We start from the raw sequence: 72,089 nt of genomic DNA, 5'->3' as shown, positions 1-72,089 counted from the left end.
TCTTAAGCCCCATCTAGGAATGAGTTTTTCCGATGGCATCTTTTCTTAAGAAATGAAGCTATTGGATGATCCAAGTCCTCAGTGTTTGGATACGTACAGTATAAATCATTTACATTGTCTGTCTCCCCTTCTAGACTTGTAAGCTGCTTATGTTCAGGGAACATGTCTGCTAATTGTGTTGTACTAAGTGTGTGGGAGAGTACAGAAGCAATCAATCAATCAATCATATTTATTGAGCGCTTACTGTGTGCAGAGCACTGTACTAAGTGCTTGGGAAGTACAAGCTGGCAACATATAGAGACAGTCCCTACCCAACAGTGGGTTCACAGTCTAGAAGGGGGAGACAGAGAACAAAACCAAACATACTAACAAAATAAAATAAATAGAATAGATAGGTACAAGTAAAATAAATAAATAGAGTAATAAATATGTACAAACATATATACATATATACAGGTGCTGTGGGGAAGGGAAGGAGGTAAGATGGGGGGGATGGAGAGGGGGACGAGGGGGAGAGGAAGGAAGGGGCTCAGTCTGGGAAGGCCTCCTGGAGGAGGTGAGCTCTCAGTAGGGCCTTGAAGGGAGGAAGAGAGCTAGCTTGGCAGATGGGCAGAGGGAGGGCATTCCAGAAGCAGTGAGAAGCAGAGTGGCTTCTCTGAGAAGCAGTGTGGCACTGCTTCCATGAGAAGCAGTGTGGCTCAGTGGAAAGAGCACAGGCTTTGGAGTCAGAGGTCATGGGTTCAAATCCTGGCTCCACCACTTGTCAGCAGTGTGACTTTGGGCAAGTCACTTAGCTTCTCTGTGCCCCAGTTACCTCATCTGTAAAATGGGGATTAAGACTGTGAGCCCCCTGTGGGACAACCTGATCACCTTGTAACCTCCCCAGCGCTTAGAACAGTGCTTTGCACATAGTAAGTGCTTAATAAATGTCATTATTATTATTTATTATTATTATTATTATTGCAGGGCTCTGCACACAGTAATCACTCAAATACCATTGATTGATTATGAGCAGGGAATGTGTGTACAAACTCTGTATGATTGAACTCTGTGTTGTGCTCTCCCAAGCACTTAGTGTAGTGCTCTGTACACAGTAAATGCTCAGAGTTGATTGGCTCACCTGGAAAGGATCGCCATTCTTTCATTCAACTGTATTTATTGAGCGCTTACTGTGTATTGAGAAACAGCATGGCTCAGTGGAAAGAGCATGGGCTTGGGTGCCAGAGGTCATGGATTCTAATCCCGCCTCCGTCACTTGTCAGCTGTGTGACTTTGGGAAAGTCACTTAACATCTCTGGGCCTCAGTTACTTCATCTGTAAAATGGGGATTAAGACTGAGAGCCCCACGTGGAACAACCTGATCACCATGTATCCCCCCCAGCGCTTAGAACAGTGCTTGGCACATAGTAAGTGCTTAACAAATACCATCATCATCTTTAGAGCTGGGATTAGAATGCAGATCCTTATGACTCCCAGGCCCCTGCTCTTTCAATTAGGCCACGCTGCTTCATCACCTCCTCCTCACTGCCTGGGCCATTTCTCCTACCCCCAGCCCTGCCTGCCTGGTGACCCCAGGTGCAGCCCCTGTTGAGTCTGAGCCGGTTCGCAGTAGGTGCGTTCAGAGCAGTCCCTCCACATAAATCGGTCTACCAGCTCTATCTTCTTGTAGTCTCACAAGTGCTTAGTACAGCTCTTAGAGCGGGCAGCATGTATAGTGGATAGAGCCTGGGCTTGGAAGTCAGAGGGTCATGGATTCTAATCCTGGCTGTGCCACTTGTCTGCTGTGTGACCTTGGGTGAGTCACTTCACTTTGCTGGGCCTCTTCCGTCATCTGGAAAATGGACATTGAGACTGTGAGCCCCATGTGGGACAGGGACCGTGTCCAACCTAACTTGCTTGTATCCACCCCAGTGCTTAGTAGAGCGCCTGGCACATAGGAAGCAATTAACATACTATAACAATAATTACAGTACACTACACTCAGTAAGTGCTCAATAAATACCATTGATTGTATTTGCTAGTGGGGGGTGGGGTTTGGTCTGCATTATCCGGGATGTGGCAGGAGGGGAACTGCACATTCACTAGCCTCCGTCACACTCCCCTTTCTTTTGGCTGTGTGGACATTCCCCTTATCCCGGCAACTTCTAAATATTGTGCACTTTTACTAGACTTGATGTTGAAGCTTCATAGCCTAGTGCATCTGCTTCTCACCCTGTTTGGATGAGCAGATTTTATTTTTTAATACTTATTTCTTTACTAATTAAAATGAAAACCTGCAGAAATCAAAACTTCCCAATCCAGTGAGCTTTGTTGACTGTCCCTGTGCATCTTGGAGTGAAGGGATCTTGAGATAAAGCAATGGCTTTTTCTATAGACTGGGTGGGGCACCGTGTGGTCTTGGATTAATTATTTTTAAACCTTTTTATTACTGCTTAAAAGTAAATATTTTCAAATACGTAACATGCTGTCCAACCTCTGTGTTGCACCTGGAGAGTTTCCAGTACTCTACCAGTCTCGGCTATGGGAGGGAGAGTCAAGCAGAGGCATACCCATTCCATTCCTGGCTTGGGCAGTGGCTGGTGAGTGGAAGGTAATCTGCTAAAAGTCAAAACTCACCTATACTGGGCAGCAGCAGCATGGGAGAGAGTCGAGGGCAGAGACTCATTTAGTGCACGGGAGGCAGCAATGGTAAACCACTTCCGTATTTTTACCAAGAAAACTCTATGGATACACGACCAGAATGATTGCAGGTGGAAGTAGGGCATTCTGGGAGAGATGTATCTATGGTACCCCTATGGGTCGGACATGACTCGACAGCATAAGACAACAGCAACATGCTGTATTTCATGTTATCAAAATATGAATGTCTGCAATTGAGGGGGGGAAATGGATGCTCCTGCCCTAGTCAGTTTTCCAGGTTTGGTTCAGTGAAACATGAAACTCTTCTGGAAGGTGCATGAAGGGAATAAAATCTGGTCATAAAATATTGGATGAATAGGTGTAGCACAGTGAGTTTGGGGGGTTTGTCCAAAGAAGCTCACCACAGCTTTTGTAAAAAAACAAAAAAAAAAATAGCTCCATTTTTAGAACACCCCTGAAAGAGGAGGAAAACATTATTGGAAATTTTCAGGTTCAGAAAAATTCTGGAATCACAATCTTCATATTAATTTTATGCTTAGATTTTTTATAATACGATGTGCTGCAACAAATATCATATAGTGTAGCATGCCCCAAGTTAAAAAAGAAATCATGATGGCAAGTTAACTAAGTAAGCACCAGGATGGCCAAGTGGTTAAGGCACTGGACTTAAGATCCAGTGGACATATGTCCGCGTGGGTTCGAAAACCACTCCTGGTAGTGAGAATTTTCCTTCTAGACTGTGAGCCCGTTGTTGGGTAGGGACCGTCTCTGTGTGTTGCTGACTTGAACTTCCGAAGCGCTTAGTACAGTGCTCTGCACACAGTAAGTGCTCAATAAATACAATTGAATGAATGAATTAAAGTTAGTTGGAGTATTTCTTTCTCTTTGGAATTGTGTAGCAACTGTCTTCGAGAGCTCCAAACACTATTATCCTGTGCCATACCCACATTTAGCTTTTGTGATGCAGTGTTGCAAAACTGGACATTTTTCCTGTGGAGTGTAACAGACCAAACCTGAAGAGCTGCCATTCCACCATGGAAGACTTTGCCATCCTGAAAGCAATTGGTGAGGGCTCCTTTGGTAGGGCTCTTTAGTTTGGCAAGAAAGCAGCAAACGAACACATGCCATGAAGGAAATAAGACTTCCCAGGGTAATTCTAAAAGCTTTTGCTCCTAAATTATAAGCAACTGATTAATCACAATAAGCTTGACTTTTTTCCCATACAGAACAAAAGCATCATAAATTAGAACCTGGTGATTTGCATTTGTTTATGGTACCTTAACCCTATGCATTCCCTATAGGACTGAATGTATTTGCTTGTCATAATAATCGAAGGCTCAAGCTCAGTGTGTTATCTGGTTTGGAAGGAAGGAACAATCAGGTTTTATGAGAAAATAAGTACAGTAAATTAACAGGAGGGTTAGATTCATGGACAAAACCGATTACCCTGACTATCCTGGAGAAACTGAAGTTTTAATAAGTTCAGGGTTCTTTTAACTACATCATGGAGGAAAGTAGTGAAGCCTTAACTGGTTATGCTGGTTATGATGAATACATGAGAAAGCTAATTATCTGAATTAATTGGGACCACAATGCATTTGGAAAATTAACTTAAGATTTGGCTGTCTTGGAAAGGCTCACAGCCATTTGAGCATTTCAGTTGCATAATTCTAACGGATTTTTTTTCCTAATGATACAAACTAACCTCGATTTGGATAATTGAAGTTTGGACAATTTATTTTCTATTGTAAAAAGAATTAATAATGTCTGCCCTTTGGGCTAAAGGAGAAGAATGGGTCTTTGTAAACGTGACAAAAAAAGTCCTCTCATGCTTACACAGGTAGCAGGGGAGGAGGCTCACTCCTGGTATACTTACTCATGGCAGGGAGTTGGTGGGACGAAGGGGGGGGGGAAGGAAGAGAGAAAAGAAAGGGGATGGGGGGAGAGAGAGAAACAAACATGAAAACACACAGCCATCTGATTTAGAGTTGGAAGGAATGATGGAGGCAGGACTAGAGACAAAATAGACCCTTATTTTGTCGGTGTGTTCCTGATCCCTGCGTAGCCACATGACATAGCCTCTGTCTGGTCCCTATGAGGAACCAAGGCCTGGTTGTGGGGATAGCTAGCTTATTCCCCTGGAGTGGGGTGGTCCCTAAGTGCAAGCTGTTTGCTTTGAATTTAGGAGCAAACAAAGGGTGTGACCTCCATAAGGGGAAAGGACAGAGATTCTGAGAGGATAGAGATGCAGGGAGATAGAGAAGAGAGAGTTGAGACTCCAAGGACAATAGAAACAGAAAATCATATTTTGTCAAAGGTTGGGTGGGAACCTCCACCCGTGCCCCGTCTGGTGCTGATTGGGTGCCACCTGGGCCTACCTGTGATGGAAACATGAGCATAGCCCCCCCCCCCCCCCGCCCCAGGCTCCTGGGTAGGGATGAAGGACAGGGTCTGAAGTGGGCTGGAGAGCATGGAAAAAGCACCTGACTGGCACTGAATCCTGCAGTGGTCAGAAGAGGGCCCTGTCTAAGAAGAACCCTGGTGAGTCTTCCCTGGCTGTGAAAGGAAGCAGGAGAGGCCCCCAAGCCAGAAGGAGGATGCCTAAGGAATGGAGTCACCATGAGGAGAACCACTTCTGATTTATCACTGCCCCCAAGAGCTATGAGGATGAAGCCAATAGCTTTGCCCCCATTGTCCCAAGTCTGGACAGAACTCCAGGGGTGTGGAATTTTTCTCTTACCCCTTGGAGGGGGCCTACATTTGCCTCACCTGATATGACAGGGAGACTCAAGATGAAAAGTTGTAAAATTTCTGAACCTGAAGACTTCTAAGGGCTTCGTCCAATTCAACCAATTAAAAGCACAGCTATCGGCCAGGGAAGAAAACTTTGAAAAGAAAAAAAAGAGCAATGAAATCATATGATTTGATTTTTAAAACAATTCTTTTTATTAAGTATTTTAAAATTGAGGTTGACATTCCAGAACACCAATTTATTTTTCATTATGTTCTGATCTGAATTTAAAAGTCAGTACAAAATGAGTGTACGTTTGTCAATGTTCACTGAATTCCTAAAGCAAATTTTATCTTCAATATGCAAAGCACAGGCAAATTCTGGGAAAATCAACTTTGGGAATTGATTTGGCTGTCATTTTTGCCTCTTTCTGTTTCAGTAGTGCTAGTTGTACCAGCAACTGTCTCTAGTCAACTCTGAGAAAACAAAGAGACATTTGGTTTTAAGTGTGTTGATTCAGTGGCTCAAAATCAGTTCCAGTATCCAATTCCAAACTTTTTCTGTTGCTTCTTTTTTTAATTTACTTGTAGAACTATATCTGACTAAACATTTTCTTCCGGTTTCTCTCTGATATACAGAGCTCTAGGAAGGAAACAATTTTGTTGGCTAAGATGAAACACCCCAATATTGTTACCTTTAAAAAATCTTTTGAGGGTAAATAAGCCCATTTATTATTTACTAAAATTGTCTATCTGAATTTTGCTATGTACAGTTTTATCATACATGTAATCACCTTTAATTCTATTTAAGATCATGGCACCTGTATATCGTGATGGAATATCACAATGAAGGTGACAATGCAAAAGATCAAACAACAAAAAGGAAAGTTATTTTCTGAAGACATCGTAAGAAGACGAACTTTTTTTAATGACATCTGTTAAGTGCTTACTGTGTTTCGGGCACTTTTCTAAGTGCTGGGGTAGTTACAAGATAATCTGCTTGAACACAGCCCATGTCCCACAAGGGGCTCACAGTCTTAATCCTCATTTTACAGATTATGTAACCGAGACACAGAGAAGTTGCCTGACTTTCCTGAGGTCACACAGCAGACCTGGGATTAAACCTCTTCCTTGTGCTTCCACAGTCTCATCCTTCTCCTGTTTCCCTGTGGTTTCTCAAGAGGAGGTCTTCCACTTGACCTTAAACTCCACTCCTTCCAACAGCACCTCTGATCTTATCTTCTCTCACCTCTTAAAAGCACCTGGACCTACCTGCCTCCCTTCCCTCACTGCTCTCTTCAATCTTTCTCTCCATCCCTTCTTGCCTTCAAACACACTAGTCTTCCCCATACCAAAAAAGCCCTCTCTCCATCCCACAGTTGGGCTAAGTACAAGATAATTAGATCGGACACGGTCCCTGTCCCACATGGGGCTCATGGTCTTTAGATACCTGAGATTTTTCTTATTAAACTGAAAAAGGAGATTAAAATCAAGTTAAATTGAAATTATGAAGCAATGCAAAGTTTGCATCTTCTCTTGTGCTGCTTTATTCAGAGTGGGAAGTTTTTTGTCTAATTGACCTGTTTCTTCCTCTGCCACTCTCCACTCCATGACACCCATTCTGTCCATCCAGCTGTCCTCAGCCAGTGCAGTGCTGTTTCAAATGCTCAGGCCTCCTGTACTCTAGGGGTCACATTCTTGACGATCCACTCTCACTATATTACCTGCACCTTGACCTGTATCATGCAACTGCCCACATCTGTGGCATCATGTTCATTCATTCAATCGTATTTATTGAGCACTTACTGTGTGAAGAGCACTGTACTAAGTGCTTGGGAAGTACAGATTGGCAACAGAGATGGTCCCTACCCAACAATGGGCTAACAGTCTAGAAGGGGGAGACAGACAACAAAACAAAACATGTAGACAGGTGTCAAAACCGTTAGAATAAAAGCTATATGCATTTCATTAATAAAATAGAGTAGTAAATATGTACAAGGAAAATAGAGTAATAAATATGTACAAATATATACAAGTGCTGTGGGGAAAGGAAGGAAGAAGGGCGGGGGGGGTAATGAGGAGGAGGAGAGGAAAAAGGGGGCTCAGTCTGGGAGGGCCTCCTGGAGGAGGTGAGCTCTCAGTAAGGCTTTGAAGGGAGGAAGAGAGCTAATTTGGTGGATGTGTCAAGGGATGGTGTTCTAGGCCAGGGGAAGGATGTGGGCCAGGGGTCGATGGCGGGACAGGTGAGAACGAGGCACAGTGAGGCAGTTAGTGGCAGAGGAGCAGAGGGTGTGGGCTGGGCTGTAGAAGGAGAGGAGGGAGGTGAGGTGGTGGTGGGGGGGGGGAGGTGATGGAGAGCCTTGAAGCTGAGAGTGAGGAGTTTTTGATTGATTCATAGGTTGACAGGCAATCACTAGAGATTTTTGAGGAGAGGAGTGACATTCCCAGAGCGTTTCTGTACAACGCTCTAGACTGTAAGCCCATTGTGGGCAGGGATTGTCTCTATTGCTGTATTGTGTTCTATCCAGAGAGTTGATGTGCACTGTGGGAAAAAACATGTGCTAGTTCTTTAACAGAGTTATGAGCCCATGTGTTGTGGAAGAACTGAAGGCTTCTCCAAATCTTTGAATGTGGTGAATACTTTTCCAGAATCATGGTTTTATCAGTGTTACTGCCTTAAGAAAAGATGACATATGGGCTTCTTTTTTTCCCTCCTAGATACTTCATTGGTTTGCACAAATATGTTTAGGAGTGAATCATATTCATAACAAGCGTGTGTTGCACAGAGATATCAAATCTAAAGTGAGGGGAAAACATTTACCACTCTTTAAAAGATTCTTGCCCTCCCTCATGTTGTATAAACCTGTCTAGTTAAGACTTAGTTTATAAGTTTTTGCAAAAAGCTGTATTTATAGTTACCCAATTAAAGTACTTCTATTTCAGAACACAAGGCAATAAGAATGTCTAAGAATCTTAATCTATGTGACTAATTAATTTTTCAAAAAATGTAAATGATGCAGATGGTTTGCCATGGTCATTTGTCATTGATTTTGTTTTTTAACGTGGGTGGAAAATAAATATAAGCTTGGGCCTAGATAGAGCTAATGTTTGCTCTTTTCCCTTTAGCAGTTGATTCTAATATCATCTGTGAGTCTGATATTCCATATGATTATCTGCCCTTTATTCTTCTGTGACTTTTAATACCCACTTCCCCCCCAAAAAAAGGAAAGCTGTGAAAAGAAAAATAATAATAGCACTGATTAAGCACTTAGTATATCCTAAGTATTGATGTCATACCAGACACAGTCCCTGTCCCTCATGGGATTCATAATCTATCTTCTCTCCATTTTACAGATGAGGAAACAGAGTCCCACAGAGGTTAACTGACTTGCCCAAGCTTATACAGCAGGCCAGTGCCAGAACTGGGACTAGAACCAAGATTCCTGGCTCCTGGTCCCGTGCTCTTTCCATTAGGCCATGCAAGAAGGATCCTTGCTTCCACAGTTTTCCATCCATTTCCTCAGTTTCTTTTCAGGCTAACGAAAGTCTAGCGTCTCTCATGTTAAACAATAGAATATTTGACCAAAGAAAAAATAGGAATTATTCTCCTTTTTTGTAATGCAGAATATCTTCCTCACTCAAAAGGGTAAAGGGAAATTAGGAGATTTTGGATCTGCCCAGCTTCTCTCCAAGTAAGTAGGCCTCTTCCCTGGCAGACTCGATTCAAAACAAACCTTATTGAATGCCCCTAAGTAACCATCATTTTATCACTGTTATGGTTAGCCCTATGGCATTCTCTTGTACCTATGTGGGAACACCTTATTATGTGCCTCCAGAAATGTGGGAGAATATGCCCTACAACAGTAAAAGAGATGCAGCGTGGCTCAGTGGAAAGAGCATGGGCTTTGGAGTCAGAGGTCATGGGTTCAAACCCCGGCTCTGCCAATTGTCAGCTCTGTGACTTTGGGCAAGTCACTTAACTTCTTTGTGCCACAGTTACCTCATCTGTAAAATGGGGATTAAGACTGTGAGCCCCCCGTGGGACAACCTGATCACCTTGTAACCTCCCCAGTGTTTAGAACAGTGCTTGCACATAGTAAGCGCTTAATAAATGCCATCATTAATATTATTATTATAAAAGGTATGTGCTGAGCTCTTCTCTCCTCAAAGACATGTAACAGCCTGAAGTCTTGCAACAGCTGGATTGTGAGCCACCTTTAAGGCTTCTATCTGTTTGGAGGTAGAAAGCACTGGCTTTGAAGTCCCTAGAAGTGACTCTCTCAGAGCAAATGGTCAATCAATCAATCAATCGTACTTATTGAGCACTTACTGTGTGCAGAGCACTGTACTAAGCACTTGGGAAGTACAAGTTGGCAACATATAGAGACAGTCCCTACCCAACAGTGGGCTCACAGTCTAGAAGGGGGAGACAGAGAACAAAACAAACCATACTAACAAAATAAAATAAATAGAATAGATATGTGCAAGTAAAATAAATGAATAAATAGAGTAATAAATATGTACAAACATATATACATATATACAGGTGCTGTGAGGAAGGGAAGGAGGTAAGATGGGGAGGATGGAAAGGGGGACGAGGGGGAGAGGAAGGAAGGGGCTCAGTCTGGGAAGGCCTCCTGGAGGAGGTGAGCTCTCAGTAGGGCCTTGAAGGGAGGAAGAGAGCTAGCTTGGCGGATGGGCAGAGGGAGTGCATTCCAGGCCCGGGGGATGACATGGGCCGGGGGTCGATGGCGGGACAGGCGAGAACGAGGCATGGTGAGGAGATTAGTGGCAGAGGAGTGGAGGGTGTGGGCTCAGCTGTAGAAGGAGAGAAGGGAGGTGAGGTAGGAGGGGGCGAGGTGATGGAGAACCTTGAAGCCGAGGGTGAGGAGTTTCTGCCTGATGCGCAGATTGATTGGCAGCCACTGGAGATTTTTGAGGAGGGGAGTAACATGCCCAGAGCGTTTCTGGACAAAGACAATCTGGACAGCAGCATGAAGTATGGATTGAAGTGGGGAGAGACACGAGGATGGGAGATCAGAGAGAAGGCTGATGCAGTAGTCCAGACGGGATAGGATGAGAGCTTGAACGAGCAGGGTAGCGGTTTGGATGGAGAGGAAAAGGTGGATCTTGGCAATGTTGCGGAGCTGAGACCAGCAGATTTTGGTGACGGCTTGGACGTGAGGGGTGAATGAGAGAGCGGAGACGAGGATGACACCAAGTTTGCGGGCTTGTGAGACGGGAAGAATGGTAGTGCCGTCAACAGAGATAGGAAAGTCAGGGAGAGGGCAGGGTTTGGGAGGGAAGACAAGGAGTTCAGTCTTGGACATGTTGAGTTTTAGGTGGCGGGCAGACATCCAGATGGAGATATCCTGAAGGCAGGAGGAGATGCGAGCCTGGAGAGAGGGGGAGAGAGCAGGGGCAGAGATGTAGATCTGGGTGTCATCAGCGTAGAGATGATAGTTGAAGCCGTGGGAGCAAATGAGGTCACCAAGTGAGTGAATGTCGATCGAGAACAGAAGGGGACCAAGCACTGAACCTTGGGGAACCCCCACAGTAAGGGGATGGGAGGGGGAGGAAGAGCCTGCAAAAGAGATTGAGAATGAACGACCGGAGAGATAAGAGGAGAACCAGGAGAGGACGGAGTCTGTGAAGCCAAGGTCGGATAGAGTGTTGAGGACAAGGGGGTGGTCCACAGTGTCGAAGGCAGCTGAGAAGTTGAGGAGGATTAGGATAGATTATGAGCCATTGGATTTGGCAAGCAGGAGGTCATTGGTGACCTTTGAGAGGGCAGTTTCCATGGAACGTAGGGGACGGAAGCCAGACTGGAGGGGGTCGAGGAGAGAGTTGGTGTTGAGGAATTCAAGGCAGCGCGTGTAGACAACTCGTTCAAGGAGTTTGGAAAGGAATGGTAGGAGGGATATGGGGCGATAACTAGACGGTGAGGTGGGGTCAAGAGAGGGGTTTTTTTGGATGGGAGAGACATGGGCATGTTTGAAGGCAGAGGGGAAGGAACCAGTGGAGAGTGAGCGGTTGAAGATGGAAGTTAAGGAGGGGAGAAGGGATGGAGCGAGAGATTTCATGAGATGAGAGGGAATGGGGTCAGAAGCACAGGTGGCCAGAGTAGCACTTGAGAGGAGGGAGGAGAGCTCCTCTGAGGATACTGCTGGGAAGGATGGGAGAGTAGCAGAGAGTGTTGAGAGCCGGGGGGTTGGAGAAGGGGGGGGGAGTGACTTTGGGGAGGTCGGACTTGATGGATTTAATTTTGTTAATGAAGTAGGAGGCCAGATCGTTGGGGGTGAGGGAAGGAGGAGGGGGAGAAACCGGGGGCCTGAATCTCTATCGCAACCAGGAAGCTTTGAGTAGGCGAGGACCCAACATTGTACAGCTGGGTTGGATTGGCCCAATAGGTGGCATTTTTTTTCCACTGGTATTTGTTAAGTGTTTATTCTGTTCCAGGAACTGTACTAAGTGCTTGGGTAGGTACAATTTAAACAAGTTGGAAACAGTCTCTGTCTCATGTGGGGCCCACGTCTTAATCCCCATTTTACAGATAAGGTAACTAAGGCAAAGCCCTACTGAGAGCTCACCTCCTTCAGAAGGCCTTCCCAGACTGAGCCCCTTCCTTCTTCTTCCCCTCCTCCCCCTCCCCATCTCCCCCGCCTTACCTCCTTCTCCTCCCCACAGCACCTGTGTGTATATACATACATACATATACAAGCATACATATATATGTATATGTTTGTACATATTTATTACTCTATTTTACTTTTACATATTCATTGTATTTATTTTATTTTGTTAATATGTTTTGTTTTGTTGTCTTTCTCCCCCTTCTAGACTGTGAGCCTGCTGTTGGGTAGGGGCCGTCTCTATATGTTGCCAACTTGTACTTCCCAAGCGCTTAGTACAGTGCTCTGCACACAGTAAGCGCTCAATAAATTGAATGAATGAATGAATGAATGAAGGCACAGAGAAGTGAAGTGACTTGCACAAGGTCAGACAATCATTTGAGTGTTTACTATCTGCCGAGCACTGTACTAAGTGCTTGGGAGAGTACAATAAAACAATAAACAGACACACTTCATTCAATCATATTTATTGAGTGCTTACTGTGTGCAAAGTATCCCTCTAGACTGTAAGCCCGTTGTGGGCAGGGATTTTCTCTCTTTATTGCTGTATTGTACTTTCCAAGTGCTTAGTTCAGTGCTCTGCATGCATGCAGTAAGCGCTCAATAAATATGATTGAATGAATGAATACATAGCTCTGTACCAAGCTCTTGGGAGAGTACAATATACCAACAAACAGACACATTCCATGCTCAAAACGAGCTCACAGTCTACAGACAGCAGATGGTTGGCGGAGTTGGGATTAGAACCCTAGTCCTTCTGACTCCCAGTCGTACTCTATCCACTGGACCATGCTTCTGTTCTATGTCGTGATTTTCTGTGTTCGTTTTTTTTCAGGCTCTCCCAACCCCTCCTAGGTGGGAAGATTGTCCTGAAGCAGAGTGGCTAACCTCAGTCAAAGCTACTCCAGGATGGCAAGTCATTTTCATGAGCTCCTAGTTTGGAGGAAGCCTAGCTTTTCACTGATAGGGGACTGATCTTATCTGAGATGTTTCTCATCATTACTCAGTCAATCAATGGTATTCGGTGCTTCTATGTGCAGAAAACTGTTCTAAGTGCTTGGGAAAATAGAGTACATCAGAATTGGCAGACACATTCCCTGCCCACAACGAGTTTGTATGGCCCCTATAGACTTCATGTCCCAGGAAATACAAGCACACACATATCCATACCATTTTATTAGTGTATCACTTATAGCAGATTGAATATAGGTTGTGTCAGGCTGCCCAGGCCTCTGAGGGTTAATATTCTATTTGCCCATCATTCATTCAATTCTATTTATTGAACGCTTACTGTGTGCAAAGCACTGTACTAAGTACATCACTAATGTCTCTAGAATAATGTGGAATGAATGTTCTGAAACACACTTCTAAGCTGTCATGCAAGGTTCATTCATTCATTCATTCAATCATATTTATTGAGCACTTACTGTGTGCAGAGCACTGTACTAAGTTCTTGGGAAGTACAAGTCAGCAAAATGTAGAGACGGTCCCTACCCAACAATGGGCTCACAGTCTAGAAGGGGGAGACAGACAATAAAACAAGTAGACAGGTGTCAAAACAGACAGAATAAATAGAATTATAGCTATATGCACATCATTAAAAAAATAAATATGTACAAGTAAAATAAAGTAATAAATATGTACAAATATATATAAGTGCTGTGGGGAGGGGAAGGGGATAGAGCAGAGGGAAGGAGGGGGGCAATGGGGAGGGGAGGAAGAGAGGAAAAGGGGGCTCAGTCTGGGAAGGCCTCCTGGAGGAGGTTAGCTCTCAGTAGGGCTTTGAAGGGAGGAAGAGAGCTAGTTTAGAGGATGTGTGGAGGGAGGGCATTCCAAGCCAGGGGAAGGATGTGGGCCAGAGGTCGACGGCGGGACAGGCAAGAATGAGGCACAGTGAGGAGGTTAGCAGCAGAGGAGCGGAGGGTGTGGGCTGGGCTGTAGAAGGAAAGAAGGGAGGTGAGGTAGGAGGGGGCGAGGTGATGGAGAGCCTTGAAGCCGAGAGTGAGGAGTTTTTGCTTGATTCGAAGGTTGACAGGCAACCACTGGAGATTTTTTAGGAGGGGAGTGACACACCCAGAGCATTTCTGTACAAAGATAATCTGGTCAGCAGAGTGAAGTATAGACTGAAGCAGGGAGAGACAGGAGAATGGGAGATCAGAGAGGAGGTTGATGCAGTCATCCAGTTGGGATAGGATGAGAGATTGAACCAACAAGGTAGCGGTTTGGATGGAGAGGAAAGGGCGGATATTGGCGATGTTGCAGAGGTGAGACCAGCAGGTTTTGGTAATGGGTTGGATGTGTGGAGTGAATGAGAGGGCGAAGTCAAGAATGACACCAATGTTGCAGGCTTGTGAGCTGGGAAGGATGGTAGTGCTGTCCACAGTGATGGGAAAGTCAGGGAGGGGACAGGGTTTGGGAGGGAAGATAAGGAGCTCAGTCTTGGACATATTGAGTTTTAGATAGCACGCAGACATCCAGATGGAGATGTCCTGAAGGTAGGAGGAGATATGAGCCTGGAGGGAGGGAGAGAAAGCAGGGGTGGAGATATAGATTTGGGTGTCATCAGTGTAGAGATGATCGTTGAAGCAGTGGGAGCGAATGAGTTCCCCAAGGGAGTGAGTATAGAGAACAGAAGGAGAAATAGAACTGACCCTTGAGGAACCCCTACAGTAAGGGAATGGGAGGGGGAGGAGGAGCCCGCAAAGAACACTGAGAATGAACTGCCGGAGAGATAAGAGGAGAACCAGGAGAGGAGGGAGTCTGTAAAGCCAAGATTGGATAGCATGTTGGAGAAGGAGGTGGTCGACAGTGTCGAAGGCTGCTGAAAGGTTGAGGACGATTAGGATAGAATAGGAACCAAACTGTTTCAACCTGTTCAGTCCATCAATGGTACTTATTGTACACTTACTGTGTACAGAGCACTGTACTGAGCACTCTACTATGCACTTGGGAGAGTACAGTTCCACAGAATTGGGAAAAACGTTCCCTGCCCATAATAAATAGTAGAGGACAGTCTGTTTACATACATCTTCTAAGCCACCATGGATCTGAAGATAACCAATCAATCAATAAATAGTATTTATTGAGCATATATCATGTGCATATATTATGTAGTAAGCTCTTGGGAGGTACAGTGCCATAGAATTGGTGGACACAATCCCTGCCTGGTAGTCCTTTACAGTGTACTGGGGGAGACAGGCATTAAAATAAATGACAGAGAGGGGAAGCATCAGAGTAAAAGGAGATGTACATGTGCCCTGAAGTGATGCAGAATCTTACCGGGCAAAGACGTTTTCTTGCTCCTCACAGTTCTGACTGAGCCATCTCTAATCCAACAACTACAACCTCCCCAACTGTTGGGGTATCTTAGTACCCCAGAATTCTTGCACATCCTGCTTCCCTTTTTTCATCCTACAGAAATGGGGAGAAATGTGTGATTGTCCCAGCTAAAGTAGAATTGATGGTTATTTGTGGTTAAATGCTATTTTAGAAGGAAATGAGCTCAACTGTTTGAGCCCCATGAAGAACAGGAATTGGGTCTGATTTAATTGTATTGGCTCTACCTCAGCCCTTAGCACAGGACTTGGCACAAAATAAGAACTTAACAAATAATGGGGTGATTACAGGCTGAGTGCACTATACACAACAGATATAGCCAGATTTAATGTTTCTCATGGTGACTTATTATAATTGCATAAATCTTTTAATTTTGTTAATGTGCCAAATTAAGTATGAATCATGCTCTACTTCCTAATTTTAGATATTATCCAGCAGTAAGTAAATCATGGATAATTGTGACGTAATTAAAATGATTGGGGAAGGAGCATTTGGGAACGTATTCTTGGCAAAAGGAAAAGCAGATAACCAGCAATGTGTTATCAAAGAAATCAATTTAACAGACATAAAGTTTGAAATAAAAATGACTCCAATTTGTCCATTCTGGCATTGTGTGTTTGAATGGTATCAAAGGGAGTAGTTCTTTTTCTTATAATCATATTCTTCACTGTACTAAGCACTTGGGAAGTACAAGTTGGCAACATATAGAGACGGTCCCTACCCAACAATGGGCTCACAGTCGAGAAGGGGGAGACAGACAACAAAACAAAACATGTGGACAGGTGTCAAGTCATCAGAATAAATTGAAGTAAAGCTAGATGCAATCATTAACAAAATAAATAGAATAGTAAATATGTACAAGTAAAATAGAATAATAAATCTGTACAAACATATATACAGATGCTGTGGGGAAGGGAAGGAGGTGGGAGGGATGGGGAGGGGGAGAAGAAAGAGGGGCTCAGTCTGGGAAGGCCTCCTGGAGGAGGTGAGTTCTCAGTAGGGCTTTGAAGGGAGGAAGGGAGCTAGTTTGGAGGATGTGTGAAGGGAGGGCATTCCAGGCCAGGGGGAGGACGTGGGCCAAGGGTCGATGGTGGGACAGGCGAGAACGAGGCACAATGAGGAGGTTATCGGCAGAGGAGCAGAGGGTGCGGGCTGGGCTGTAGAAGGAAAGAAGGGAGGTAAGGTATGAGGGGGCAAGGTGATGGAGAGCCTTGAAGCCAAGAGTGAGGAGTTTTTGCCTGATGCGTAGGTTGACTGGTAGCCACTGGAGATTTTTGAGGACGGGAATAACATGCCCAGAGCGTTTCTGCACCAAGATGATCCGGGCAGCAGCGTGAAGTATATAGTACCACTTTTGCCAAACTATAAGAAGGATCATGAAAAAGAAAGTATGAAACAGTGGAGTAGAGGATAGTCCAAAACAGCTCTGTAAGGACAGTATTAAGGTAATCTTGTGTACAAAATTTTCTCATAAATATTTGGATGGGGCATCATTGATTCTCTTACACTGTAGAGCAATTGCTGCTTGTCCTCAGGCATGATTCCTTTTTTTCTATAGTATTTGTTAAACATTCACTATGTGCCTGGCACCGTATTAAGTGCTGGGGTAGTTGCAAGATAATCGGGTTAAGCACAGTTCTTTCCCCACATTGGGCTCACAGTCTTAATCCCCTTTTTACAGAGAGGTAACGGTGGCACTGAGAAGTAACTTGACCAAGGGCACATAGGCAAGCGGTGGAGCTGGAATTCGAACCCAGGTCCCCTGACTCCCAGGCCCATGCTCTTTCCAGTAGGCCATGCTGCTTCTCATAGTCCAGTAGTCCATCACTTCTGGACTACTGTATTCAAATATTCAAGAAATCCTGAAGCTTGTATGGCTCTGACTTCTTGAAGTAATAGTTAAAACCCAATGAGGAATTTAGATTTTACAGATAAGGATGGGTGATTGTATTACTTCCTTTTCAGATGCCAATTCAAGAAAAGCTTCGCAGAAAGAAGTCATCCTCCTGGCCAAGGGGAAGCATTCTAATATTGTAGCATTCTTTAGTTCTCTTCAAGATTTGTTTTTATTCCATATTTCCTTATTTTAAATTGAAGTGTTTGTGAAGCCTTTCAGTTTACTCTAGAATAAACCAGGAATGTGGTAGCTCATATAGGGCTGCTCATCTCTGCGATACCAGGCAGTTGGTCAATACAAATGAAGCTGTTGGATCTAAGTTTGGACTTTTGAAAAATAGTGAGAGGAAACAGATAAAACAAGTTCTTTATCCTGGAGCTCAAATTGCAGAATTGGGGTGCTCAAAACAACAATTCAGTTGATTATTGGCTTATATTTTGAAAATACATGGATAGACCTCCTAGGGTTTTGTTTGTTTTATGGTTTATGTTGAGTGCTTACTATGTGCCAGGTGTTGTACTAAGCACTGAGGTTGATACAAGCTAATCAGGTTGGACACAGTCTCCATTCCACATGGGGCTCACAGTGTTAATCTCCATTTTATAGATGAGGTAACAGAGGTACAAAGAAGTGAAGTGACTTGCCCAAGGCCACACAGCAGCAAATGGAGGAGTTGGGATTAGAACCTAGGTCCTTCTGACTGCCAGGCCCATTTTCTATCCCCAAGGCCTGGCTGCTTCTCCTTCTAACCAGACTGTAAACTCCTTGATCGTGTCTGTTGGTGCTCAATCAATCGATCAATCAATGGTATTTATTGAGCCCTCACAGGCAGGTGGATCAAAGAAAGTCCCGGCCCCACAGGGAGTTCACAGTTTGAAGGAGGGAGAACAGGTATGTTTAATCCCCATTTTACAGATGAGGAAACTGAGAAGTGCAGAATTTAAATGACCTGCCCAAGGTCACCCAGGAGGCAAGTGGCAGACCAGGGATTAGAACAAGATTGGGGTGTTTTTCTTTCTTTCCAGTACTTAAAAGCCGGAAAGTAAGTATTGATAAGTAAATGAAACAATTCTTTTTCCAAATGATGTCTTTTCTTATAGAGAAGAACAAGCTATGTACTGTAATAATAATAATAATAATAATAATAATGGTATTTATTAAGCACTTACTATGTGCAAAGCACTGTTCTAAGCACTGAAATACTGCGATGGGGGTGACCTATTGAGAAGAATCAACAGCCAAAGAGGAGTGCTGTTTTCTGAGGAGCAGGTAAAAGGCCTCCAATTAATACTGCCAAATGTAAACTAAGAATATCCAGCTTTGGGAGAGAAAAAATTCGAGTAACTATTACATTGCCAGTGAATGAGCTTATCTTTTTGATTATCAGTAGTTTAAAGAAACACATATTAGAATGTCTTGGAATCAATTTCCTGAGTAGATTCAGGGAAATTGAGCTGGCAATTAAGATATTAGAGTGAATCTCCCACTGAGAGTAAAGCTGTTCTGGAAAAGATAAGAATTTTTTACAGATGCCTCTATGTTTTAAGATTAGTTTTTAAACTTCTATGAGACATTAAAGGCTTTTAAAATCATGTACTTAGGACATACTAGTAAGTTCCCTTGCTTTTATTCCTTTTTTCATTTGGGAAACTGCTTTATATACTTAGAGTGCTTAGGCTTGCTAGGAAGAAGGGGATTAAAGGATCCCATCTCCTCAGTCCTGTTTCCACTGAGTTGCTGAATAATTTGCATCGATTCACCCTACCTCTGCCTCAATTTCCCCATTTGAAAATAAGCATGATTATAGCTGAAAGTTAAGGTCATTCTGAAAATACATTATTTACTCCTGAACATATCTGATTTACTACTTGTTTTTGTGGGAGTTTCTTTCCCCTCTTCATTCTGTGAAATGGCAATCGACTGACCATTGTTTTCTCCATATATTCTGAGTTGGTTCATGCAGATCTCTCTAAGACTGAAACATACCCATTGTTGTCCACAGCAGGACTTGACATGACTGACTCCATTTTGTATATGCTTGCTGACAGTAACCCTCCATTTCTGCAGGCTGAGAGAACAAGTCTGTAAAAGATGCCTTCAAGGCCATCAACAAGTAACACCCATCCGAAGAGAATTTACATCCCTATTACCTGTCTATGCAAGGCCACAGGGCACAAGAATTTACATCCCTATTACCTATCTATGCAAGGCCTGGGAACGGAGAACAAAGATAATGTGTAACATCCTGCCGGTCCCAATTCCTGAAAGTCCCAAATTCCCCGTTCCCATGTTGCTGTAACTCAGTAAAAGACACAGTGATATTGGGATCGGGGCTGCTTGTCACTCGTACCCCTCCCACCCGCCCCCACCCCGGGAGGTGACCGGGCAGGTAGCCACTTTCCTTCTTTGCTGCTCTATCTGAACTCATGTCTCCGAGTCATTTTTCCTATCTGCATCACCACCCTGGGTTCAAGAACCCTGCGGCCGATTTACACCGTGTTAACCTATTTTGCACCCTACTTGTCGATAACACCCATGAACGGAAGATCTTACATAGGGATATAAAGCCCAGATAGAAGTATCCCTCATTTTATAAAAATAACTTACACCTACTAGTCCCCCAAATCTGAACTTTTTTCTTGATCAGAAGTCCATATAATTGTTTCTTTATTCACAGAACATTTTTCTCAGCCATAATCAATCAATCAATCATATTTATTGAGTGCTTACTGTGTGCAGAGCACTGTACTAAGCGCTTGGGAAGTACAAGTTGGCAACATATAGAGGTGGTCCCTAAACAACAATCAATCAATCAATCAATCATATTTATTGAGCGCTTACTGTGTGCAGAGCACTGTACTAAGCACTTGGGAAGTACAAGTTGGCAACATATAGAGACAGTCCCTACCCAACAGTGGGCTCACAGTCTAGAAGGGGGAGACAGAGAACAAAACCAAACACATTAACAAAATAAAATAAATAGAATAACTATGTACAAGTAAAATAAATAAATAGAGTAATAAATATGTACAAACATATGTACATGTATACAGGTGCTGTGGGGAAGGGAAGGAGGTAAGGCGGGGGGGTGGGGGGAGGAGGGGGAGAGGAAGGAGGGAGCTCAGTCTGGGAAGGCCTCCTGGAGGAGGTGAGCTCTCAGTAGGGCCTTGAAGGGAGGAAGAGAGCTAGCTTGGCGGATGGGCAAAGGGAGGGCATTCCAGACCAGGGGGATGACGTGGGCCAGGAGTTGACGGTGGGACAGGCGAGAACGAGGCATGGTGAGGAGATTAATGGCAGAGGAGTGGAGGGTGCGGGCTGGGCTGTAGAAGGAGAGAAGGGAGGGTGAGGTAGGAGGGGGCGAGGTGATGGAGAGCCTTGAAGCCGAAGGTGAGGAGTTTCTGCCTGATGCGTAGGTTGATTGGTAGCCACTGGAGATTTTTGAGGAGGGGAGTAACATGCCCAGAGCATTTCTGGACAAAGACAATCCGGGCAGCGGCGTGAAGTATGGATTGAAGTGGGGAGAGACAAGAGGATGGGAGGCCAGAGAGGAGGCTGATACAGTAGTCCAGACGGGATAGGATGAGAGCTTGAACGAGCAGGGTAGCGGTTTGGATGGAGAGGAAAGGGCGGATCTTGGCAATGTTGCAGAGCTGAGACCGGCAGGTTTTGGTGACGGCTTGGACGTGAGGGGTGAGTGAGAGAGCGGAGTCGATTATGACACCAAGGTTGCAGGCCTGTGAGACAGGAAGGATGGTGGTGCCGTCAACAGTGATGGGAAAGTCAGTGAGAGGGCAGGGTTTGGGAGGGAAGACAAGGAGTTCAGTCTTGGACATGTTGAGTTTTAGGTGGCGGGCAGACATCCAGATGGAGATGTCCTGAAGGCAGGAGGAGATGCGAGCCTGGAGGGAGGGGGAGAGAGCAGGGACAGAGATGTAGATTTGGGTGTCATCAGCGTAGAGATGATAGTTGAAGCCGTGGGAGTGAATGAGGTCACCATAATGACCTGGTGGCAAAACCTGGGGACTTTGGCATAGCAAGTACTGAACAAGTAAGCATCTTTTCATTTTCTCTTCCCACCAGTCTTCAGATTTCCCATTCAAAATAAATTAAAAAGAACTGAAGTCTTTGTTAAGGCAAATCTATACTTTAAAAAAAAATTTCCAGCACAGAAACATGCCTTAGAAATCATCTATTTGTTGATTTCCCCATCTGGACTGTAAGCTCGTTCTGGCCAGAAAAAGTGTCTACCAACTCTGTTATATAGTATTTTCCCAAGGACTTAGTACAGTGCTCTGCACACAGTAAGTGCTCAATAAATAAAATTGATTGATTAATCTATTGATCTAGGCCAAAGAAGTAGCTGATACCAGAAGCCAAGGTAAAGGGTTGAGTCTGGTGTATTGGAAAGGGAGTGGTAAATGGATATCTCCGTTTATTTTTTGAGGCCCTGGAAGGTGATCCTTACTGTACAGGAAAAGAGATTGAAATTAGGAGTGCTTGTCTTCTCTTTCATTGTTGTGTGTTGCACTTAGTTCACCCTACACTTTGGCTTCCTCCGCTTTCAAATCTGACAGACCACAGCTCTCTCCATCTTCGAAGCCCTACTAAAATCATATTCATTCATTCAATTGTATTTATTGAGTGCTTACTGTGTGCAGAGCACTGTACTAAGTGCTTGGGAAGTATATCTCCTCCAAGAAGCCTTCCCTGACTGACCTCTCATTTACCTACCTTATTGCCCCTCCCTTCTGTGTCACCTATGCACTTGGGTCTGTAACCAATCGATGATATATACTAAGTGCTTACTATGTGCAGAGCATTGTACTAAGCTCTTAGGAGAGTACAGTACAACAGACCTGGTAGATATATTCCCTGCCCATGAGGAGCTTTTGAGCACTTTTGGTACTATCCCCACACCACTTACGAACAAATCTTAAACATAACCATTTCCCCTACCTGTAATTTATTTGTCTGTCTCCCCTACTCAATTGTAAGCTTGTGAAGAGCAGGAATCGTGTCTACTAACTGTAATGTATTGTACACTCCCAAGCACTTTAGTATGGTGCTCTGCACCCAGGAAGAACTCATTAAATACCATTGATTGATCGATTCAATTCCACATTGTGCTGAAGCTCTTTCTTACCCCCGTGAGATTGTGTCCCTCTGTTACATTTTATCTTGTTCACCTGTTCCCTCAGCACCACAGAGTCTGCTCGGATTTGCGCATGGGAACGCCATACTAGCTATCGTCAGAGATCTTTCAGAATAAATCCTACAACAATAAAATGTAAGTCATGACAGACCAGTCTTAGTGGACATCCCACAAAATCGGAAGTCGGGAGATGTGGGAACTAATCTTCTCCCAGATACTGCCTAACTTTGTGACTCTGTGCCTCAGTTTCTCCATTTCTAATGAGATACTATCTGCCCTTTGCTATCTCACTGTGATGCTGGGAGACTATATGAATGTGTGTAGAGGTATTTTTGAAGGGAAAAAACCTAATGCAAATACAAAATTCAGTTACTGCAGGATGGATAATCTGTTAATTATAAAAAAATTGTGGCCTTCATGATGATCTGAAACTAAATTTCTGAAGTTAAATGGGTGCAGATTCCCAGGCTGCCCCAGGAATATGGAATCATCACACTGGAATTCCCAAGGCTGTTTGTTCTATTCCCCACAAGAAGACTGCCAGGGGTGCTGGCTATAGCCTTTAAACTCTGAAGACATCTGAGGACTGATTGTCTTAGAGAGCAGTCCTTCCTGTATGTTCCGGCTCTGTGAGAATTGAAAATTCCACGTCAGTGATTTTATCCTTGTGGGGTCAAACCAGCAGATATTTGAGGGAAAAAAATTGTGGAGGAAATGTAGTTGATGCATCAGATTCAGTTCCAGGATTGCATTCCTGAAAAATCAGTGGTGTAGTACACCCCACATCGGACACTGTACATAAGTGCATGGTGCACAACACTGTTTCTTCTGATACCATGGTGCACTGTATCCAAACACATTTGTGTTGTCAGATAAATGTTCCTTACTTCCTTGCATAAGTAATACCTTACATAATACTTCCTTACAAAAGTAAATAACATTATTGAGTGCCCACTAGGTGCAATGCCTTCTATCTAGCATTTGGGAAAGTACAATAAACTAGCTCTCTTCCTCTCTTCAAAGCCCTACTGAGAGCTCACCTCCTCCAGGAGGCCTTCCCAGATGGAGCTCCCCTTTTCCTCTCCTCCTTCTTCTCCCCTCCCCATTGCCCCTCTCTCCCTCTGCCCTACCCCCTTCCCCTCCCCACAGCACTTGTATATATTTGTACATATTTATTACTCTATTAATGATGTGTACATAGCTATAATTCTATTTATTCTGATGGTATTGCCACCTGCCTACTTGTTTTATTTTGTTGTCTGTCTCCCCCTTCTAGACTGTGAGCCCGCTGTTGGGTAGGGACTGTCTCTATATATTGCCAATTTGTACTTCCCAACTGGTTAGTACAGTGCTCTGCACACAGTAAGCGCTCAGTAACTATGATTGAATGTATGAATGAACAACAGATGTGCAAGTGTCATTCCTGGTCCACAAGGAGAGAGCTCAGGGCTGCTGCCCACATGAAGCCAGCTTCACAGTTCCAGTTCCATGGGGAAGGTCACTCTCTTCATCCCCGCTAAAGCTGTATCCAATGGCTGGGGTCTTATTCCCACTGTTGTAGGAATTGCTAATCTGTGTTTATTGTATGCCAGGTGCTGTACTACGTGCTGGGGTAGATACAAGGTAATTGGTTTAGACACAGTCCCTGTCCCACAAAGGGCTTACAGTCTTAATCCCCATTTTACAGATGAGATAACTAAGGCACAGAGAAGTTAAGTGACTTTCCTGAATTCACAAGGCAGACAAGAGGCATGGGGGAATTAGAACCCAGGTCTTTCTGACTCCCAGGCCCGTGCTGTATCCACTAGGCCATGCTTCTTCTCCAGTCTACTGTCTCCCCATTTAGAGAGCAAGGTCTTTCTGAATAGCATCTGCTGGACTTTTTTCTTTTTTATGGTATTTATTAAGAACTTACTATGTGTCAAGCACTGTTCCAAGTACTGGGGTAGATACAAGTTTAACAGGTTGGACACAGTCCATGTCCCATATGGGGCTCATAGAGGAAGTAGGATTTAATCCCTGTTTTACAGCCAAGAAAACTGAGGCAAAGAGAATTTAAATGACTTGCCTGAGGTCTCACAGCAAGCATTTGGGAGAGCCAGGATTAGAACCCAGGTCCTCTGTCTCCCAGGCCTGTGCTATTTCTGCTAGGTCATGGTGCTTCTTTTATATGTTCAGCAAGCACTTGATAAGTTTTCTGAACAGCAGAAGCATTCACTAAATGTTATAGACACTGATCCTTTATAGAATGATTTTTAAATGTCGTGCATTTGATTTGGCAAAGAAAGGAAATTGAAATCACATCCTCCAACTTGTCCATTGCATAGCTTTTAAAAAGCTCATTATTCACAGCTATTACTTAAAACCAAAGTTGGAAATCTAATTAAAACCCAGGCAACAAAAGACAAGCCTCAGTCATTAAAGGCAGTGTTTAACTGAAGGTATGAGTTGTTTCATGCTCAGCCATACTGTGAAGTGGTTAACTCTAGTATTCATTTTCATCAGCACTTAGAACAGTGTTTTGCACATAGTAAGTGCTTAATAAATGCCATTATTATTATTATTATTATCATTATTATTATCGTCTTTTCTGGAATATTGGCTTTTGTGGATGGGGTTGTGGTATTGAAATTCATTGAAACCCCACCCATCAGGCCTGAAAGGACATTAACTGTTTCTTTTTAGTACTAAAGGGAGGTGAGCCTGCCTTAGCATCCTGAGGTTGGCTGGCTGAACTGAGACAGCAGAGTCTAGTGGGAAGAGCTCGGGCCTGGGAATCAAGGACCTGGGTTCTAATCCCGGCTCCACTACTTGCCTGCTGTGTGACCTTGGGCAAGTCACTTCTCCATGCTTCAGTTTCCTCATCTGGAAAATGGGGATTCAGTACCTGTTCTTTGCCCCCATTAGGCTGCGAGCTCCATGTGGGGCAGGGATTGGATCCAACCTGATTATCTTGTATCAGCACTAGTGCTGGGCACTTTGTATGTACTTAGCAAACACCACAATTATTATTATCAAACTCTATGGACATCGTGGAAATGTTTATGCTGTTTTCTTGCTTCTTAACCTCTAGCCCCCCACAGGGATATTTGGTCAATTGGCTGTGTCTTGTATGAGCGGTGCACATTAAGGCATCCTGTAAGTATTGGCAACCAGACTGAATATAGACTATTGAGGGCATATAAAAAATAACTTCTCTGAAGGCATAGTTGGGTTTTGATTGTGAGGGAGGCCTGAAACAGAAATACATTTAATATTTTAATAGTTGTACAGTTTCTCTCCCCACCTGGATGTAGAGGAAGCTTTTTTTTAAAATGGTGTTTGTGTCTGTGCCAGACTCTCTACTAAGCGCTGGAGTAAATACAAGCTAATCAGGTTGGACATAGTCCATATCCCACATGGGACTCAGTTTTAATCCCCATTTTACAGATGAAGTAACTGAGGCCCAGGGAAGCAAAGTGACTTGCCCAAGATTGCAAAGCAGACAAATGGTGGAGCTGGGATTAGAACCCAGGTCCCTCTGATTTCCAGGCTCATGCTCTATCCACCAGGCAATGCTGCTCCCCTAACTGCAGTCAAGGGGCCTGAGTATGCCTTGGACATCTTGGACATTTTTGCATGGAAGGAGGGAAACTCATTGGCTTCAGGCACAAGCCAATGGGGATTAGCCCAGCAAAGCCTCCAGCTGGGCCAGAGCATTTCAGCATGGATACAGTTGTTTCCCTCTTCCTGCTAGCTGCCCAGCCAGCTTGGGGCTGCCTGTGGTGACCACTTGGGTCTGCCTGGAGGGGGGAATTTAGGAAACAATTACCAGAAGTTTTTTCTCTCCCCTTTTCCCTCAATCAGTCAGTGGTATTTACTGAGCACTTCCTATGTGTAGAGCAATCAATCAATCAATCAATCAATCGTATTTATTGAGCGCTTACTATGTGCAGAGCACTGTACTAAGCGCTTGGGAAGTACAAATTGGCAACACATAGAGACAGTCCCTACCCAACAGTGGGCTCACAGTCTAAAAGGGGGAGACAGAGAACAGAACCAAACATACCAACAAAATAAAATAGGATAGAAATGTACAAGTAAAATAAATAAATAAATAAATAAATAGAGTAATAAATATGTACAACCATATATATATATATATATATATATATATATATATATATATATATACAGGTGCTGTGGGGAAGGGAAGGAGGTAAGATGGGGGGATGGAGAGGGGGACGAGGGGGAGAGGAGGGAAGGGGCTCAGTCTGGGAAGGCCTCCTGGAGGAGGTGAGCTCTCAGCAGGGCCTTGAAGGGAGGAAGAGAGCTAGCTTGGCGGAGGGGCAGAGGGAGGGCATTCCAGGCCCGGGGGATGACGTGGGCCGGGGGTCGACGGCGGGACAGGCGAAACGAGGTACAGTGAGGAGATTAGCGGTGGAGGAGCGGAGGTTGCGGGCTGGGCAGTAGAAGGAGAGAAGGGAGGTGAGGTAGGAGGGGGCGAGGTGATGGAGAGCCTTGAAGCCCAGGGTGAGGAGTTTCTGCCTGATGCGCAGATTGATTGGTAGCCACTGGAGATTTTTGAGGAGGGGAGTAATATGCCCAGAGCGTTTCTGGACAAAGATAATCCGGGCAGCAGCATGAAGTATGGATTGAAGTGGAGAGAGACACGAGGATGGGAGATCAGAGAGAAGGCTGGTGCAGTAGTCCAGACGGGATAGGATGAGAGCTTGAATGAGCAGGGTAGCAGTTTGGATGGAGAGGAAAGGGCGGATCTTGGCAATGTTGCGGAGCTGAGACCGGCAGGTTTTGGTGACGGCTTGGATGTGAGGGGTGAATGAGAGAGCGGAGTCGAGGATGACACCAAGGAGCACTGTACTAAGCCCTTGGGAGGGCACAATAAAAACAGAATTAGTGGGCATGTTCCCTGCCCATAAGGAGCTTGCAGTCTATTTAACCTGAAGAGGGAGAATCAGACTCATGAGTGAATGTTTAGAATTGTGTGTGTGCATTTCAATAGGGATTGTGTTTCCTTTCAAAGAAGGACTGAAATTTCTTCCTTAGGGCTGCTTAAGAATGCATCTGGAGTTCTTAGAGGGGAAATACCCGGATAATTTGGGACGTGTTTTTTCCTGGAGGCCATGGATTCACTATATGACAACTTTTAAGGGTCCTTCAAGCCCTGTGTATGATGAATTGTATTTATATGTTTCCCTTCATCAATTTCATCCACTCAGTCCAGGCCAGTTATTAATCATCCAACTTGTACTTCCCAAGTGCTTAGTACAGTGCTCTGCACACAGTAAGTGCTCAATAAATACGATTGAATGAATGAATAAATCATATTTGGTGACCCATTTTAATGCCATTTCCTGTAGCACTTTTAGTAGGTTTAAATGACACTGTCTTTGAATAGCTAGCTTACCTCAGACCTGTACAAAAATGTACTAGATTAATAATGATAACAGAATCTCTATCCAGTGATCTAAGCATGGTCAGTAGCACTGAAGGAGAAAGGAGTCGGATGTAGTCATAACACAGAGCCATCAGAGGTAGACAGAACAGAATAGCAAGCACAAACACAGTGTCAGAGACAAAGAGAAACATAAACAGAAGTACGTGCACAGGCACAGAAAACTGTGCACATTACAAACACACACACACACACACACACACACACACACACACAAAACAAAACCACAGAGACAAAGGGGCGTTGATCAAAAGGTAGAAAGACAACAAGGTAGAATCATGCAGAGAGATGCCACCTCTTTTAACATTCGTGATATACAAAATGATGGGAGGGAAAAAAACTCAAAGCAAATTAAAAATGAACCTGTGGAGACACCAGAAGCAAATATTGAAATGAAATTCATCATTAGCTTGTAACCAAATGATGGCAAGGTGACTGATAAATAATTTTAAAATGTAACGTTCTATTTATGAACTCTCATAAGCCTAAGGCTTCGAATCCCAAGCAGAAAATCACAACACTTAGACTCCTTTAAAATATGGTCCATGTTCTGTAGGTGTCTGCTAGTAGCCTATGCTAATTGTCATCAACAAGGGTATTTATTGAGAGCCTACTGTGTGCTGAGCACTGTACTAAGTGCTGGAAAAGAGCATATGGTTGAGAATAAGACACAGACCCTCTTCTTGAGGGGCTCACAGTCTGTTGGGTAGGGACTGTCTCTATGTGTTGCCGACTTGTACTTCCCAAGTGCTTAGTACAGTGCTCTGCACACAGTAAGCGCTCAATAAAGACGATTGATTGATTGATTGATTAGGGAGAGTATTGGACTACTGCCACAATGACTTATTCTGTAATCTTTCAGTTTGAAGGCAACAGCTTGCACCAGCTGGTATTGAAGATCTGCCAGGCACACCTCAATCCAATCTCCCTGAAGTTTTCTTCTGACCTCTGGCTTTTAATTTCCCAGCTCTTCAAAGTAACCCCGGGAGATCAGCCATCCGTTAATTCCATCCTGAAGAAACCCTAAGAAAAGCTAATTGGCCAAGTCTTGACCCCTGAGGTGAGTTGTTCTTGCACTACTCTTACACTCCAATAAGGATTTATCACTCTGGCATGGCTTAGTGGAAAGAGCACGGGCTTGGGAGTCAGATGACATGGGTTCTAATCCTGGCTCTTCCACTTGTCTGCTGTGTGACCTTGGACAAGATGCTTTATTTCTCTGTGCCTCAGTTACCTCATCTGTAAAGTGGAGATAAAAACTGTGAGCCCCACGTGGGACAACCCGATTACCTTGTATCAACCCCAGTGCTTCGAACAGTGTTTGGCACGTAGTAAGCATGTAACAAATACCATAATAATAACCCCTGACCATATGTGTTTAACTTTTAGGTGATGCAGAAGGAATTCAGCCATACACTTCCACAAAGAAAGAGGCCTTCGGCAAGTCATCACACAAATGAGCCAGTTCAGGGTAAGACTTATTTAGTGATAGCGAGAGATGAAAATACAGAATTGGAAAAAAGTGTTGTAAAATAATATTGTAACTCCAATTATCTGAGTTTACGTTGATCAGAGCCCTGCCAATGGCACTTAGATCAAGTTTTCCCATAGTTGCAATGGCCTGGGAGAAACCTAACAGTAGTTGATAAATTGTCATAAAATCCAAATGCTTCTTAATGGCTCTAATGCTATTTCTTAAATTTGCCTGTTAGAGAGAGGAGGATTTGATCCTAGTGCTTTAATCAATCAATTGGTGGTATTTAGTGAGCATCTACTGAGTGTGCAGCATTGTACCAAATGTTTGGCCCTTTCTCCTCCTTCCATCTCAGAGACAGGGATCATACCTAATTCCCACCTGTGCATTATTTCCCAGCATTTTTACAGTGCTCCGCACATAGTCAGCATTTAATAAATACTGTTACTACCTCAATAGAAGTAAGAGATATGCTCCTTGCCTTCAAGGTATTCACAATCTAATGTGGATGACAGACTGAGATTAAAAGTAGTGTGCGTAGGAGATAGTCCAGACTGAAGCTTCTCCACTAGACCATAAACTCCTTGAGGACGAGGATAGTAACTTCTAACTTTTTTATACTCTCCCAAGTGCTCTGCATACAATAAATGTTCAATAAATTATTTTGATGATGATGATGATCAGTGTGATTGGCTGAGCTGGTGCAAGTAGGGTATTTGAGGGGAGATTGTTGCTATGGGAAGGGAAAGTGTCTGCTAATTCTGTTGCATTGTACACTCCCAAGTGCTTAGTACAGTGCTCTGCACGAAATATGATTGAATTCTTGCAGCCTCCTAGAAGTGGAGCATGTAGATAGCCAAGTTGAGGCTCGGCTCCATTACACTGCGTGATCCACCTTAACCTCCAGGGATTCTGGATAGTCAAAGTTGGGGCCAGCTGATCATTTGGATGTTGGCCTGATGAAGCTAAGTACGGTCATGGCTTCCAGAGGGCTGTCCCAATATGAGGAGATGGACACGATGCTCATGGACTGAGCTAAGGTGGTAGAAATAGTAATCATAATTGAAATGGTAGCCACGTAGATTCAGATTCATTTTGTCAGTACTGCTTTCCCATTTTGATGCCAGGAGAAACTCAGAAGCAGGTACGTCTCACATGAAATAAAGACCCTTTCCTGTTATGGTAGCAGTGGGGAACTTCAGTAAATCAATGGTATTTGCTGAGCACTTACTGTGTGCCCACCACTGTACCAGGAACTTGGGAATGACTGATCAACTGGAGGTGAGAGAGGGGAGCTATTTTATAGATGACGCAATGGAGTCTGCCTGGCTAGCGATTTCTTATTTGCCAATATTTTAGGAGAATGCTTGCACTGTGGATTGCAGTGTACAACTGTCATCTGACAGAAGAGCAGAGATTGGGAAACCCACCCCACAATGTTTTCTTTTTATTCATTAGATACTAAAAAACAGAGAGTGAAATTCTAAAGGCCGTTTCTTCCAGCACCAAGGATATTGATCCCTGCTGCCAATAGACAGGAGGTGCATCCCAGAAAGGAGTGGGAATCTCCTGGTGGAGCCTGACAACCTGTATCTGTAAGTGTGATAAAGCTCCCCTCAGGGCCCATAGGCCTAAGCAGATGTTCAGGTCCATACTGACCATTCTGCCCAACTCTTGTTCTGGTTGTCTTGAAAAGCTGAGATAAGGCATCAATTAACCAAATATGGCCCTTCATCAAAGGAAACAGAGGCCATCAGTCACCAGTGGACATTATGACCATTATCATGCTCAACTTGACATCTTACAGAAGAGGCCTGATGAGCTGTACTATCAGGTTTGTTCTCACATAGACAGAAGAATGAAGAAATATTATAAACACAAAGAAAGATGGGTCCCACCTCCAGCTCAGTGGTAAGAACCGAAGAATGAAGAACAGTAACACAAGAACGTAAACACAGCAATAACACAACACAAACACAAGGCATCTTAAGTCACACCAGTGGTCCAACGCCCAAGGGTTTGGTCCTCAGAAGAGACATAAAAGATACTCAGTTTTGTTTTTGAATAGTGTTTTTAAGTGCTTACTATGTGCCAGGCCCTGTACTAAGCGCTGGGGTCTTGTCTTATGCTGACGAGTCATCTCTGACCCATAGCGACACCATGGATGCAACTCTCCCAGAATAATAATAATAATGATAACAGCATTTGTTAAGCACTTACTATGTGCAAAGCACTGTTCTAAGTGCTGAGGGAGATACAAGGTGATCAGATTGTCTCACATGAGGCTCACAGTCTTAATCCCCATTTTACAGATGAGGTAAGTGAGGCTCAGAGAAGTTAAGTGACTTACCCAAGGTCACACAGCAGACATGGGGTGGAGCTGGGATTAGAACCCATGACCTCTGACTCCTAAGCCTGTGCTCTTTCCACTGAGCCACGCTGCTTCTCCAGAATGCCCTACCTCCATCTGCAGTCTTCTGGTAGTGTGTCCATAGAGTTTTCTTGGTAAAAATATGGAAGTGGTTTACCATCGCCTCCTTCCACACATGAAACTTGAGTCTCCTCTCTCAACTCTCTCCCATGCCTCTGCTGCCCAGCATGGATGAGTTTTTGACTTGTAGCAGATTGCCTTCCACTCACTAGCCACTGCCCAAGATAGGAATGGAATGGATAGGCCTCTGCTTTCATTAATTCATTCATTCAATCGTATTTATTGAGCACTTACTGTGTGCAGAGCACTGTACTAAGCACTTGGGAAGTACAAGTCGGCACCATATGGAGACGGTCCCTACCCAACAACGGGCTCACAGTCTAGAAGGGGGAGACAGACAACAAAATAAAACATGTAGACAGGTGTCAAAATTGTCAGGACAAATAGAATTAAAGCTATAAGCACATCATTAACAAAATAGTAAATATGTACAAGTAAAATAGAGTAATAAATCTGTACAAATATATATACAGGTGCTGAGGGGAGGGGAAGGAGGTAGGGTTGGGGGGATGGGGAGGAGGAGAGGAAAAAGCGGGCTCAGTTTGGGAAGGCCTCCTGGAGGAGGTGAGCTGTCAGTAGGGCTTTGAAGGGAGGAAGAGAGCTAGCTTGGCGGATGTGTGGAAGGAGGGCATTCCAGGTCTGGGGAAGGACGTGGGCCAGGGGTCAACAGTGGGACAGATGAGAATGAGGTACTCTCCCTCCCATAGTCGAAGCTGGTAGAGTACTGGAAACTCTCCAGGTGCGACCCTGAGAGAGAGAGCGCTGGGGTAAATACAAGCTAATCAGGTTGGACACAGCCCATCTCCCACATGGGATTTACAGTCTTAATCCCCATTCTACAGATGAGGTAACTGAGGCCCAGAGAAGTTTAAGTGACTTGCCCAAGGTCACCCAGCAGACAAGTGGCGGAATCGGGAGTAGAACCCAGGTCCCTCTGACTCCCAGGCCCGGACTCTATCGACTAGGCCACACTGCCTCTCAGTTCTTTCAATTTACTCTATTCTCCCAAAACATGGGATTTATGTTCCTGACAATCCCCATCTTATGGAAAATCTTGAGCTTTAGTAACTGTTCTTCTGACTTCACAACTACATAGAAACTTGAACTGAATTAACATCCTCATCACAATGGAATATCATTTTTCCTGTAGGCCTGCTGATTATCTTCAAAGGAAATTTGAAGCCCATCAGTATAAACTGAAAGTGGAAAAGCAGTTGGTAAGGGAATTACATAATTCACAGAGCTAACTGTTGAGAAGAAAGCCATAAAGGATGTCTCTGAGGGAGAAGGTTGCTCCATACAGGTGAAAAAGAAAGCAGCTTCAGATGCCAAATTTGTGGTGAAAGATCCTGTAGGAAAAAAGACTGACAGAAGTAGTCACAATCTAAGGGAAGGAATTTTGAGATCTTCAGAGGCTGCTGTAATATGAAACAGCCTATAGGAAACTTTTTTTGTCATTGGATTTGTCATAGGCGGACTTTACAAGCATTCTTTGAAGTTCTTAAAGTCATCTGTGTGCGTTATGATCTTTTTTATGAGGTAACTAGGAAAGGAGAGCTTGATTTTTAACCTTTAAAAGAACTCTCTTTTGTTGATGTGTGAGCAGAAGTACAGTGCTCGCCACACAGTAAGCACTCAATAAATATGATTTACTGACTGACCAAATCCAATGTGGCAATGGAAGAAGCATCACACCTTTCTGGGATTTAGGACCTGGGAAGTAGCCACTAACTTTGTTCCAGAGTATTCTGGGAAGGGCAGAGAGATGCAGGTGCCCTATCCCATCTTTGGAGCTGGATGAGGGCCAATCAGAAGTAGAGTCTTAAAGCAGCAGCTCCTCGTCTGGAAGTGCTCTATTTTCAGGTTTCCTGCAAGGGTCAAACCCCTGGGCTGGGTTCTGTGGCAGGGGCCAACTTGCTTGGCCTTTGCCGTGGCTCTGGAACTATGATGGGGCCACTCTTCTCCCCATCAGGCCCCCCTCTGTCCTGTCTCCCTCTCCTCTGGATTCAGGGGAATGAGAGGGAAAGTTGAGCTAATCATAATGGAGAACAGGAAAGCCACCAGGGATAAAACTACAAACAGCAAATGAATAGGTGTTTCAGAAATACCCCAAAAGTCTAAGCAGAAGTCACTCCTGCCCTCCAAAAGCTCACAATGGAAGGGCAAACTAGGAATAAGGAACAATGAAACATCCAAGAGAACCTTGTCACCATTTGAACAGATTGCATAGAGCTGAAGAAGCATGATCCAATGGAAAGAACACGGGCCTGGGAGTCAGAGGACCTGGGTTCTAATCCCTACTTCACCTTCACCTCTTGTCTGTTGGGTGACCTTGGACAAGTCACTTCACTTCTCTGAGTCTGCTACCTCATCTGTAAAATGAGGATTTAGACTGTGAGCCTCATATGGGACATGGTCTGTGTTCAGCTTGATTAGCTTGTATCTACCCCAGTACCTAGTATAGTGCCTGGCACATAGTAAGCACTGAACAAATTCCATTTTTAAAAAAGGCTGAGTAATGATTCTTCCTCCTCTCCCCTCTCTACCCAGTCTGGGAAAAGGAATGATCTCTAATATTCAAACATTTCGGAAGGCAGTACACATACCTTGATCATCCCTGTATGTTCTGAGGGGGCTGGAGCCTGGGCTGTGCCGTGGTCAGAGGCTTTCAGGAGAGGGTTCCCAGACTCAAAGCCCCTAGGCAGCCCTGCTCAGTTGGTTTAGAAATAGTGAGTCTCCACCCCTCACCCCCACCCCCAAGCCTTGTTGCTCAGTGCTGCTAGTTCTGCATGTAAACATTTAAAATGTTGAATTCCTTAATAGGAATACAGGAAACAGTTGGAGATCTGCCAACAGTATCAAAGAGATGTGAAAGAGATTAGCAGGAAAGTTGGAAGAGGATCAGAGATTAAAAAAACAAACCAAAAACCTTTAATCATTTAAAGTTATGAGCCAGATGGGCCAGCTAGTGAAATGAAGGCTTTCCTGGCATGAAATGGGCATAGTAGTAAGAGTATTTGTGAAGTGCTTACTGGATGGACTCGTACTTCCCAAGCGGTTAGTACAGTGCTCTGCACACAGGAAGCGCTCAATAAATATGATTGAATGAATAAATGATGTAGAACCATGTTGTAGGTGCTGGGAGACAATATGCAGGTAGGCACTAGGTCCAGTCCCTGGCCCTCAAGATGGAAAACAGGAAAACAAATACTATTCATTGACTCATTCAATCGTATTTATTGAGTGCTTACTTTGTGCAGAGCACTGTACTAAGCACTTGGAAAGTACAATTCAGCAACAGAGACAATCCCTACCCAACAATGGGCTCTCAGTCTACAAGGGGGGAGACAGACATCAAAACAAGTAAACAGGCATCAATAGCATCAATATAAATAAATAGAATTATATATATATATACATACATCATTAATAAAAATGAATAGAATTGTAAATATGTTCATATATACACAAGTGCTGTGGGGCAGGGAGGAGGATAGAGCAAAAGGAGTGAATCAGGGTGAAGGGGAGGGGAGGAGGAGCAGAGGAAAAGGGGCTTAGTCTGGGAAGGCCTCCTGGAGAAGGTGAGCCTTCAGTAGGACTTTGAAGGGGAGGAAGTGTGATTGGTGAATTTGAGGAGGGAGGGCATTCCAGGCCAGTGGTAGGACATGGGCCAGGCAAGAAAGAGGAACAGTGATTAGGTTAGTGGCAGAGGAGCAGAGTGTGCAGGCTGAGCTGTAGAAGGAGAGAAGGGAAGTGAGGTAGGAGGGGCAAGATGATGGAGAGCTTTGAATCCAATAGTGAGGAGTTTTTGTTTGATACGGAGGGTGATAGTTAACCACAGGAGATTTTTGAATAAGGGGGTAACATGCCCAGAGCGTTTCTGTAGAAAGATAATCTGGACAACAGAGTGAAGTACAGACTGAAGTGGGGAGACTAACTTTCCCTCTGGAGCTATAATGAAATGAAACCAAAATGAAATGTCCTGGGAGGGTGCAAAGTAGCATCTTTATCATTACCATTACCACCTACTTTTCAATAAGAGAACTGGAGGGAGGTGGAGTGGTGCCGCCTGGTGGAAAGAGCAAGTAAGAGTAAGAATGTTGCTATTTGTTTTTTGTTATTTGTCTGTTTGGGTTTTTTTGTCTTTTTTATGGGATTTAAGTGCTTACTATGTGTCAAACACATAGTGTTGGGGGTAGATTAGACTTTAAGCTCGTTGTGGACAGGGAATGTGTCTGTTTATTGTTATATTGGACTCTTCCAAGTGCTTATTACAGTGCTCTGCACACAGTAAACCCTCAATGAATATGATTGAAACTTGATTGAATGAAAAGCAAGGGATTGGGGGTCAAGAGACCTGGGTTCTAATACCAGCTCTGCCTCTGGCTTGCTGCGTGACTTTTTTAAAATGATACTTTTTAAATGATATTAATAATAATAGCAATTATTATTATTATTACTATTATTGTATTTCTTAAGCACTTATTATGTGCCAAGTACTGTTCTAAGCACTGGGGTCTGGCCGGGTACCCATTGGGTCCTAATCCTGGCTCTGCCATTTGTCTGCTGTGTGACCTTGGGCAAGTCACTTCACTTCTCTGGGCCTCAGTTCCTTCATCTGTACAATGGGGATTAAGACTGTGAGCCCTGTGTGGCAAATAACAAATACCATTTAAAAGAAAAAATAAATAAAGGCACAGTCCCTGTTCCACATGGGGCTCACAGTCTAAGTAAGGCAGCAGTCAACTGTATTTATTGAGTGCTTACTGTATTCAGAGCCTTGTATTAAGCTCTTGGGAGAGTATAATAGAATATAACAGACACATTCCTTGCCCACAGCAAGCTAACAGCCCAGAGGGGGAGACGGACTGAGCGCATTGTGGGTAGGGATTGTCTCTCTTTACTGCTGTATTGTACTTTCCAGTGCTTAGTACAGTGCTCTGCACACAGTAAGTGCTCAATAAATATGATTGAATGAATGGATGAAGCATCTCCCAGCTTCTTGCTAGAAGGTCGGGAGCAGGGGGAAGGGACAGAGTGGGTGGAAGTTGGAGGGGAGGAAGCCTCACTGTTTCCAGGACTGCGAGCTGGGAGAAGCTGCGTTAGTCTTAGATCAGCATCCCCTCCAAGCTGTGGGGCTGAACCACGGTCTGCTTACACATCTTTGAGGAATGGTGGTCCCACCCTGAGGTCCCAACCTGATTATCTTGCCTCTACCCCAGGGCTTAATGTAGTGCTTGGCACATACTGAGTGCAAAATAAATTCCATCATTATTATTATTCTTATTATTTGAAGTAATGGTGTTTATTGAGTGCTCTTAGTGCAGCATACTTACTAATGATTTGGGAAGTAGGGCAGAAATACAAGACAATATTCTCCTTCCTGTCTCAGACTGTGAAGCCCATATGAGACAGGGGCGGTGTCCAACTTGCTTATCTTGAATGTACCCCAGTGCTTAGTACAGTTCTTGGCCTTAGTAAGTGCTTAACAAATACCATTATTATCATCATTATTAGTAAAATAAGTCCCTGCCCACAAGGAGATTATGCTGTAGCATCTGGTTGAAGGCACATGTCCTTGTCCAGCTGTTGGCGTATTTCTCATGAAACACTGTGGTGGTGTTGCAGGAAAGCGAAATACTGAACGTGATTCTGACATTCAAGAGAGGCAAGAAACTCAAAGAGGAGCTCAGGAATATGCACACTGACTGGCCAGAAAAACCTTCTGTAGGACTAAGTTGTTCCAAAGCAGGAATTTATTAGGGAAACAGTGAACCCTGCAGCCTGAACCTCGTAAGTGATAGATGGGTCCGAGTAAAATATTACTGCAATCTGGGGACTGTGTTCCCAACCGGACCTCCTCGGGGTGTTGTTACAATGTACTGCCCTCCAAAGCTGTGGGGAGGACAACCTCCTTCCACTCTCTCTCCCATTTTATGGAATAATAATACTTGTGGTACTTATTAAACACTTACTATGTGCCAATCACTGAACCAAGAGCCAGGGTAGACACAAGTTAATCATATCAAACACAGTCCCAGGTCCACATGGGGCTCACAGTCGAGTGTAAGGAGGAGGGAGGACAGGTAATTCTTTCCCATCTTTCAGATGAAGAATCTGAGGCACAGATTTAAGTGATGGGGCCAAGGTCATATAGCAGGGAAGGGGTGGAGCTGGGATTAGAACCCAAGTCCTCCCATCTCCCAATCCTGAGCAGTGGAAACTAGGCTACGCTGCTTCCCACACTGGTTCTAGGGACCTAAATGCTCATTTAGCTCTAGACCGTAAGCCCACTTTGGGCAGGGAACATGTCAGTTGGTCAATCATATTTATTGAGTGTTGACCATGTGCAGAGCACTGTACTAAGCACTGGGGTAGATACAAGCTAATCAGGTTAGACACAGCCCATGTCCCACATGGGGCTCACAGTCTTTATCCCCATTTTACAGATGAGGGTATTGAGGCACAGAGAAGTTAAGTGACTTGCCCAAGATCACACAGCAGACAAATGGTGGAGCCGGGATTAGAACCTAGGTCCTTCTGACTCCCGGGTCTCTGCTGTATTCGCTAGGCCATGCTGCTTCCGTGCTGACCTGATTACCTTGTATCAACTCCAGAGCTTAGAACAGTGCTTGACACATTGTAAGCATTTAACAAATACCATAAGAAAAACAAAACAAAAAACAGTGATAGACAACTATATTGGGAAGCATTGTGTGCCATCTGAAGGTTCCCTGAGGGCATTTCCAAAAATTCGCTCTGGGGACATCTGGGTGGTTCCATTACTTGGGAGTGGGCCCAGGGGGAAGAAAAGGCTCTGGAGAAGCCTGGAAATGCAGAGGCTAAGGGGGAGCTGAGCTCTGCCAGGGCCCCCACACAACCTAACCCAGATGCCTCCCAGTCCAGCAGACATAGAACAATTGAGGGGTTCTGCCCTGCCTGAGCCCCTAGTAAGCCCTTAACAAATAACATTAAAAAGAAAAAAAAAAGTCAGACACATTCCCAGTTCCACATGGGGCTCACAGTCTAAGTAGGGCAGTCAGTCAATTGTATTTATTGAGCGCTTACTGTGTGCAGAGCCTCATATTAAGCTGTTGGGAAAGTACAATAGAGCAATATTCATTCATTCAATCAATCGTATTGAGTGCTTACTGTGTGCAGAGCACTGTACTAAACACTTGGAAAGTACAATTCGGCAACAGAGACAGTCCCTACCCAACAAGGGGCTCATTCATTCAATCATATTTATTGAGCGCTTACTGTGTGCAGAGCACTGTCTTAAGTGCTTGGGAAGTACAATTCAGCAACATATAGAGACGGTCCCTATCCAACAACGGGCTCACAGTCTAGAAGGGGGAGACAGACAACAAAACAAGTAGACAGGTGTCAATATCCTCAAAATAAATAGAATTATAGATATATACACATCATTAATAAAAGAGTAATAAATATGTACAAATATACACAAGTACTGTGGGGAGGGGAAGGGGGTAGGGCAGAGGGAGGGAGTGGGGACAATGGGGAGGGGAGGAAGAGCAGAGGAAAAAGGGGGGGCTAGTCTGAGAAGGCCTCCTGGAGTAGGTGAGCTCAAAGTAGGGCTTTGAAGGGAGGAAGAGAGCTAGTTTGGCAGATGTGTGGAGGGAGAGCATTCCAGGCCAGGGGTAAGATGTGGGCCAGGGGTCGATGGTGGGACAGGCGAGAATGAGGCACAGTGAGGAAGTAAGCAGCAGAGGAGTGGAGTGTGTGGGCTCTCCTATGGGCTCCATGGGCATCACTGATGGTTGGCCATTCTTCTTACCCTCAGTGTAACTCCCCTTCCATTAATGGGTAGCAGTGTGGCCTGGTGGAAAAAGCACAAGCCTGGCAGTCGGAGCACTTGGGTGGTAATCCCAGCTACACCACTTGCCTGTTGCACCATGGTCTAGTGGATAGAGCACGGGCCTGGGAGTCAGAAGGACCTGTGTTCTAATCCTGGCTCGGCCACTTGCCTGCTGTATGACCTTGGGCAAGTCACTTCATAATTGAATGAACTTCTCTGTGCCTCAGTCCCCTCATCTGTAAAGTGAGGATTAAGGCTGTAAATCCCACATGTGACAGAGACGGTGTCCAACATAATAATAATAATGGCATTTGTTAAGCACTTACTATGTGCGAGGCACTGTTCTAAGCTCTGGAGGGGGAGATACAAGGTGATCAGGTTGTCCCACAAGGGGCTCACAGTCTTAATCCCCATTTTACAGATGGGGTAACTGAAGCCCAGAGAAGTTAAGTGACTTGCCCAAATTCACACAGCTAAGTGGTGAAGCCGGGATTAGAACCCGTGACCTCTGGCTCCCAAGCCACTGCTCTTTCCACTGAGCAACGCTGCTTCTCTTGATTACCTAGCATCTGCCTCAGTACTTAGAACAGTACCTGGCACATAGTAAGCGCTGAACAAATGTTATAAAAGAAAGAAAAAGACCTTGTGCAAGTCGCTTTAATTTCTTTGTGCCTCTGTCTCCTTCTTTGTTAAATTGGGATTCAGTACACGGTCTCCCTCCTACTTAGACTGTGAACCTCACGTGGCACAGGGACTATGATCTATCTTGTATCTACCTCAGCACTTAGTACAGTGCCTGGAATATAGTAAGTGTTTAACAAGTACCATAAAAATACAAATTAATGACTTTTTGTCTTGGGTCACAGAGATTTGTCACTCAGATGTTGTTTCTGAGGGAAACAGGAAGCAGTGGGAATTTTGACCTCCCCAGACACTGTTGCGTAGGATAGCCGAGGCACCTGCCCTCATGGACACAAAGGTAAATCCCCAACCAGAGTCATGAGCAGACCCTAGCACTGTTTTGAATGCATTGCCAGATTTGGACAGTTCTCATTTACAGTGGATTCTGCATGGCCATTATCCTTAGACATTATCGGCAGAGGAAGTGAAAGAATGGTTGTAACCTAAGGAGGCGCGCGCGCTCGCATGTGTGTGTGTGTGTGTGTGTGTGTGTGTGTGTGTAGAAAAAACCCCGCCACACTGCTTCTCCATATAAAAATATGGGGAAACAGCATGGCCTAGTGGAAAGAACCAAGGCCTGGTAGTCAGAGGACCTGGGTTCTAATCCTGCATCTGCTACTTGCCTGCTGTGTGACCTTTGGGCAAGTCACTTAACTTCTCAGTGCCTCAATTTCCTCATTTGTAAAATGGGTATTAAATACCTATTCTCCCTCATAGAGTGGGAGTCTCCTGTTGGACAGGGACTTTGTCCAGACTGCCTATACTGTACCTACATCAGCACAGAGTGCAGTACTTGTGGCATATAGTAAATACTTAACAAATACTATAATTATCACTATTATTAAGTAGATATAATGACTCATATAGTGAGAGAGGGAGAGAGAGAGAGTGTGTGTGTGTGTGTGTGTGTGTGTGTGTGTGTGCTGGCTAAAGGAAGAGTTCATGGGAGTAATGCAATTTAGAGTTCTAAGCAAGAGGGAATAAAACAGAGTGGAAAATATATTTTGAAGAGTGTGGCAGTTTGAACAGAGAATTTAAAAAGGCTCATGGGCTGACTGCATTGAGTAGCTTATTCTCCAAGCTTCAGAAGACAGGAAACAATGGAATGAAGATTGTCCAGTGACACTGATGAACATCCTGGAGGCTGCAGATCTGACTAGTCATTCCTTCTCTGCAAACAAAGGACAGTTTGGTAAGGGGTGAATGGCATAAAATGTAGCACCCGCTGCTCCCCTCCACCCCGCCCCCCACACCAAAGAAATTTGACATTGGTCTGTATAGGCCAAAGGGCTTAACGATATATGTGAAGCAGAGTGGCAAATAGACTTCCAGCATTTCCCAAAGGATATTTGCTCGGCTGGGTTCTGATATTATAGTCTTCCCATCCAGTCATAGAGACTTCAGGACCAAGAACCTGTGTGAAGCAGCAGTCATGGTAGTAATAGTATTTATTAAGCGCTTACTGCATGCAGACTACTGGGTAAGAGTATACAAGTAGGAATTAGTAACAGACCCTGGTGGCCCTTTCATTCATTCATTCAATTGTATTTATTGAGTGCTTTCTGTGTGCAGAGCACTGTACTAAGTGCTTGGAAAATATAATTAGGCAACAGATAGAGACAATCCCTACCCAACAACAGGGAGGAGACAGACAACAAAACAAAACAAGTAGACAGGCATCAATAGCATCAATATAAATATAATTATAGATATATACACATTATTAATAAAATAAATAGAATAATGATAATAATAATAATGGCATTTATTAAGCATTTACTATGTGCAAAGCACAGCTCTAAGCTCTGGGGAGGTGACAAGATGATCAGGTTGTCCCATGGGGGGCTCAGTTTTAATCCCCATTTTACAGATGAGGTAACTGAGGTACAGAGGTTAAGTAACTTACCCAAAGTCACACAGCTGACAATTGGCGGAGCTGGGGTTTAAACCCATGACCTCTGACTGCAAAGCCCGTGCTCTTTCCACTGAGCCACGCATATGTATATATATACACAAGTGCTGTGGGGCAGGGAGGGGGGTAGAACAGAGGGAAGGAGTAGGGGCGATGGGGAGGAGGAGTCAAGGAAAAGGGTGGCTCAGTCTGGGAAGGCCTCCTGGAATAGGTGAGCTTTCATTAGGTCTTTGAAGGGGGGAAGAGAGCTAGTTTGGCAGATGTGAAGAGAGAGGGCATTCCAGGCCAGAGGTAGAACGTGGGCAAGGGGTTGATGGTGGGACAGGTGAGAACGAGGCACAGTGAGGAGGTTAGCAGCAGAGGAGTGGAGGGTGTGGGCTGGGCTGTAGAAGGAGAGAAGGGAGGTGAGGTAGGAGGGGGAAAGGGGATGGAGAACTTTGAAGCCAATAGTGAGGAGTTTTTGCTAGATATGAAGGTTGATAGGCAATCCCTGGAGATTTTTGAGGAGGGCGGTGGCATTCCCAGAACATTTTTGTAGAAAGATAATCTGGGCAGCAGAGTGAAGTATAGACTGAAATGGGGAGAGACAAGAGGTTGGGAGATCAGAAAGGATGCTGATGCAGTAATCTAGTTGGGATATGATGAGTGATTGTACTAATGAGGTAGCAGTTTGGATGGAGAGGAAAGGGCAGAGCTTGGCGATGTTGTGAGGGTGAGACTGGCAGGTTTTGATGACAAATTGGATAGGTGGGGTGAATGAGAAAGTGGAGTTAAGGATGGCACCAAGGTTGTGGGCTTGTGAGACAGGAAGGATGGTAGTGCCATCCACAGTGACGGGAAAATCAGGAAGAGGACAGGGTTTGAGCCCCTTGAGGGGCTCAGCAGGAATTGATTTCAGTGCTGGTGCCTGCACAGTGCCCACTTACAGTCTCTGGTCCCTGCCTGTCGTGTTCCTGCTAGGTGGTATTTGTTAAGCACTTTCTACGTGCCAGTCACTGTGCTAAGCGCTGGGGTGTGTACAAGAAAGTTGGGTTGGACATAGTCCCTGTCCCACAAGGGGCTCACAGTCTCAATCCTCATTTTACAGATGAGGGAACTGAGGTACAGAGAAGTGAAGTGACTTGCCAGCAGAGCAGCAGGTGCAGTGAGTGATGAGCCAGGCCTGGGGGTCCCAAACAGGGCAACATGCGTGCAAATTTTTCTCCATTGAAAATGCATGTAAAATGACAGCAGAACAGTGCCAATGCTGTGACAAAATGCCACAGGCCAGCGGGGTAGCTGCTGTGCAAGGTAGCCAGCTCTTTTCAGGATTCCTGCTGGTGCTGTCTAGCCCATGAAACACCTGTGGTTCTTTGGTAAGAAAGCTTCACCACCAAAGGTGTAGCCCAATAGGTACAAACCTACTTCTGGCTGTCTCACCTTTTTAATCAATCGATCAATAGTATTTATTGAACACTTTCTCTGGGCAGAGTACTGCACTAAGCACTTGGGAGAGTACCATAGTAGACATCAGTCAGTCAATCGTATTTATTGAGCGCTTACTGTGTGCAGAGCACTGTCTGAAGTACTTGGGAGAGTACAGTACAACAACATAACAGACACATTCCCTGCCCACAATGAGTTTACAGTCTAGAGGGGGACATGATCCCTGCCCTAGATATCAGAACCTAGCAGGGGAGGCACCACACTGAGGTGTGGGCTGGACTTTGAGCGAGACCCTTCCCCTAATGTCCTCATTAGTATGAACTGCCAGGCCTCCAGAAGCAGTTTGGTCTAGTGGGTAGAGTGCAGGCCTTGAAGTCAGAAGGACCTGGGTTTTAATACCAGCTGCTGTATGTCCTTGGGCAAGTCACTTAACTTCTCTGTACCTCAGTTCCCTCATCTGTAAAATGGGAATTGAGACGGTGAGCCCCATGTGGGACAGGGACTGTGTCCAACCTTATTAGCTCTGGGACATAATAAGTGTTTATCAAATACCATTTAAATAAAAAAAGTGAATGGACAATTGCCTTCTTTTAAATGGTAATAATAATAATTTTGGTATTTGTTAAGCGCTTACAATATGCCAAGCACTGTTCTAAGCTCTGGGGGAGATACAAGGTAATCAGGTTGCCCCACATGGGGCTCACAGTCTTCATCCCGTTTTCCAGATGAGGTAACTGAGGCACAGAAAAATTAAGTGACTTGTCCAAAGTCATACAGCTGATAAGTGGCAGAGGCAGGATTAGAACCCATGACCTCTGACTCCCAAGCCCACATTCTTTCCACTGAGCCATGCTGCTTCTCTAATGATAGATGATAGATGTTAAAGAGACCAAGCAGGGTCATTGGTATCATCAATTAATACCCATTTCAGAGATGGGAACACAGTGGCATTGGATTTCAGTTCCCGATCTCAGAGTAACCCAGTGGATGATAAAAATCCACCCCACTTCACCATTTTTATTCCAGAATTCTTGGCCATGGTGGGTCTAGTGTCACAATTCAGCCACTCTGGTTTGTTTAGCAGAGCAATTCTGGGAACCCCTTTTTAGAGCTCTTTCTCAAGATTCTTGGGGAGTCTTCCACAATTCTGAGCTCTGCAGGGTATAGCTTGCTTACATGAAGCAGTTCCAGAGATGATGTCAGTCTGGGACATATACTCCTTTAAGGGATTGCCACATCCAGGCTAAGATTAAAGTTGGGTCAACAGTTTGAGTGATGCCGTTAAGCATTTAAAATGACCCACGTTAAAAAATAAATCTGGATTGAAATTAGATGGAATCTTTGTGGGTGAAAATTGGAAGCTGACAGGCCCAGGATAAATAGTCCACCCTCTGATCCCATCCTCAGGAGAGAACAGAACCAATGTACCACTGAAATTACTGGAGACTGGGTACCACATGCTGATTCTCTTGGCATTATGTTGTTAAAATACACCTCTCTGGACAGAAGTGGAGCTAATATTGGCACTTACAGGTAGATCTTTTAACTCTGTGACTTTTATTTTAATGTGTCTCCCCCATGGGAGTGTGAGATCTTCCAGGGCAGGAATCAGGCCTGCCAACTCCTGCATTTGTTCTCTCCTGAGTGCTTAATACAATGCAAAACATATAGTAATATGATTCGTTATGGGCAGGGAACATGTCTATGAATTATGTTATACTGTTATAACAAGTATAACCTTGTTATACCAAGGGCTTAGTACACAGTAAGCGTTCAATAAATACCATCGATCCTTCGCGGGCTCCTCCTCCCATCCCCTTACTGTAGGGGTTCCTCAAGGGTCAGTTCTTGGTCCCCTTCTGTTCTCTAGCTTTACTCATTCCCTTGGGGAACTCATTCACTCCCACAGCTTCAACTATCATCTCTGCACTGATGACACCCAAATCTACATCTCCACCCCTGTTCTCTCTCCCCCCCTCCAGACTCATATCTCCTCCTGCCTTCAGGACATCTCCATCTGGATGTCTGCCTGCCATCTAAAACTCAACATGTCCAAGACTGAGCTCCTTCTCTTCCCTCCCGAACCTTGTCCTCTCCCTGACTTTCCCGTCACTATAGACGGCATTACCATCCTTCCCATCTCACAAGCCCACAACCTTGGTATCATCTTTGACTCTGCTCTTTCATTCACCCCACACATCCAATCTGTCACCAAAACCTGCCGGCTTCACCTCCACAACATCGCCAAGATCCACCGTTTCCTCTCCATCCAAACTGCTACCTTACTGGTTCAATCTCTCATCCTATTCCGAATGGATTACTGTATCAGCCTCCTTTCTGATCGCCCATCCTCCTGTCTCTCCCTGCTTCAGTCTATACTTCACTCTGCTGCCCAGATTATCTTTGTACAGAAACACTCTGGGCATGTCACTCCCCTCCTAAATAATCCCCAGTGGTTGCCTGTCAACCTTCGAATCAAGCAAAAACTCCTCACTCTCGGCTTCAAGGCTCTCCATCACCTCACCCCCTCCTACCTCACCTCCCTTCTCTCATTCTACAGCCCAGCCCGCACACTCCACTCCTCTGCCACTAACCTCCTCACTGTGCCTTATTCTTGCCTGTCCCGCCGTCGACCCCTGGCCCACGTCCTTCCTCTGGCCTGGAATGCCCTCCCTCCGCACATCTGCCAAACTAACTCTCTTCCTCCCTTTAAAGCCCAACTGAGAGCTCACCTCCTCCAGGAGGCCTTCCCAGATTGAGCCCCCCTTTCCTCCCCCTCCTCTTTCCCTGCTCCCACCCTCTGCCCTACCCCCTTCCCCTCCCCACAACACTTGCATATATTTCTACATATTCATTACTCTGTTTTATTTATACATGCTTACTATATTTTATTAATAATGTGCATATAGCTATAATTCTATTTATTCTGATAGTTTTGACTCCTGTTAACTTGTTTTGTTGCCTGTCTCCCCCTTCTAGACTGTGAGCCTGTTGTTGGGTAGGGACCGTCTCTATATGCTGCCGATTTGTACTTCCCAAGCCCTTAGTACAGTGCTCTGCACACAGTAAGCGCTCAATAAATACGATTGAATGAATGAATGATTGATTGAGAATATTCCTGGGTCCTGATGCATGGTGGCCAGCAGGTGGCGCTGGCAATCCACTGTACTCATTCATTCATTCAATCAATCATACTCGTTTCACTCCCTCCAGAAAGCTACCCGACTAGGGAGTTTATCTGCTGCTTCATTCTGCTGCTTCCTACAATAACCTGAAAGTGTCCCTGGGGTCATAGTTCTGAAGCTACTCTAGGCAGCTGGAATATAAACGTGTGTTTGATCCAACCTTTGTGGGCCTGGGGAAGCTGCACTGGTATTCTTTCATGCTCACACCCTCTTCTTAGGGCCGTTTTATTCGTCCACCCAAGCCAGAGGCAAGAAATTTGCTTACTTGTTTTAAAGGAGATGCAGGGTACCATTTGATCCAGCTGGGGAAATCTAGGGAATCCTATTTGAACGCAAGACAAAAAATGTTTTGAAAAAGAGGAGACATTAAGACTCTGACGTCCTGAAGAAGTCAAGTGGAAGGCAGAAGCCACCACTGATGTATGTAAAGGTGAAAGTCAACTTGTGCCCAGATCTGATGATGATGACACGTAAGTCAATCTCAAAATGAAAGACTGGATGGAAAAAGCCATTTAACCACATAAATGCTTCCAACCAGCGCAGAACTAGAGATTTTTTTAGCCAGACGTTTGTTCGGGTGCTTCAAATGCCCGAGAGGAATAAATATGAGAGAACCCTTCAAATCTAATTTGCAGCTTAATTGGTAGTTTCTTTCAAACCATCTAACTACTGTTTTGCAAATGCTGCCATAATTGGGCCTTTGTCATTGAGTAAGTTATTGGATAATGAGAAGGGACTGAGTTCCAATTTGTGGCTTGTTTGTTCCTGGACCATATAAGAAAGGCAGTGATCAGTGGTGGAGTCGCTGATTTCCGATCCACCAATTTTGGCTATAGAATTCATGTGATGCCATTTTATGTTCAGATCATGTAGTTTTATGCTGTTATTTGTCCCATGTAAAATGAAAACTCCATATAATGTATCAGATTTACCTAGAGCAGAGACTCTGAGGAACATGTTGGAGGTAAGTTGTGTGACCCCCGGCAAGTTCTGTACCACAGTTACTTCATTTGTAAAATGGGAATTAAGACTGTGAGTCACATGTGGAACATGAACTGTGTCCAACCTTGTATCTACTCCAGCGCTTAGAACAGTGCTTGGCAGATAGTAAGTGCTTAACAAATACCATAAAAGACAAAAACAAAATCTCTAGCCTCTAAGGAACCGCATGATACATTTATATTATCATCTCTATTAGCACCATTATCACCCTCCTATATTAGTTTACCAAACGGTACCCTCCAAACAGGACCCTGGGGTCCTGGCCATAGGAATTATATAAAATCTACAGGAATCATGGAGTCTGGCTCCATATAATAATAATAATAATAATTATGATACTTTCTAAGTGCTTACTATGTGCCAAGCACTGTTCTAAGCACTGGGGTAGATTCAAGATAGGTTGGACACAGTCCCTATCCCACATAGAGCTCACATGCTCAATCCCCATTTTACAGATGAGGTAACTGAGGCCCAGAGAAGTGAAGTGACTTGCCCAAGGTCCCACAGCAGACGTGATGGAGCCGGGATTAGAACCTACGACCTTCTGACTCCCAGGCCCGGGCTCTAGCCATTAAGCTACGCTGCTTCTGTCACTGGATCCATGTTCAGACCTTGGTGCTTGCTTTTGTGAGTGGGTATTTTGCATAGGTCAAGTCCATTCTAGCTGAAGTTGGGACCCGCCTCACAAGTCCTCACTATTGTGAAAAATAGGAAGCATTACCTAAAATCTGCTATGGTGGATTAGTGTAATTTAAACAGTGCCTGAATTGAAATGCTGGTGTTTAAATAGCATCCATTAGATTGCGATTAAGTCCCCATCAAATTGCTGCCGCTTCTTTAACTGGACATTTCAAGTGGGGCACAAACCCAAACCGGGCAACTTCCCTTCCCAACAGCTGACGGTCTTGCTTCCCTGCACTGGCACACATAAACAGCCTGAGCCCAGGAACACTGGCATGATGAATTATTTATTGCACTTTTAAAACCTAGCCCTACGCCCCAGAAAAACAGTTACATAACTAAGCATGCATAATTAAGATATTCTGAAAAGACCAGCCATAGCATCACAACATTATCTTTTGGGATGTGTCCATCTAAAATGATGGGTGGTTTTAGTGGTCCCTGGAGAGTAAGAAAGCTTTAGCCCTGGAAGGGTGGGAGGTGGCCTAGGTGGGGCACCTTCTCAGAAAGCACCCTCCTTCTGTTTCCAGGAAACCTGGAGCTTGGAAGTCTTACAGGAGAACTGGAATATTTTAACTCTGCTGAAGGTTCAGATGAAATGGAGTGGAGTAACCTTAGAAATGACAGTCCAAACAGATCCTTTTGTGGGCTAACATCGACAGCTTGAAGTGCTCTCAGGACAGTGGGGGTGGGAGCTGCACATGAAAGCTGTTAGCTCATAGCTCGACACCATGAGATAGCTTTTGGAGAAACAGATTATTACAAGAACTTTGAGAACTGACACTGGTGCCTGTGGGGAACAGCAGGGCCACGTAAACAAGGAACTGAGAGGAGAGCTGTGGCCAAAAGGCTGGTCTCTGTTATCACAGCCTTGTACAGGCAAGAGTTACTTGTTATCGGCCCTACGGCCTTGCATAGACGGGTGTTATTTGTTACTGGTCTTGAAGGTTACGGAATTGCTGTGTTAGTTATAAACACAGGAACATGGAAAAATACAGAATGTGACTGAAAGATATAAAAGTCTTGCTGCTTAACCCAATAAACGATTTTGTGCTTACCCTAGCCGGAGTCCGTGCCTTCATACACCACAGGTGCACACCTCATTATTATACAAACATAACTGCTGCCAGTTTCATTGTTACTTAAAGAATAAGCCCTTCAAGACAGTTTGTTGTACTTCAACAGTAAAGGTAGGATGGGGTAGTCTCAAACACTGAAAAGGATGTAGAATTTAAATATGAATGATTTTTCCAGAAACGAGCTTAAAGTCAATTCCGGATGGGCACCGGTCAAATAAGAGACATGCAAACCCTTCCCTTCATTCTCTTAAAAAGAAAAATTAAATTCATTCTTCAGTCATTCATTCTGATTCATTCTTAGCACACCTGAACACTCGTCACTTTCAAAATATGTACCCTTACAGACTAGTGTCAGTCTCAGCTGCGGTTTTGCAAAGCAGCTGTAAAATTCCAAACACCAAGTTAGAAAACTTAGGCTTATTTGATAGAGAACACAATAGGTTTTCATGCAGTGATTCTTCCTTTTCTGTTCATCAAAATGAATATGCTTGCCAATGTCCACAGAGAGAAAGGGTGACTTTACCAAGGAAATCCCTGTTTAGAAAAATATTTACAGGTGAAGGTATCTGACCATGATCTAAAAAATACTATTAACTTGTTGAGACCCACGGCATTCACTTAAATAACGGCTCCACAGCTAAGAGGAAAGTCACTTCAAATTCCTGATCAGAGAATCTGCTCACGGACTGGCGGGCATTTCTTCTGATCCACAGCCTCTTTTCTGAGGACAGGGAAAGGATATGGGTGATTGTCTTGGCATAGCTCTCCTCGCTTTCCACCAGAAATCCATGACGTTTCCTTCATGAGGCACTATGATGCCCAGCTTTGGGCCGCCCGAATTGTGGGCCAGGATGACTGTTCCAGCCTCCATACATTTCACAACCCCTGGAGGGAAAAGAACCCAGAGAGTCTTCAACAAAGGCATACTTTAAGCCCCACAATGGGCTAAATTTAGCCCTCCCAGTTAAAAACACACCCCAAAATGACATTTTGAAAACATCAATCAGGTCATTTGCCTGATTAAAGGAGTACAATTAGGGGCAAATAAGGTGAGGAACCACTGGGAAACCAACTTCATGGTGGAACGCTCCCTGGTTGGTAGCAGAAGATTCAGTAGATCGTGAACTGGGTCAACCATGGGCTGTCCTGCTGAAGGGATGTGCTTGTTTAGCCTTGAATAGCCAACAAGGATCCCTGTGAGAGGGAGGCAGGCGAGAAGGCGGTAGGGGTGGGCTGGGCTCCCTCAGGGGAATCAAGATGCAGTGTAGCTGCCCCAGTTCTCCCTGCTGTCTTGGGATGACCACTCCTGAGCCTACCATCCCTCTGCCAGTCTCCCGTGAGCAGGGAGCGGGGGGTGACCCGGGACTATTTTGGGTTGCCAAAGTGGCAACCAGAACCCAGACATGGCTGCAGTGGCCCAGCGGTAGCTAAGGAAGTGAATTCTTCACTCATGAATTGGTGTGGCCCGCTGAGGGCATAGGCCAGCGTAGGCTCCCCTGTCCCCCTCCCCAGAGTGACTAGGAGGCCCCCTTTCGGCTCCCAGGACAAGGGTTGCTAGGCCCTTGCTCGGAGCATAAGGGGGGCCACAAAAATAGACATCAAGTAGACCGTCCTTAGGAAAACGGCTACCGAGACCAACCAAATGCAGATCAGCCACCGAGAGCAAGAGGGGCAATGGTGATATGAGTGAAATAATGACAAGCGTGGGAACAAGCTGCCTGCCAAATGACGATGGGCACAAGAGAACATCTTTAGGCAATAGGGGACAACTGAAATCTCAAAACCTGGGATGGAACAAAAGACCTGCTCTGACCACTTGCCACATGACCCAGTGCCAGGGGAGGGGAGAGACACTCACCAATCCCAAAGTGCTCATTCCACATGGTGTGGAGTCCGATCGTTGCCTCCACCAGGTACCGCTTGAGCTCCTCAAATGGGACGTTGATTCTGAACTCCACACTTTCCCCAATGCCCAGGTCTCGGCAGAGCTTCCGGAGCCGGCTGACCCACTGCTCATCCTCTTGGTTTTGGCACCCACCAATCAGGACCAGCTTAAGCAAAGGGAGAACGTTGGCTGCCTCCTTTCCCAGCAGTCTGGCGAAGGCTCAGATCTGCAGAGGGTGTTTTTTTTTCCGGCCAGAACTGCCCAACGGAGACCAGCAGGTCCCCCGGGGCTGCCGCCAGGTTATTCTGGTGCAACGGGATGTCCAGGAAAGCCTGCACATCGCAGGGTGGGTAGACAATGCATGTGCATGGGCTGGCTTTCCAGAGAGCCAGAATGTGGCTTAGAGTCCAAGAGGAGTTGACCATCACCATGTCTGCAGGGGCACCCACCAGCCCATAGGCCAGGGTGGACACGTAGTAGTAGAGGAGCTTGACTTTGCTGAGGATGGGGTTCTTGGTGATGAAGCTGGCGTTGTCGAAGGTGGCTGTCTGCTCCCTGACCATGGTCAGCATGTCTGTGCTGATGGTGGGGTAGTGGATGTAGCAGCCGATCCTACAGCTGCCCAGGTACTTGAAGAGCGGGCGCATGAAGGCGTAGCCCATGGAGTCGATGTACACATCGGGGATGAAGGCCACGAGGGCTTCCCAGCCCAGGAAGACAGACCCCAGGCTCTGGCCCAGCAGGGTGAAATGAGGGTACAGGGAGGCCTCCACCAGGTAATGCTTCCACAGGAACACAAACTTGACCGGCAGGGCTAATCTCACGCTGAATCTCCTGAGAGCACCTTCCACAATCATGACCTTCCCCGGTCATGTCATCATCCCACGTATAAACGACGTAAAGGGCTTCAGGATACCTTGAGGGGGTGGCAGGGTGAGATGGGGATATGGGTCATTTTTAAAGAATACCGCTGGTCCACTACAGAATCCTTTTTTTTATGGCATTTGTTAAGCGCTTACTATGTGCCAGGCACTGTTCTCAGCACTGGGGGAAATACAAGCTAATCAGGTGGGATACAGTCCATGTCCCACATGGAGCTCACCGTCTTCACCCCCATTTTACAGAGGTGGAAACTGAGGCACAGAGAAGTAAAGTAACCTGCCCAAGGTCACACGCCAGCAGGGTGGCTAACGTCTATGCTGCTGTGATGGGCCTTTACTGAGTCGGATAATTTGCGGATAGGTTTGGTTCCAAAGCAGCTTATGATATGGGGTCGATGTATTCATTTTTAAGAAATCAAAGAAGCATTCATTTTATGTTTAAAAGTCCTTAACCAGTAAGGGGAATAAGCTACCAGAGGTGGACTGTGAAAGGGATTTAAAGGAACAGTAAACATTTCATGGGAAAGATTATCTTTCTTTGAACACTTTGCTGCATATCTTGTACTTGGTGCCCTTAGGTGAGCAACACGAGCCTTCGGAAGACACTACCCATTGCGTACCCTTCAGTGGGGTCTAGCTGTCCAAGAGGGAGGGGCTGGCCTGGCTAGCAGGCTCCTTTCCAAAAATTCACAGAACAGTCACCCTGTTGAAGACATGCATCATGATAAAGAAACTACTTTTTCTTACACAGACTAGCTTTAACTTATTCACATTCAACAGGAGACCAGGAAGCAAAAGAAGACACTATGCAAGGAAGACAACTATTCTAAAGGAGGAGAGAGAGAGAACCCGGGGTTGAGGTGAAAATTCTAAGGACAGAGCAGGGGTCCCACAGTGAGCTGGGTTCAGAAGGGGAATTTCAGATAAAAAAGAACAAAACATCAAAGAGAAACTTTGTTTATCACTAGAAAGATGCACACCTACTTTTTCTGCAGGGCTCTTAAGGCACACCATAAGACTCTCTCCCCTCCACCGCCAGCATTGCAGTATGGATGAAAACAGGCAACCACAATCTGACTTTTCCCATTCCTTCCTGTGGCCAACACCTTTTTTCTTTTTTTTGCAGCCATAGTCTAATTCCAAACAGGACAATAAAGCTCCACTTACAATCAGCCCCGGGAAAAACAATAAACACAAAAATCTGAAACGGAAGAAGAGCAAGAGGTAAAATTTAACTGGTTTGCTTTTTTTAAATATGGTGTGGGAAAATAGAACAGCAAGTCATTCCCCCCGCACCCCCCAACCAAAATACAGAGTGCGAGCTATTGAGTAGAGAGGAGAATGAAAGCCAGAGCTCCTGGACTGTCCTCCCAGTTCTTCCTTTCAAGCACTTAGTACAGTACTCTACATGTGGGAAGTGGTCAAAAAGATACCACTGATTTGATTCGTTCTACTCTGTAACCTTGTGCCAGGCATCTCCACACCATACCTCTAAGGCAGGAGAAACTGATCTTTCAAGGGTCACTTGCTGGTTTGGTACTTCCCAAGCACTTAGTACAGTGCACTGTATCACCCAGTTGGCAATCAATGGATGCAAAATGCCGATTCTTTCCCCCTTGCCCACTCAGAGCACAATACTCACTGGAGCTTACGCCAAAGGAGCAAAGCGGCAGGAACTGCTGCTTATGGTGCACCGAACAGAGGCTCAGTTCAGGTAAAGGTGAAGAGAAGATTGGCCATTGTTCATTAGGGAGAAAGGAGGACATTCAGATGGAAAGAAACTGACCTGAGCCTAGGAAAGGAAAAGCAATCATTTAATGTATCTGGCAAGTGGTGAGCAGAAAGTGTTACCAGGAAAGATATCAAATGCAACCCTGGGGACCAAAGCTAGAGTCACTGAGAGAGGAAGGCAGTGGAGAAAAGGCCCAAAAAGAATCAGGTTCCTCTTTGGTTGAATTGTAAGCTAAAAGTTGAACTGTAAATGAAAACAATACAATATATGCAGCCTTCGACCACAAATTAGAACACACCATTCCCTCCCTTAAAAAATGTCCAGTGGCTAACCACTTCTTCTTGTACAAAATAGAAACTCCTAAGCTTTGTTTCAAGGCTCAGTCAGCTGACTGGCTTCCTCTCAGTCAGCTCTTCTCCCATTCCATTCTGTGCTGTTCATTCCCCGTCCCCCAGCCCCTCCCTGACAAATGCCATGTACCAAGAGCACATGCCACACAACTGTCTCCAAGCCTTTATTCTGCTTCCCTTCCCCAATGCCTAACCCCTGAAATTCCATTCCCCCACCTTCACCAAAAACACATCTCTCCATACTGTACTCTCCCAAGAGCTTAGTACAGTGTTCTGCACACAGTAAATGCTCAATAAATACGATTGACTGACTGACTCTCCTTCAAAACCCTCCAAAAAAGTCACCTTCTCTGGGAAGCAATCCCTGGCATTCCCCCAATTTTCTGGTCAGGCCATCCCATCAACCACTTTCATACGCCTGCACAAATCTGCTTGTTTATTCATTTGTGTTTATCATTTGTCTGTTCTCTTACTTTCACCCTATTGTGCATTCTGCTATACACACACACACACACACACACACACACACACATCAAGCAAAAACTCCTCACTCTCGGCTTCAAAGCTCTCCATCACCTCGTCCCCTCCTACCTCACCTCCCTTCTCTCCTCCTACAGCCCAGCCGGCACCCTCCACTCCTCTGCCACTAAACTCCTCGCTGTACCTCGTTCTCGCCTGTCCTGCCATCGACCCCCGGCCTACGTCCTCCCCCTGGCCTGGAATGCCCTCCCTCCACACATCCGCCAAGCTAGCTCTCTTCCTCCCTTCAAAGCCCTACTGAGAGCTCACCTCCTCCAAGAGGCCTTCCCAGACTGAACCCCCTTTTTCCTCTCCTCCTCCCCATCCCCCCTGCCCTACCTCCTTCCCCTCCCCACAGCACCTGTATATATGTTTGTACAGATCTATTACTCTATTTATTTTACTTGCACATATTTAGTATTCTATTTATTTTGTTAATGATGTACATTTAGCTTTAATTCTATTTGTTCTGATGACTTGACACCTGTCCACCTGTTTTGTTTTATTTTCTGTCTCTCCCCTTTCTAGACTGTGAGCCCGTTGTTGGGTAGGGACTGTCTCTACATGTTGCCAACTTGTACTTTCCAAGTGCTTAGTACAGTGCTCTGCACACAGTAAGTGCTCAATAAATATGATTGAATGAATGAACGAATGAACACCCCTTAATCCATCAATTCTATTTATGGAGGTCATGCTCTATGCAGAGCACTCAACTGCACATTTGGGAAAGTTCAATAAGGTCAGCTGACATGATCCCTGTCCTCAAGTGGCTTACAATCTAGCAGAGGAAGTCAGATCCTAAAATAAATTACATCTAGAGGGAGTGCTTAGGAGGCAGGGACTCAAGTGTATAGGATATGTGTATATATGTCAGTTTTACGATCTCTCTAGTTGTAAATATGTTTATATTTGTTCCATCCCCAAATCTCCCTGTTGGAGCAGAACCTCCTTGATGGCAGAGAATGTGTGACTTTGTATTATTCTGCACTTCTGGGTAGGGACCGTCTCTATATGTTGCCAACTTGTACTTCCCAAGCGCTTAGTACAGTGCTCTGCACACAGTAAGCGCTCAATAAATACGATTGATGATGATGATGAATAAATACGATTGAATGAATGAAGCTGGTGTTCAATATATGCTGCTACACTTTGAGGCATCCCCTGTTAGACTCTAAAGCCTCTCAAGGACAGGCCCGCTATTTTAAACTCTTTTATTTGCTCCTCGATCACTCAGTACAGTGCTCTGCACATAGCAGGCACTCAATACCTGCAGCAGATGACAGCTAACCTCGGCCGCATAATTCACCAAAAAGCCACTGGATTGCAAATCTCTCAAGGGCCGGGTTCGTGTCTACTGACTCTTGTGGACTCTCCCAAGTGCTTAGCACAGTACTCTGCCTGGAGTAGACTCTCAACAAATAGCATAGATTGGAAATGAAAAGAAAAAAAAAGCTGTCCCGGGTTTGGCGTGGGGAAATAAATGTTCGCAATTAGAGGCGGCCGAGTGGGAAGAGTTAGGGATCGGAGGGACGGGGGAGGGTGACACAACCCCCCCCCCCAAAAAAAAAAGGGCTAAAAGGAAGGGGGAATGGGCTGGAAGGAGCCTCCTGATCTCGGGAAAAAGTGCGGGCCTTTCCGGGAGCCACTCATTCAATCAACATGCTAAGCGCTTGGGAAACTTTTTTTCAAAAGAAAGTATAATCAATCAATCAATCAATCGTATTTATTGAGCGCTTACTATGTGCAGAGCACTGTACTAAGCGCTTGGGAAGTACAAATTGGCAACACATAGAGACAGTCCCTACCCAACAGTGGGCTCACAGTCTAAAAGGGGGAGACAGAGAACAAAACCAAACATACCAACAAAATAAAATAAATAGGATAGAAATGTACAAGTAAAATAAATAAATAAATAGAGTAATAAATATGTACAACCATATATACAGGTGCTGTGGGGAAGGGAAGGAGGTAAGATGGGGGGATGGAGAGGGGGACGAGGGGGAGAGGAAGGAAGGGGCTCAATCTGGGAAGGCCTCCTGGAGGAGGTGAGCTCTCAGCAGGGCCTTGAAGGGAGGAAGAGAGCTAGCTTGGCGGAGGGGCAGAGGGAGGGCATTCCAGGCCCGGGGGATGACGTGGGCCGGGGGTCGATGGCGGGACAGGCGAGAACGAGGTACGGTGAGGAGATTAGCGGCGGAGGAGCGGAGGGTGCGGGCTGGGCTGTAGAAGGAGAGAAGGGAGGTGAGGTAGGAGGGGGCGAGGTGATGGAGAGCCTTGAAGTCCAGGGTGAGGACTTTCTGCCTGATGCGCAGATTGATTGGTAGCCATTGGAGGTTTTTGAGGAGGGGAGTTATATGCCCAGAGCGTTTCTGGACAAAGATAATCCGGGCAGCAGCATGAAGTATGGATTGAAGTGGAGAGAGACGCGAGGATGCGAGATCAGAGAGAAGGCTGTTAAGCGCTGACTATGAGCCAGGCGTTGTACTAAGAGCTGAGGGTAGTGGGGGGATACATTTAAGTTGAACACAGTCCCTGTCCCATATGGGGCATACCGTCTTAATCCCTATTTTACAGATGAGGTCACTCAGGCCCAGACATGTGAAGTGACTCGGCCAAGGTCACACAGCAGACAAGTGGAGGAGGCGGGATTGGAATCCAGGTCCTTCTGACTCCCAGGCCCCGGCTGTAGCCACGCTGATCCGCCGCCCGCAAGGAGGCCGGGGAGACACGTGACGTGGCCTGCGGAGTCAGTCAGCTCAAGAGCCGGCGATCCCTCTCCCGCCCGGTCGCCCGGCTCCTTACCGCACCAGCTGCCACAAGCACAAACAGCCCTCGGCCGTTGCCATCTTGGACCGACCCGAGAAACGTTGCCCCAGCCCCTCCTCTTAATTGGCCGGGGAGGGAGGGGGAGGTGCAAGGAGCCCGAACGGGCCAAGGAGCGCTCCGCACAAGGAGCCGGAGGCGGGGTGTTAGCCCGATTCCGCCCATTCTTGGCCAGAGGGCGGGGCCCGAGTGGGCAACCCAGATGTTAGGAAGCGTGGCCCCTCGATTGGCCGGCGCCGCCTCCCTCCTGCACCGTCCTCCCTCCCTCCGCTATAGCGCTGCCCGCGGCTCAGCGCCCGGGATGGTTCTGAACGGACAAATGGGAGGCACTGGAAATCGATGGGCTTTCCAGGGACGCAGTCCAGTCCCCCTTGTCGTAGTCGCCGCCGCTCTTCTCAAAGAGAGCTGGGAAGCGGCAGCGGCGGCCCCGGGGACCGGGTGGCTCGGAGGCTCCTGTTCTTGTCTTCAAGTGACTCGGCCAAGGTCACACAGCAGACAAGTGGAGGAGGCGGGATTAGAACCCAGGTCCTTCTGACTCCCAGGCCCGGGCTGCAGCCACGCTGATCGCCGCCCGCAAGGAGAAACATGCCCGGGACTTGTTCGGATCTTCATTCTCTAGTGCTCACTGTGCCCCCTGGCACGAGGTGAGTGTCTGCCCCACAGAAAGATGTAACCGATGACCCCTCTGCCGACCGCCTTCTATCACTCCTGAACTCCTCCGACCTCCTACTCCACCCCACCTCCCCCACCCACCGACTCGGACTCACCCTCGATCTCATCATCTCTAATCGCTGCACCATCTCCGCCCTCACCAACTCTGAAATCCCTCTCTGACCACAACCATCTCACTTGCCTCCTCTCCCATGCTTCTTCTCCCTGAAAATCTGTACTATTCCCCCACAACGATCTCCGATCTCTCGATCCCATCCATCTCTCTCAGTACATCACACCCCACCTGACACTCTACCCACTCTTGATGACCAAATAGATGCTCTCAACACCACCCTTTCTACTCAACTCAACTCACTCGCTCCCCTGTCCCTTTGTCACTCTCTCACCACTAACCCACATCCCTGGATCACTGCCTGCCTCCTTCGCTCTTATGCTCGCGCCACTCAGTGCTGCTGGCAGAAATTTAAACATCAGACCAACCTTGTCCACTTCGTTTGTCCTTTCTTGCCTTAACTCTGCCCTCTCCTCTGCCCAGCAAAACTATTTCTCTTCCCTTATCAACACCCATGCCCATCACCCTCGCCAATTATTGTAGGCATTCAACTCCTTCCTCAGGCCCCCTGTCCCCTCACTGCCTCCATCCCTTGCCCCCAATGATCTGGCCACCTACTTTATTAAGAAAATTGACATCATCAGGTGTGACCTCTCCAAAATCACCCTTCCTCCGCCTCCATCCCCCCTCCTCCTGGCCCCCTCTTCAACTTTCCCATCCTTCCCAGCAGTATCTCCATAAGAGATCTCCTGCCTCCTCTCAAATGCCACCCCCTCCACATGTGCATTGGACCCCAATTCCCTCGTACCTTATAAAAACTCTCGCCCCCTCCCTCCTTTCCTCCTTCATTGCCATCTTTAACGGTTCACTCTCCAATGGCTTCTTTCCCACTGCCTTCAAACATGCCCACATCTCCCACATCCTAAAGAAACCCTCCCTTGACACCACAGCTCTCTCCAATTATAACCCCATCTCCCTCCTACCTTTCCTCCTCAAACTCCTTGAATGAGTTGTCTACACCCACTGTCTCAAATTCCTCTCCTCCAATCTGGTTTCTGTCCCCTCACTCCACTGAGTCCGATTTGTACTTCCCAAGCGCTTAGTACAGTGCTCTGCACACAGTAAGTGCTCAATAAATACGATTGAATGAATGAATGAATGAAACCACCCTCTCAAAGGACACCAATGATCTCCTTCTTGCCAAACCCAACGGCTCCTACTCTATCCTAATCCTCTTCGACCTCTCAGCTGCCTTTGACACTATGCGCCACCCCCTTCTCCTCAATACCTTATCTAACCTTTGCTTCACTGACTTCATTCTCTCTTGCTTCTTCTCTTATCTCCTCCTCTGGCCCTTCATTCTCAGTCTCCTTCTCAGGCTCCTCCTCTCCCTCCCATCCCCTAACTGTGGCGGGGGTCCCTCAAGGTTCAGTTCTCGGTCCCCTTCTATTCTCCATCTACACTCATTCCCTTGCAGAACTCATTCGCTCCCATGGCTTCAACTAACATCCCTATGTGGATGACACCCAAATCCACATCTCCCCTGATCTTTCTCCCTCTTTCCAGGCTAGCGTCTCTTCCTGCCTTCAAGACATCTCTACTTTGATGCCGCCCCGTCACCTCAAACCTAACATGTCCAAAGCAAAACTCCTTATTTTTCCTCCCAAACCCTGTCCTCTCCCTAACTTTCCCATCACTGTAGATGGCACAACCATCCTTCCTGTCTCACAAGCCTGTAACTTTGGTGTCATCCATGACTCCACTCTCTCCAACCCACATATCCAATCCATCACCAAGGCCTGTTGGTCTCACCTTCACAAGTTCACTGAAGTCTGCCCTTTACTCTCCATCCAAACTGCCACCACGTTAATACAATCATTCATCCTATCCCACCTAGATTACTGCATTAGCCCCCTTACTGACCTCCCAACATTTCTGCCTCTCCCCACTCCAGTCCGTACTTCACTCTGCTGACTGGATTATCTTTCAACTGAAATGCTCAGGGCATGTCATCCCCTTCCTCAAAAATCTCCATTGGTTGCCTATCCTCCTCCATATCAAACAAAAACTCCTCACTATTGGCTTTAAAACTCTCCATCACCTTGCCCCCTCCTACCTCACCTCCCTTTTCTCCTTCTTCAATCCAACCCGCACACTTCACTCCTCTGGTGCTAACCTTCTCACTATGCCACAATCTTGCCTGTCTCGTCCCGGACCCCTGGCCCACATCCTGCCTCTGGCCTGGAATGCCCTCCCTCCTCAAATCCGCCAGACAATTACCCTCCCCTGCTTCAAAGCCTTACTGAATGCACCTCTCCTCCAAGAGGCCTTCTCAGACTAATCCCCATTTTTCCTCATCTCCCAACTCAATATGTCCAAGACTGAACTCCTTATCTTCCCTCCCAAACCCTGCCCTCTCCCTGACTTTCCCATCACTGTTGATGGCACTACCATCCTTCCCGTCTCACAAGCCCGCAACCTTGGTGTCATCCTCGACTCCGCTTTCTCGTTCACCCCTCACATCCAATCCGTCACCCAAAACCTGCCGGTCTCACCTCCGCAACATCGCCAAGATCCGCCCTTTCCTCTCCATCCAAACTGCTACCCTGCTGGTTCAATCTCTCATCCTATTCCTACTGGATTACTGCATCAGCCTCCTCTCTGATCTCCCATCCTCCTGTCTCTCCCCACTTCAATCTATACTTCACGCTGCTGCCCGGATCATCTTTGTGCAGAAACACTCTGGGTATGTTACTCCCCTCCTCAAAAATCTCCAGTGGCTACCAATCAACCTACGCATCAGGCAAAAACTCCTCACTCTCGGCTTCAAGGCTCTCCATTACCTCGCCCCCCTCCTACCTCACCTCCCTTCTTTCCTTCTACAGCCCAGCCCGCATCCTCCGCTCCTCTGCTGCTAACCTCCTCACTGTGCCTTGTTCTCACCTGTCCCACCATTGACCCCCGGCCCACATCCTCCCCCTGGCCTGGAATGCCCTGGCCTGGAATGCACATCCACCAAGCTAGCTCTCTTCCTCCCTTCAAAGCCCTACTGAGAGCTCACCTCCTCCAGGAGGCCTTCCCAGACTGAGCCCCCATCTTCCTCTCCCCCCTCCTCCTCCCCATCCCCCCAACCTTACCTCCTTCCCCTCCCCACAGCACCTGTATATATGTTTGTACATATTTATTACTCTATTTATTTTACTTGTACATATTTACTATTCTATTTATTTTATTTTGTTAATATGTTTTGTTTTGTGGTCTGTCTCCCCCTTCTAGACTATGAGCCCGCTGTTGGGTAGGGACCGTCTCTATATGTTGCCAACTTGTACCTCCCAAGCGCTTAGTACAGTGCTCTGCACACAGTAAGCACTCAATAAATACGATTGAATGAATGAATGAATGAATCTCCCACTGCCTTTCGCGTCATCCTGACTCACTCCCCTTACTCTCCCCTCCACCCCGCCCCACAGCACTTATGTATATTTCTGTAATTTTATTTATTACAGATAAATGTCTGTTTACTTGTATTGGTGTCTGTTTCCCACCCTCTAGCCTGTGAACTCGTTGTGGGCAGGTATTGTCTTTCTTGATACTGTACTGTACATTCCCAACTGCTTAGTAGAGTGCTCTGCACACAGTAAGCTCTCAATAAATACAATTGAATGAATGAATGACTACTGAAGCAGAATCCCAGCTCTGCCACTTTTCTGCTGTGTGACCTTGGGAAAGTCACTTCACTTCTCTGGGCCTCAGTTATCTCATCTGCTAAATGGGGATTGAAATTGTGAGCCCCATGTGGGACAGGGACTGCGTTCAATCTGATTTGCTTGTATCCACCCCAGCACTCAGTACAGTGCCTGGCACATAGTACGCATTTAACACATACTAGTTATTATTATTATTATTATTATTATAGGTGTGGGAGCTCTCTTGGTTAACAGCCTCCCCCAACCCCTCCATAAGACCTGGCAATCTGAGCCCACATTCTCCCCAAAACCAGACCTGAATTTCTGTTCCTCTGAGAGCCCATTCCTCCCAAAAACACACCTGAATTTTTTCCTCCTCAGGGAACCCACTTCCTCCCAAAAACACACCTGGATTTTTCCTCCTCCTCAGAACCTATGATCTCCCAAAAACAGAACTGGATCACTGCTCCTTAGAGAACCCAAGTCCTTCCCAAAACAGAGCTAGATCTCTGCTCCTCAGAGCCCACCTCCTCCCAAAAACAGACCTGGATTTTTGCTCCTCAGAGAACCCACCTCCTCTCCAAAGCAGACCTGGAATTTTTTTGCTCCTCAGAGAACCCACGTCCTCCAAAACACAGAGCTGGATTTCTGCTCCTCAGAGAGGCCACCTCTTCCCCTCTCTCCATCCTGCCTTCCCCCAAAAAGAGCTGAATCCCAGAGGGGAAAACCATGAGCCCTTTAAAAGCTGAATCTGCCTTTGCCTCCCTTCTCCTTTTGTTGGCCAGAATGCCTTCCCAGTTTCTCCTTCTGTGCCCATATGAAAAAAGGTCTCAATAATACATTCATTCATATTAATATCAGTCTCTCCCTCTAGACTATAAGCTCGTTGTGGGCAGGGAATGGATCTGTTTATTGGTATATTATACAAGCACTTAGTACAGTGATTTGCACACAGTGAGCAATCAATAAATCCAATTGAATAAAATAAATCCCATTCCTGAGATCCTGATCCAAATCCTTGGCTTAAATGCCTCGCTTCTCCTGTTTAAAATGGAATGGGTATTTTGGAATGACTGGCTCCCAACTTTGGGTGCCTGTGGGATTATTTAGGGGGTTGGTTAATGGCCTCTGTGAAAGGTCTTCCCACATATTTTGTGAGATCTTAAGCCTCATGAGAGACAGGGACAGCAGATATCTTGTATCTGTACTGTGTTTAAAATACTACTACTATCATTATTATTGCTATTCTGTGTGATTTTTTTTCAAAAAAGCCCTAATTTAGGCCACTACAAGATGAACTGGGTGACCTTGTGCTATTTCCTGGCTCTTTAGGGAGGAAATTTTGTCCCACACAGGAATGCCTGGAAAAGAAAATAGTTTGCCATCCGAGGAAGGAAAGATGACCAATTCCAGTGCCAGTCCCAACAAGGGAAAGTAGGTTTCACTGACTCTATTCTTCTTGTCTTTCCAACTACTCAAATGGCAGCATGAGGATCTGGGCTGGGCAGATCCAGAGGGGCTGCACCAGGTTCTGTGTTTTGAGGGCCGTCTACTGTTTTCCTGTACCCCCTCCCCTTGCAAGAAACCCCTCTTCCCAGATAACAACCCTTCCCTGCCACTGATGCAGTGGATCTTCAACCCTGGACTTCCATTGCTGAATCCCTGAGTGCAATGTCTCCCACCCAAGAGTGCTGTGTGCCTGTGTCTCTGCTTCCAACCCCAACCCTATCTGTACTCTGACCTCAAACCTGGCTCCATTCATTCATTTATTCATTCATTTGTATTTATTGAGCACTTACTCTATGCAGAGCGCTGTACTAAGTGCTTGGGAGAGCACAATACAACAATTAACAGACACATTCTCTGCCCACAGCAAGCTTACATTGTAGAGGTCGGGATAGAGGCATTGATATAAATAAATAAATGACAGATATGTACATAAGTGCTGTGGGGCTTATGAGGGGGGAGAATAAAGGGAGCAAGTCAGGGCAACGCTGAAGGGAGTGGGAGAAGAGGCGCTCTGGACTGTAAGCTCCCTCTAGGCTGTAAGCTCATTGTGGGCAGGGAATGTATCTGTTATATTGTACTCTCCCAAGTGCTTAGTACAGTGCTCTGCACACAGTAAGTACCTAGTCAATATGACTGCTGATAGACTGGCTCCCAGCCTTAACGAAAACAGGACCCTACCCTGTGCGACTTCTGGGGCTGGACTATCCCTGGGTTGGAGCAACGTTTCAGGCTGGTGATGGGTTTTGTGGTGGTGGACGGTGATGCCGCCTCTCAAGTGTATCAACATTATTGATATTGGGGTGATAACTGGTGTTTCAGAACAATGCATTTCATCACTTTATTAAATCCTAGGCCATGTTTTTTTTTTAAATGGCATTTAAGTGCTTACTATGTGCCAGGCACTGTACTAAACACTGGGGTAGAAACAAGATAATCTGGTCGGACACAGTCCATGTTCCACATAGGACTCACAGTCCTAATCCCCAATTTAAAGATGAAGGAACTGAGGTTCAGAGAAGTGAAGTAATAATAGTAATTGTGGTATTTGTTAAGCACTTACTAGGTGCCAAGCATTGTTCTTAGCACTGGAGTAGAAACAAGGTAACCAGGTCAGACAGTTGCCCGAGGTCACCCAACAGACAAGTGGCAGAGCCAGGTTTAGAACCCAGATCCTTCTGACTTCCTGGTCCATGTTCTATCCACTAGGTCACACTGCTCCTCTTTCACTGTTAACCCACCTTCATCCCCATGAGGGAGTTGGAGCTGCCATTCAACCTGTCTTCTAATCTCCCCTCCATCCCTTCTAGCTCTTCCTCTGACTTCTTCCCGGAGACGAGACTTGGCATCTGTCTCATTTCTCCTCTTCTCTTCTCCTCTCTGCAGCTCCCTCTGGGTTCAACTCAGTGTTCAGTATCATTCCCTCCCCGTGGGAGGTCAGGTGATTTATTCAGTATTGTGGAAGCTCTGCACACGCCAATGTGCCCTGGGCCTCGGACCCTCTTAGGGATGGGTGACCCTAGATCTGGCCTTCCTCGTTGGCTCACAGTGATGGCCAGAGCCCACGTTTGGGTTGGCACAGGAAAGGCTCGGTCCAAGGGGAAATCTACTGCACCCAACAAGAACTTCCACCAGTTAACTTCCCCCACCCTCCAACAGAAGTGGCCCTGGACTGCTATGGAGCACTCTTTATTATCTGCCCCGGAAAAGGCTAAATCCAGAAAAGATGGAATAAGGAAGTGACCCCTCGCTTAAGAAACGGGTGGGCTCCTATTGATGTTTGTTTCTGGAAGTGGTTTCTCACCATGGAAAATTACTGGCCCAACTATCTCAGTCATGCTTACAGCCTCATTGTGTAGTCTAGGTGTGGAGAGGTGCCGTGGTCCGATAAAGGCATCAGGAGACCTTTGGTGGCATTTACAGTGGACAAGGCCCCGGGAAAGTTAACTGGCAGGGAACATATCTACCAACTCTGTCACCTTGTACTCCCCCAACTGCCTAGTACAGTGTTCTGCACATAGTAAGTGCTCAATACCATTGATTCATTGATTGATTAAACTCTCTGCCTTGGGAGAAGGGAAGGAATTTGTTCACATAGGGAAAACTAAGGAGACAGAAAAGATTGTCTCGTATCTTTCTCAGTGCAGTAAGCATTTAATGAATGCCATAAATAAATAAAGGTGAAGGAGATGAGTGGCATGCTAGGAAAAAGTAGGTAGCATAGCAATGGCATTTGACCTTGAGCTCTACTAGGCTTTAATATGCTCATGGGGTATCAAAGGGTTGTTTGTGCTTTTATCGATCACTGATTTTCTTCCTGTGTGGGTATCAAGTGCTTAGTACAGTGCTCTGTACACAGTAAGCGCTCAATAAATACGATTGAATGAATGAATGAATATTAGTACCTTGTTGGTATCCCCTAGCAATGAGATATTCAGATTTTTGAATTCTCCATTTGACACACGGATCTTTTCCTTTACAGCTAGAAAGTAGACGTCAAAGAGGGTGTGTGCCAAAGTACGTTCAATATCAGTTTTCCTACTTAAGCAAGTATGAATTGTTCATTCATTCATTCAATCGTATTTATTGAGCACTTACTGTGTGCAGAGCACTGTACTAAGCACTTGGGAAGTACAAGTTGGCAACATATAGAGACGGTTCCTACCCAACAACAGGCTCACAGTCTAGAAGGGGGAGACAGACAGCAAAACAAAACGTGGACAGGTGTCAAGTCGTCAGAACAAATAGAATTAAAGCTAGATGCACATCGTTAACAAAATAAATAGAATAGTAAATATGTACAAGTAAAATAAATAGAGTAATAAATCTGTACAAACATATATACAGGTGCTGTGGGGAGGGGAAGGAGGTAGGGCGGGGGGGATGGGGAGGAGGAGAGGAAAAAGGGGACTCATTCTGGGAAGGCCTCTTGGAGGAGGTGAGCTCTCAGTAGGGTTTTGAAGGGAGGAAGAGAGCTAGCTTGGCAAATGTGTGGAGGGAGGGCATTCCAGGCCAGGGGGTGGATATGGGCCAGGGGTCGATGGTGGGACAGGCAAGAACGAGGTACAGTGAGTAGGTTAGCATCAGAGGAGCGGAGGGTGCAGGCTGGACTGTAGAAGGAAAGAAGGGAGGTGAGGTAGGTCTCCGCTTGTTCCCAAGCCCAGCTCTGTCATGCCCCTCTGGGCACCGGTGCCCCGGGTCCCATTCACCAGCCTCTTTAGCCCAGCAGAGGATGGAGGTGACCTCGTTGCCCTGGGTCGCATTGCACTGGGAGCAAATGACAGTGGCGCTCACCCCCACGGTGCCCTCGTTGGCCTTGATGCCGCACAGGTAGACTGTGGCAGTGCCCGTGCTGTTGGGCACCTGGGCGTTGGTGTTGTAGGTCTTGGAGAGTGCAATGAGGGGAGGGAATTGTTGCCAGACGCAATACGAAAAAGGGGCTTCGATCCCTGGTTTTTGGTCAGACTTGTATTCTATCCAAGTTAATTGAGAAAATGTACACAGAATGAAGCTCAATGAGATAAACTGGGGGACAAAGGGGAGATTTACTTTTCATCAAAATGTAACCAATATTGCAAATAGCAATTGTAGCCTGTCGTTCTCAAGATGGGGAAAGGACTGATTTCTGATCTCAGAGTTTAAACCATCCATTTAATTACAAATGAATCAACCTTTTATGGCAAGACATAGAAATATTTTTAATCCCCAAATCCACTCTGAATTTTCTCCAATCATTTTGTATTTTACTTTGGCAATTCCCTTTGTCATTTTTAAGTTTTCTTAGATAGGAATGAACGACAACCATCACCTTGCCTTTCCCATTTCCGTACTCATCTCTGATCAGGCTGGCTCTGAGCTCAGAGCTGCCTCTCTAAGTGGGGGGACTTTTAAATGGCCTGAAGCAGTCAGAAGCAAGTCTGAAGGGTCTGTTTGAACTCAGGATAGGAACCAGGAGCTAGAAGGGTTTTTTTAAAGAGATTTGTTAAGTGCTTACTATGTGCCAAGCACCATACTAAATGCTGAGGGGTTGGACACAGTCCGTGTCCCACATAGGGTTCAAAGTCTTGGTACCCATTTTACAGATGAGAGAACTGAAGCACAGAGAGGCAAAGTGACTTGCCAGGATCACACAGAAGACAAGTCACAGAGCTGGGATCAGAACCCAGTCCCTTCTGACTCCCAGGCATGTGCTCTATCTATGCTTTGCACACAGCAAGCACTCAATAAATATGATTAATACTATCCACTAGGCCACCCTGCTTCTCCCAGTCCACACCCTGTTCTAAATCCTTGCCCTGTTGTGTTTCCCAAACTCAAACTGAAAAGTTGGCATGTATGATTAGTAGCAATATCTTGGGACTATAAGGAGGTCCCTCTTAGACAACACTGGGCTGTAGTAGGAGATCAGTGAGGTAAGGTGGGAAGGGGTGAGCTGACAAGAGCTTTCTGCCTTCCTCACCCATGGTGCATGGTCTTTGAGGAGACTCTGCAGAGAGAAGAAGGGAGGGCAGACCTCTCCCGGCTTCAGCACACCTTCCCCGGTAGGTGGAGTGGGCTGTGAGGAACAGGGTAAACCTTCAACCTGGGGTCTCGGCCCTTGAGGATGGTTCTTTTGTCCCTATTGGCTCCCAGAAACCCCAGTCGCCCATCCGTCTGGGGCCCCTGGATGCTCAGGTTGCAGCAGGATTGTTTAGGACCCCAAGGGATTTTTTTTCCCCAGGCCAAATGGAAGCAGAGAGGCTAGAAGTATGGCAAGAAGCAAATCCAACTAGCAGGAGTGGGTAAAAATGCAAATGAACACTCCACATCTGGGATGGAAAATAATCCTGTGGAAACCTTCCCTGACTAATCTCTCATTTCCCCTCCCATTCCCCCCCCCCCCCCCACTTCATCATCTGTGCACTGAGGTGCAGGAAAGTTGTGACTTGCCCATGGTCCCTCGGCAAGCAATGATCTCTAGCCTGTAAACTCAATGTGGACAGGGAATGTGTCCATTTATTTTTGTATTATACTCTAAGTGCTTAGTACAGTACTCTGTGCTCAGTAAGTGCTCAATAAGTACAACTGACTGGATGACTTCTGCATTGATAATGTCATTTCTGAATGCTAAAGCTAGATACACCAGACCTTTGGCGGTAGGAGATTGAGAGTTATGGGAGTCGAGTGCTTAGTACAGTGCTCTGCACACAGTAAGCACTCAGTACATTCAGTTGATTGACTGACTTGGTTACAAGTTGGCTGTGGGGATCAATCGATCATTGGCATTTATTGAACGCTTTCTGTGTGCAGAGCACCGTAAAGAGCGTTTGGGAGAGTAGAATACAACAGAGATGGGAAGTACGCTTCCTGACCACAGAGAACTTACAGTCTAAAGTGGGATAAATCACTGCATTCCCAGTTGCTGTCAGATGTTGCAGGTGAGGGAATATGGCTTGATATGAGTTATTCTAAAACAGGGCACTGTACTTAGTGCTTGGGAGAGTCCAATAGTCAAACTCTTTACAACATCTTCTAATTCACCCAGGATCCTCGCCCCCAGCTTGCAACCTTCGATTCATATATATTGTTTCCCAAACAGGACACATTTAGAAGTATTAGGTGCAAGCAGTATTGATAGAAAACTTTCAATTTATCTTTATGGGATGAAAGAAAATCGATTCCATAAAATGCCATGCTAATCAATGTGGCTTTTAGATTCGACTCCGATGACTCTCAGACCAATAATAACTCACTATTATAAGTTGCATGCTCAAATTCCTTTCATGTTTTTTGTGCTGTGAAGCAGGAATAGCGAACACGGAAGAATGTCACACATCACTTCCTAGGTGTGATTCATAATAATAATAGTAATGATGGCATTTATTAAGCACTTACTATATGCAAAGCACTGTTCTAAGCACTGGGGAGGTTACAAGGTGATCAGGTTGTCCCATGGGGGACTCACAGTCTTAATCCCCATTTTACAGATGAGGTAACTGAGGCCCAGAGAAGTTAAGTGACTTGCCCAAAGTCACACAGCTGACAATTGGCAGAGCCTGGATTTGAACCCATGACCTCTGACTCCCAAGCCCATGCTCTTTCCACTGAGCCATGCTGATTCTCCACCCAACACCAACCTGAATACAAAACATCTTCTTCTACTTCATATCATTGATGCTTTTAGCTGCTTTTCTATTGCTTTCTTCCCCCTCAAACTTTGCTGCCACTCTCAGCTGACCTGGGAGGCCACTGAACCGGGACTGATCTCCTCAGACAGTACAATGCTGTTGTCATCTGAGCATTTTCTTCCAATCTCCTTGACTTAGGCCCGTTGGTAGAAATGCCAGCTTTCTGTACCCTTAAGCAGTGAGAATGTCTTATGCAGGGTACTTGGAGAAGCTGTTGTAATGCCCCATAGGGTACCCTGGCTGTTGTCCTAAATTGAGATGACAGTGTTGTTCATATTGCCTTATTGCTTGGCTTGGCATGCTGGGATCCATATCTATTAATTCTGGAGTGTCCAAATGGCCTGCTAGGAAAGCAATTTGTTCCTTGGTAGGGTGTCAGTGTAGCAGCTGGTCGAAGGAGCCATCGGAGTGGTTGTTAGGGGCAAGTTGGGTTTTTTCTTGATTTTAATGGAAATTTTTACTGAACCATCTCCTTGCCTGTGTCCCCAGCCCTCCCCAACAAGGCAACACATAGCCTTCATCAATCCCCTTCCAAACTCCCCATCAGGCCTGTTATAGCTCTCTTGCAGAGAGGCAACCTTTCACACCGGCCTCAGCTTCATAATAGACACTCTGACAATGACAAACAAGTTATTAATGGATTTTTGAATACCCTGGAGAAGACAGCACAATTTGTGAACATTTTGTTCAATATAAGCTTTGAAACTCCTCTCCAAATAGAACTAAAGAGCACACACACACACACATGCACAAACACACACACCTCCCCCCCCCCCCCCGCAACTTTTAACTCCTTGGGTTACAGAACCCATTGCTGGGGATGCTTTGTTTATTTTTGTCTGTGCCCAAGGAATAATAAAAGCTACCCCTCCAGTGATCATTTGGAAAATCAATCAATCAATCAATCAATCATATTTATTGAGTGCTTACTGTGTGCAGAACACTGTACTAAGCGCTTGGGAAGTACAAGTTGGCAACATATAGAGACAGTCCCTACCCAACAGTGGGCTCACAGTCTAGAAGGGGAAGACAGAGAACAAAACCAAACATATTAACAAAATAAAATAAATAGAATAGATATGTACAAGTAAAATAAATAAATAAATAGAGTAATAAATATGTACAAACATATGTACAGGTGCTGTGGGGAAGGGAAGGAGGTAAGACGGGGGGATGAAGGGGGGTGAGGGGGAGGGGAAGGAGGGGGCTCAGTCTGGGAAGGCCTCCTGGAGGAGGTGAGCTCTCAGTAGGGCCTTGAAGGGAGGAAGAGAGCTAGCTTGGCGGATGGGCAGAGGGAGGGCATTCCAGGCCAGGGGGATGACATGGGCCGGGGGTCGACGGCGGGACAGGCGAGAACGAGGCACGGTGAGGAGATTAGCGGCAGAGGAGCGGAGGGTGCGGGCTGGACTGTAGAAGGAGAGAAGGGAGGTGAGGTAGGAGGGGGCGAGGTGATGGAGAGCCTTGAAGCCGAGGGTGAGGAGTTTCTGCCTGATGCGCAGATTGATCGGTAGGTCACAGAGCAGATAAGTGGCGCAACTGGTATTAGAACCCGGGTCATCCGACTTCCAGGCCCATGATCTTTCCACTCAGCCATACTGTTTGCTTTCGGTTTGAACATCGATCACCATTTGGTGACCACCCCCCCCGCCCACCACTCATTCCAGGTCTGCTGTCTTCTCCATCACCTTTGGTGCTTTTGGGGATGATCTGACTCCATCCAGGCTTGTATTCCTGCTGGCTGATGTACTGATTAAACAAACCATCGTTGACAGCTTTTTCAATCAACTCCTCACAGGCATCAAAGTCCCCCTTCAAGACAAGTTTGTCATGCAAATCAGTCAACATTGGATGTTCTAATGCAATCTTGGTTTTCTTCTGCAGGGACTCAAAAGCCTCTGTGTAGTTGTGTTGGCGAAAATGTTTCAGACAAAGGCGAATGGCTTCCTGTTCACGGTACTTGCTATACCAGTTGAGACACGGTTGCACCACATCAGGCTCATCGATGCCATTTAATTCAACATACCAGATGCTAAAGTTAAAGCTGGGTCCCCAGGACAAAAGTGGAACTATCTTAATGAATCGACAGGGGAACATCTGCTCATCAATTTTATGCTTCAAGGTGAATGTTTCCTTGTTATAATCATTCTTTAAGCCACGGGATAACAACTCTGTCATGTTTTCTTCGTTCATTCCACCAAAGACTTTAAACGTCTTCTAATTGCAGACAT

General features: G+C 45.7%; 1 protein-coding gene, 2 non-coding genes and 1 pseudogene across 3 annotated transcripts; 3 read left to right on the top strand and 1 right to left on the bottom strand.

Annotated features, from left to right (window-relative positions):
- Nucleotides 1–2,470: 2,470 nt before the first annotated feature.
- Nucleotides 2,471–2,606, top strand: LOC119920405. The gene has a single exon (XR_005448153.1). It is a non-coding gene; the product is annotated as a small nucleolar RNA SNORA7 (small nucleolar RNA).
- Nucleotides 2,607–3,274: 668 nt separating this feature from the next.
- Nucleotides 3,275–3,357, top strand: TRNAL-UAA. Its single transcript has one exon. It is a non-coding gene; the product is annotated as a tRNA-Leu (tRNA).
- Nucleotides 3,358–15,786: 12,429 nt separating this feature from the next.
- On the top strand, nt 15,787–49,179 carry LOC119949861 (annotated as a pseudogene).
- On the bottom strand, nt 48,781–53,690 carry ALG11 (ALG11 alpha-1,2-mannosyltransferase). Its single transcript, XM_038740797.1, is given in 6 exon segments — nt 48,781–50,381; nt 50,384–50,476; nt 51,450–51,720; nt 51,722–52,336; nt 52,338–52,392; nt 53,342–53,690. Coding segments are annotated over 6 exon segments (1,356 nt in total). The 5' UTR covers nt 53,488–53,690; the 3' UTR covers nt 48,781–50,205.
- Between the last annotated feature and the right edge of the window lie 18,399 nt (nt 53,691–72,089).

Source organism: Tachyglossus aculeatus, chromosome X1, assembly GCF_015852505.1.
Source record: "Tachyglossus aculeatus isolate mTacAcu1 chromosome X1, mTacAcu1.pri, whole genome shotgun sequence".
NCBI lineage: Eukaryota > Metazoa > Chordata > Mammalia > Monotremata > Tachyglossidae > Tachyglossus > Tachyglossus aculeatus.
Note: the sequence above shows the minus strand (reverse complement) of the source record. Positions and strands in the feature narration are given on the sequence as shown.